The sequence below is a fragment of the Pleurodeles waltl genome, chromosome 1_1, assembly GCF_031143425.1.
Source record: "Pleurodeles waltl isolate 20211129_DDA chromosome 1_1, aPleWal1.hap1.20221129, whole genome shotgun sequence".
Taxonomy (NCBI): Eukaryota; Metazoa; Chordata; class Amphibia; order Caudata; family Salamandridae; genus Pleurodeles; species Pleurodeles waltl.
The window spans coordinates 251,691,765-251,763,853 of NC_090436.1; positions in this window are offsets into that span (position 1 = coordinate 251,691,765).

Sequence of the window (72,089 nt, forward strand, 5' to 3'; positions counted from 1 at the left end):
ATCACAGGTGCAGCACACCTCCATTGCAAGGAAGATGGAGCTATGGCGAAGAATCGTGGACAGGGTCAACGCAGTGGGACAGCACCCAAGAAATCAGGATGACATCAGGAAGAGGTGGAACGACCTACGGAGGAAGGTGCGTTCCGTGGTCTCAAGACACCACCTTGTGGTTCAGAGGACTGGCGGTGGACCCCCACCTCCTCCCCCACAACTAAGAACACAGGAGGAGCAGGTCTTGGCGATTCTGCATCCTGAGGGCCTCACAGGACTAGATGGAGGAATGGACTCTGGTAAGGCAAATCTTAACTATTACATCCCCCACCCTACCTGCATGTCAATACATACCCACACCCTCACCCTCACCCCTATCACTCCTACTCCTCACAAATGTTCCACTATCACAAGCCGCACATCCCAACACCAAACCCTGCATGCAACAACAAAGCATGGACACCTATCACTAAAGCACGACCACTGCACATACACATACACCCCCCCTAAACCATCATCACACAAGGTCCCACACAGGAATGCAAGCACTGGGGTACACGGTCACCCACCCATTGCACAGCATGGCACACACAGATGTTATAAACATCCTTTTATACCCCTGCAGGACCCCTACCCAACGTCACCGGAGAGGAGGGTTCACACATGTCCACACCACCAACAGAAGAGGCCCACAGTGATGACAGCACCTCTGTCCAACTGGATCTAGATGACCAGCCCGGCCCATCGGGGACCTCGGGACAGTCGGTTTCCATCACACAGTCACAGGCCACTACAGAGCTTCTCCCCTCTGGAAACACCAGCACAGCACCCACCCAGCGGGCCCATGCCTCCGTCCCCACGACACTTCAATCAGCAGTGTGTCCACAACTACAGGGAACCCAGGCTAACCCACCACCCCAAAACAACAGGGACCTGGGGGCAGTGACATTGGGCACACGGTCCAGGGGACGGAGGACCAGGAACAAAGGGGAACTGGGAGGGCTGCTGTGCGACAGGGGGAGGCCAGGCCAAGGGAACCCACTCTCCACGAGGCCCTCTCCAACATCATGGGAGCCTACCACCACTCCCAGGAGACGATGGCAATGGTACTGGCCAAGTTTCAGGAGACCCAGCGCCTGCAGGAGCAACAGTATTTGGGCTTCAGGGAGGAACTCAGAGCCATCAATTCCACCCTGGGCACCATCGTAGGGGTGCTGAAGGAAGTACTCAACACCAGAAAGGACACTGTGGCACAACAAGGGGCCCCTGACACTAGCCTGGACGATGAACTGCCCACCACCTCTGCCGGTGCTAGTGGACAGGAGGCACCACCACAGGGCCACCGCCACAGGACCACCACACCCCCTGCAGAGGGAGAACCACCCTGCAAAGGGTCCCTGAGATCCAGGACAAAGACAGAGAACGATGCCAAGACCCTCGCCAAGAAATGAGACCACCCTGAATGTCATCCTTCTGTCCCACTTTGTCACCCTGTCCATCCTTAAACTGCCCCAGCTCCACTTCCTATGCCCATTTGGGCAATGCAACTGTGAGACTAATAGACTGGACTCTGCCAAGGACATTCCTCCACCATCACCCCTCACCATTTTGCTACCCCTCCCATATTTTGCACTTAAATAAACACCCTTGAAGCACAAAACAATCTGGAGTCTGTCTGTGATTTCGGAATAGTGTATTTGCAATTACAGTGTCAAAAAGCTCTTTCATTTGTAATGTCAACCTACCTATGTCACACAACTCTAGTCCATGAGGAATCAAAGCAGATGTCACACTGTGGGACCCACATCTGTGAAATCGTAAGGGAAAGTGACAACTCAGTGACCATACACTGGGTGAAAACGACAGACAGTAGAGAGGTAGTAGTGTTACAGTACATGTAGTAGGCAGGTTTGTATTCTTACCTGTGTCTCACTGGAAATATTGCTGGATCACTGAGTCCCTGTTGTCCTTGTCTTCTGCTTCCTCGTCTTCACTGTCCACAGGCGCCACAGCTGCAACAACACCGCCATCTGGACCATCCTCCTGCAGAAAAGGCACCTGTTGTCGCAAAGCTAAGTTGTGAAGCATACAGCAGGCCACGGTGCTCTGGCACACCTTATTTGGTGAGTAGAATAGGGAACCACCTCCCATATGGAGGCACCTGAACCTGGCCTTCAGGAGGCCGAAGGTCCGCTCGATTATCCGCTGTGTCCGCCCATGGGCCTCATTGTAGCGTTCCTCTGCCCTTGTCCTGGGATTCCTCACTGGGATCAGTAGCCATGACAGGTTGGGGCAACCAGAGTCACCTGCAAATGGCGAGGGACAACTGTTAGACACACACTAACCTGTAGGGATAACCCCAGACCCAGACAACCATTCCCACTGTCTTGCTTCCAGATGCTCACCTAATAGCCACACACAGTGCCTCTGGAGTTGACCCATCACATAAGGGATGCTGCTATTCCGCAGGATGTAGGCGTCATGCACAGAGCCAGGGAACTTGGCATTAACATGGGAGATGTACTGGTCGGCCAAACATACCATCTGTACATTCATCGAATGATAACTCTTCTGGTTTCTGTATACCTGTTCACTCCTGTGGGGGGGACCAAAGCCACATAGGTCCCATCAATGGCCTGATGCTATGGCCACTGTTGTTTGAAATGACCCACTTGCAAGGAAATGGAGCACTGACAGCACCTGCACTTGAGGGGGGATTCCTGTGGGATGGCGGATAGCTGACATCAGTTCCGGCTCCAGCTGGGTACACAGTTCCTGGATTGTGGCACCGTCAAGCCTGTATGTGATGATCACGTCTTTCCTCCATTGTCGACAGGTCTACCAGCGGTCGGTACACCGGAGGATGCCGCCATCTCCTCACATGTCCCAGCGGACGGTGCCTATGAAGGACAACAGTGAGCACAGAGTCAACCAACTCAGAGTACGTACCCACAGCTTACAAAGAACACAAATCATAATCCAAAAAGTGGCCTGTATGTGTGTTGGGTCTAGGCCTAAGTATGTGTGACGCAGTTCAAAATGAAGCCACGTGGGCCCCTGAAATAACGTCTGCCTGACCTCTAAAGTGAGACAATGGGATGTGAGGTAACTGCGCTGGCGTTGTACACCGTCGCTGTAGGCGCTCGAAGACCACGGCGCAATGCTGCATTGGTTAACATTGGACCCAATGGGTCCCATGAGCCAATGACGATGTACGCCGGCAGTGACAGTACGCACAGCCACGGACGTGACAGCCATTTTCTATCTGTTCAGTCACTCGATACCTGATCTTCGATAGGAGAGGACCTACACTGCAAGTGCTGCTGTGACCTCGGTCTGGAAGAGACAATGGCTCGAGTGTCTGGGAAAGGGCCTCTGCCTTCACATCAGAGAAGTTGGAGAAACTCGTGGACGGGGTCCTCCCCCAGTACACGCTATTCTACGGTCCTCCAGACAAACAGGTAAGTACACTGGGAGCATGCTGTATGGGCTATGCCTGTGTGGAGTGGGGTGGATGTAAGAAGGGGGGGGTGGGATATTGCGGCGTGCATGAAACGATGGTGAGTGCATGTGCCACATGGCAAGGGTAGGGATGGGGGCCAATGACTGTGACGGTGCAGTTGGTAATACGTTTCTCTTCCCCCTGTACAATTCATGTAGGTCAGCGCCCACCAGAAAAAATATATTTGGCGTGCCATCGCCAAGAATGTCTGGACCCTGGGGGTCTACCACAGACGGAGCACCCACTGCCGGAAAAGATGGGAGGACATTCGCCACTGGAGCAAGAAGATGGCGGAGGCTCAGCTGGGGATGGCCTCCCAACATGGGAGAGGTGCCCGTCGCACCATGACCCCCCTGATGTTCAGGATCCTGGCGGTGGCGTACCCGGAGTTGGATGGGCGCTTGAGGGCATCACAGCAGCCACAACGGGGTGAGAACACTCTCATCCTGCTGATTTAGCGCGCAGTGGAGGGGTCTGGGTGGGGGAGGTGGGCTTTGGGTTTCCCTAGGCCAGGGCGAGTTTAGTAGGCAAGGTCCCTCCATAAGGCAGGCCATGTGGCACCCCACTCCACCTCTGTAGAGTGCCAAGTACACCTAGTCATGCCCCTGTGTCATCCATGTGTGCAGATGTCGTCCATAGCCTAGTAGGCCATTTCCCAGGGATTGAACAGTGGAGCCCAAGAGCGCAGCGTAGTGCAGGGGGCATTCTGTGTCTGTCGTGTCCGCCAACGGTAGCGGTAATGCATGCACTCAACATGTCTTTCTTCTGTCGTCCCCCCGCTTTTTGTGGTCTCCCTGTTCTTGTGTGCATTAGCATCATCAGGCGGAGGAGCAGTGGCACCGAAGCACCAGGGGGCTGCATCCCACATGGCCATGGAGGGCCACACTACGGAATCGGACTTCACCAGTGGGACGGAGGGCGAGGGGAGCTCCACGGCGGGGACAGGAGCTGAGACCAGTGACACGGACCCGTCCTCTGATGGGAGCTCTCTTGTGGTGGCGGCAACATCTGTGCCCCCCCATCTACAGGTACAGCTGCCACCCCCCCTTCCAGCACCGCCCTCCCAGCAGCCCCTCAGCCTTTGCCCTGTGCCCGCTCACCCAGGAGGGTGGGCATCACCTTCGCCTCAGGCACCTCAGGCCCTGCCCCAGTCACCCCTGCTGCCCTCAGTGAGGAGGCCATTGACCTCCTCAGGTCCCTCACTGTTGGGCAGTCTACCATTTTGAATGCCATCCAGGGTGTAGAAAGGCAGTTGCAACAACAAATGCATTCCTGGAGGGCATTCATTCTGGTCATACTTCAGCAAGCTTTTCAGACTCTGGCCTCAGCACTGATGGCAGCCATTGTCCCTGTCTCTAGCCTCCCCCCTCCAACTTCCTCCAACCAGATCCAATCCCCTGGACCCCAGTCTATCACAAGCACACCTACAGACCAGCATGCACACACGTCAACACACAAGGGAAGCTCTGGCAAACATAAGCACCACGCATCCCACAGACACTCACACAAGCATCACACACATGCAGACACACCAACATCCACTGCCTCCACTGTGTCCCCCTCGTCTCCCTCCTCCCTCCCAGTCTCATCTACACTCACACCTGCATGCACTACATCTACAGCCACTACTGCCATCACCAGCACACCCACCACCACACCCCGCTCACGTGCAGTCAGCACCCCCACTACCATTCACACGCCCCCTGTGTCCCCTCCCAGTGTGTCTGTGACACCACCTTCCAAGATACACAAACGCAGGCACACACCCACCCACAGCCATCCACCTCACGACAGCCTCCAGCCCATGCACCTTCACCCAAAGTCAGCAAACGAACACCTCCTACAACCACAGCCTCTTCCTTCACTCCCTAACCCCATCCAGCTACCTGTCCCAGTGTCTCCCAAAAACTTTTCCTGTCCAACCTTGACCTCTTTCCCACACCTCCCCCACCCCGTCCATCTACTAGGTCCCGAACTAGCAACTCAGCCACAACATCTCCAAGACCAGTGGTGCCTGTAGTCACCGGAATCTGGAGTGCACCGGCCACCAGGGCAGCCAGTGTGGCACGGACAGTCCCCCACCTGTGAAGCATCAAAAGTTGGCCAGTGCCCGGCGGGAGAGGGGGAAAGACTCCAGCCACCAAAGCCACTCCCAGGGGTCCCGGTGGGAGTGTGGAGTCAGCTGCGACACCTTCCAAGGTGGGGAAGGGCCACAAGAAACCAGGAAAGTCTGGGAAGAGCAGCACGGCGGAGGAGACTGTCCTCATCCCCGCTGCCCAGGAGCCCACCGTCCTCATCCCCGCTGCCCAGGAGGCCACCACCATCATCACTGCTGCCCAGGAGGCCACCGCCATCATCCCCGCTGCCCAGGAGGCCACAGCCAGCACAAGCCCCGCTGGGCTAGAGAGGACCGCCAGCACAAGCCCCGCTGCGCTAGAGAGGCCCGTCAGCATAAGCCCCACTGGGCTAGAGAGGACCGCCAGCACAAGCCCCGCTGGGACAGAGAGGACCGCCAGCACAAGCCCCGCTGGGCTAGAGAGGACCGCCAGCACAAGCCCCGCTAGGCTAGAGAGGACCGCCAGCACAAGCCCCGCTGGGCTAGAGAGGACCGCCAGCACAAGCCCCGCTGGGACAGAGAGGACCGCCAGCACAAGCCCCGCTGGGCTAGAGAGGACCGCCAGCACAAGCCCCACTGGGACAGAGAGGACCGCCAACACAAGCCCAGCTGGGACAGAGAGGACCACCAGCACAAGCCCCGCTGGCACAGAGAGCACCGCCAGCACAAGCCCCGCTGGGCCATGGAGGACTGCCAGCACAAGCCCCGCTGGGACAGAGAGCAGCTGAGTCACTGCAAAGGAGCCCGCCACCTCAAGCACCGCTGAACAGGGCACCGCCGCCTCAAGCACCGCTGAACAGGGCACCGCCGCTCCAAGCACCACTGAACAGGGCACCGCCGCTCCAAGCACCGCTGAACAGGGCACCGCAGCTCCAACACTGCTGAACAGGGCACCGCCGCTCCATGCACCACTGAACAGGGAACCGCCGCTCCATGCACCGCTGAACAGGGCACCGCCGCCTCAAGTACCGCTGGCCCATGAGCGCCAAGGGCACTGACGCTACTGAGTCCGTCACAAGCAGGATGAAGCACTCTGGGCACCATGTCCCCTCCAGAACCATTGGAGAGATACATCCACTACCTCTGTCCTTAGCAGGATGAAGCACTCTGGGCACCATGTCCCCTCCAGAACCAGTGGAGAGATACATCCACTACCTCTGTCCTTAGCAAGATGAGGCACTCTGGGCACCACGCCCCCTCCAGAACCAGTGGAGAGATACATCCACTACCTCTGTCCTTAGCAGGATGAAGCACTCTGGGCACCATGCCCCCTCCAGAACCAGTGGAGAGATACATCCACTACCTCTGTCCCTAGCAGGATGAAGCACTCTGGGCACCATGCCCCCTCCAGAACCAGTGGAGACTGTCATCCACTTAAGAGACTGTGGCTTTGCACTCCCCAGGATTGAACAGTGGGCAACCCACCTACTGTAGAGACTTGAACCCCCAAGGTAGCCCACCGTTGGGGGTTCAAGGCAACCCCAAGGTTACCACACCAGCAGCTCAGGGCCGGTCAGGTGCAGAGGTCAAAGTGGTGCCCAAAACACATAGGCTTCAATGGAAATAGGGGTGCCCCGGTTCCAGTCTGCCAGCAGGTAAGTACCCGTGACTTCGGAGGGCAGACCAGGGGGGTTTTGTAGGGCACCGGGTGGGACACAAGCAGGCACAGAAAGTACACCCTCAGCAGCACAGGGGCGGCCGGGTGCAGAGTGCAAACAGGTGTCGGGTTTTTAATAGGAATCATTGGGAAGACCTGGGGGTCTCTTCAACAATGCAGGCAGGCACAGGGGGGTGTCCTTGGGGTAACCACCACCTGGGCTAGGTAGAGGGTCGCCTGGGGGTTGCTCCTGCACTGGAGTTCGGTTCCTTCAGGTCCTGGGGGCTGCTGGTGCAGTGTGTTTTCCAGGCGTCAGGTTCCTTGAAGCAGGCAGTCGCGGTCAGGGGGAGCCTCTGGATTTCCTCTGCAGGCGTCGCTGTGGGGGCTCAGGGGGGTCAACTCTGGCTACTCACGGGCTCGCAGTTGCCGGGAGTCCTCCCTGTAGTGTTAGTTTTCCGCAGGTCGAGCCGGGGGCGTCGAGTGCAGAGTGGAAAGTCTCACGCTTCTGGCGGGAAACGTGTGGTCTTTAAAAGTTGCTTCTTTGTTGCAAAGTTGTAGTTTTGTTGAACAGGGCCGCTGTTCTCAGGAGCTTCTTGGTCCTTTTAGATGCAGGGCGTCCTCTGAGGCTTCAGAGGTCGCAGGTCCCTGTTGGATGCGTCGCTGTTGCAGTTTTTCTTGAAGTGGGGAGACAGGCCGGTAGGACTGGGGCCAAAGCAGTTGTCATCTCCGTCTTCTCTGCAGGGCTTCAGGTCAGCAGTCCTTCTTCGTCTTCAGGTTGCAGGAATCTATTTTCCTCGGTGCTGGGAGCCCCTAAGTCAAATCAAATCAAATCAAATCATTAACATTTATAAAGCGCGCTACTCACCCGTGCGGGTCTCAAGGCGCTAGGGGGGAAAGGGGGGGTTATCGCTGCTCGAACAGCCAAGTCTTTAGGAGTCTCCGGAAAGCGGAGTGGTCCTGGGTGGTCCTGAGGCTGGTGGGGAGGGAGTTCCAGGTCTTGGCCGCCAGGAAGGAGAAAGATCTCCCACCCGCCGTGGAGCGGCGGGTGCGAGGGACGGCAGCAAGTGCGAGGCCAGCGGAGCGGAGGGGGCGGGTGGGGACGTAGAAGCTGAGGCGTCTGTTGAGGTATTCCGGTCCCTTGTTGTGGAGGGCTTTGTGTGCGTGGGTGAGAAGACGGAAGGTGATCCTTTTGCTGACTGGGAGCCAATGCAGGTGTCTCAGGTGTGCGGAGATGTGGCTGTTGCGGGGTACGTCGAGGATGAGGCGGGCCGAGGCGTTTTGGATGCGTTGCAGGCGGTTTTGGAGTTTGGCGGTGGTCCCGGCGTAGAGGGTGTTGCCGTAGTCCAGGCGACTCGTGACAAGGGCGTGGGTCACGGTTTTTCTGGTGTCGGCGGGGATCCAGCGGAAGATCTTGCGGAGCATGCGGAGAGTGAGGAAGCAGGCGGAGGACACGGCGTTGACTTGCTTGGTCATGGTGAGAAGAGGGTCCAAGATGAAGCCGAGGTTGCGGGCGTGGTCTGCGGGGGTCGGTGCGGTGCCGAGGGCCGTGGGCCACCAGGAGTCGTCCCAGGCGGACGGGGTGTTGCCGAGGATGAGGACTTCCGTTTTTTCAGAGTTCAGCTTTAGGCGGCTGAGCCTCATCCAATCTGCGACGTCCTTCATACCCTCTTGTAGGTTGGTCTTGGCGCTGGCGGGGTCCTTGGTGAGGGAGAGTACAAGTTGGGTGTCGTCGGCGTAGGAGGTGATGATGATGTCGTGCTTGCGTACGATGTCGGCGAGGGGGCTCATGTAGACATTGAAGAGTGTCGGGCTGAGCGATGAGCCTTGAGGTACGCCGCAGATGATCTTGGTGGGTTCTGAGCGAAACGGAGGGAGGTAAACTCTTTGGGAGCGGTTAGCGAGGAAGGAGGCGATCCAGTCCAGGGCCTGGCCTTGGATCCCGGTGGAGCGTAGGCGGGTGATTAGGGTGCGGTGACAGACGGTGTCAAAGGCAGCCGAGAGGTCGAGGAGAATGAGGGCGACTGTTTCACCGTTGTCCATCAGGGTTCTGATGTCGTCTGTGACTGAGATGAGGGCGGTTTCCGTGCTGTGGTTGGTTCGGAATCCGGTTTGTGAAGGGTCGAGCAGGTTGTTGTCTTCCAGGAAGGTGGTCAGCTGTTTGTTGACGGTCTTTTCTATTACCTTGGCTGGGAAAGGTAGAAGAGAGATGGGCGTAAGTTTTTCAGGTCGCTTGGGTCAGCCGTAGGTTTCTTTAGTAGGGCGTTGACTTCAGCGTGCTTCCAGCATTCGGGGAAGGTAGCAGAAGAAAAAGAAGAGTTGATGACGGTCTGGAGGTGCGGGGCGATGATGTCGTCGGCTTTGTTAAAGATGAAGTGCGGGCAGGGGTCCGAAGGGGCGCCGGAGTGGATAGAGTTCATGATGGATTTGGTTTCTTCCGTGTTGATGTGGGTCCAGTTGTTGAGGGTGATGTCCGGGGAAGCGGGTTCAGTGGTGTATGGTTGGGTCTGGTGTCCGAAGCTGTCGTGGAGGTCGCTGATCTTGCGATGGAAGAAAGTGGCGAGGGATTCGCACAAATCCTGTGAGGGCGTGACGGCGTTGGCGCTGGCGCTGGGGTTGGAGAACTCTTTGACGATGCTGAAGAGTTCTCTGCTGTTGTGGCTGTTTTTGTCTAGTCTGTCGGTGAAAAAGTTCCTTTTGGCAGTGCGGATCAGGTGGTGGTGTTCGCGTGTAGCGTTCTTGAGGGCGGTCATGTTGTCCGCGGTGTGGTCCTTGCGCCAGGCCTTCTCAAGGGCACGACAAGTTTTCTTTGATTCTTTGAGGGTGTCAGAGAACCAGAGAGGTTTTTTGGTGTTGGTCTGTCGATGCGTGCGTTTGAGGGGAGCAAGGTTGTCAGCGCAGTTGGAGATCCAGTTTGTGAGGTAGAGAGCTGCGTCGTTGGGGTCGGTGGTGAGGGTGGGTTGGTTGGCGGCGAGAGCGGAGAAGAGTTGCTCTTCAGGGATCTTGTTCCACTGTCGACGAGGGGTGGGTTGAGTGCGGAGGTGGGAGGTCTCGCGTCGGAATGTGAAGTGGACGCAGCTGTGGTCGGTCCAGTGTAGGGCAGAGGTGTGGCTGAAGAAGATGTGTTTGCTGGCGGAGAAGATAGGGTCGAGCGTGTGTCCGGCGATGTGGGTGGCGGTGTTCACCAGTTGTTTGAGGCCGAGGTTGGCGAGGTTGTCGAGCAGGGTGGTGGTGTTGGGGTCGTTGTTTTGTTCCAGATGGAAGTTGAGGTCGCCTAGGAGGATGTAGTCCGGTGAGGCGAGGGCGTGCGGGGAGATGAAGTCGGCGATGGCGTCGTTGAAAGAGGCGCGAGGTCCGGGAGGACGGTAGACGAGGGATCCTCTGAGGGTGGTCCTTGGGTCGGTGCGAATCTGAAAATGCAGGTGTTCAGCGGCGAGAGGGGAGTCTTCAGTGGAGGTGGTGACGCTGATGGAGTCTTTGAAGACGATGGCGACACCTCCTCCTACTTGGTTGGTGCGGTCTTTTCTGGAGATCTTGTAGCCTTCGGGGATGGCGGTAGCGATGTCTGGAGCAGAGGAGGCGTTCATCCATGTCTCCGTGATGAAGGCGACGTCCGGGGCTGTGGAGTCCAGGAGGTCCCAAAGTTCAACGGCGTGCTTGTGGACGGAACGAGCGTTGATCAGGATGCACTTGAGGTGGTTGATGGCGCGTGGGCTTGTGGTCGTGGTAGTTGCGTGGTGGAAGATGCGTTTGCAGGAGTTGCAGGCGAAGGGTCCATGGGTGCGTTTGGGGTGAGCTAGGAAGCAGGTTTTGGAGCACCCTGGGTTGAGGGCGTGGAGGGTGGTGGGGTCGTAGCGGATCAGCGGGGCTTGGGGGAGCTGGGGACCAGGGGTCGTGGCGCTGGGCGCGGGCCAGGCGCGGACGGGCGCAGACGGGCTTGTCTCTGGCGCGCCTCTGGCGCGCCCGCTGCGCAGTCGCGCAGCGGCCGCCATAAGAGGTAGGAGGGGGGGGAGGGGTCAGCTGGGGGCGAATGGGAGCTGGGGGGCGGGGGCGTGCAGGAGGTCGCGGCGGGAAAGCGCGAGGGGGGGGGGCAGGTAGAGTGAGAGGAGCTGGGGGAGGGGGTTTAGGGTGGAGGAGGGTGAGTGTTAGGAGGTTTGGAGATTAGGGAGAGAGATAGGAGTAGGGTTGTGAAGATAGGGGAGGGGGGGTTGTAGAGGTGGGTGAGGGAGAGAGGTAGAGTGAGAGGATAGGGAGATAGGTAGTAGAGGGGGTGGCGGGAGGGGGGAGAGATAGAGAAATAGATAGAGAAAATAGATAGAGAAGTCGATAGATAGGGAAATAGATAGATAGACAGATAGGTAGGTAGGAGGAGGTGGAGAGTGGGGGAGTTAGATAGTGAGATAGGGAGCTAGAGAGATAGGAAGATAGTAGGAGTGAGGGAGGTAGATAGCGAACGGGTTAGCTAGGGGTGAGAGAGGGGGAGGCGAGTGAGGGAGGGGGATGAGGAAGGAGCAGGAGGGCAGGCTCGGGGGAAGAAGACGGAGGAGGTAGAAGAGCCGAAGACAGGAGAACAGAAGACAGAAGAACAGAAGACAGAAGAACAGAAGACAGAAGAACAGAAGAACAGAAGACAGAAGAACAGAAGACCAGAAGACAGAGGCACAGAAGATCGGAAGAGCAGAAGAACAGAGAAGAACAGAGAAGAACAGAGAAGAACACAGAAGAACACAGAAGAACCGAGAAGAAGAACACAGAAGCACCGAGAAGAACAGAGAAGAAGAACACAGAAGACCGGAAGAACACAGAAGAACAGAAGGGAAGAACAGAAGAGAAGAACAGAAGAACACAGAAGAAGATTGCAGAGGGGGAGCGAGGAGGAAGAGACAGAGAGGAGGAAAAGAAGCAGGAGCAGGAGAGAAGGTGAGTGGCGCGGGGCAGGGCGAGGGGCTGGGAGGAGGGGGGTACTTACAGTTAGGTGGGTCTCAGGAACACAGGAACTCGGGAACTTGGAGGAGCTGCAGCGGCAGGGGGAGCGACCTACCCTTGGGTCAAGGGTCGCTACCACTGTCGCGCAGCGGCCGCCATAAGAGGTAGGAGGGGGGGGGAGGGGTCAGCTGGGGGCGAATGGGAGCTGGGGGGCGGGGGCGTGCAGGAGGTCGCGGCGGGAAAGCGCGAGGGAGGGGGGGGGACAGGTAGAGTGAGAGGAGCTGGGGGAGGGGGTTTAGGGTGGAGGAGGGTGAGTGTTAGGAGGTTTGGAGATTAGGGAGAGAGATAGGAGTAGGGTTGTGAAGATAGGGGAGGGGGGGTTGTAGAGGTGGGTGAGGGAGAGAGGTAGAGTGAGAGGATAGGGAGATAGGTAGTAGAGGGGGTGGCGGGAGGGGGGGAGAGATAGAGAAATAGATAGAGAAAATAGATAGAGAAGTCGATAGATAGGGAAATAGATAGATAGACAGATAGGTAGGTAGGAGGAGGTGGAGAGTGGGGGAGTTAGATAGTGAGATAGGGAGCTAGAGAGATAGGAAGATAGTAGGAGTGAGGGAGGTAGATAGCGAACGGGTTAGCTAGGGGTGAGAGAGGGGGAGGCGAGTGAGGGAGGGGGATGAGGAAGGAGCAGGAGGGCAGGCTCGGGGGAAGAAGACGGAGGAGGTAGAAGAGCCGAAGACAGGAGAACAGAAGACAGAAGAACAGAAGACAGAAGAACAGAAGACAGAAGAACAGAAGAACAGAAGACAGAAGAACAGAAGACCAGAAGACAGAGGCACAGAAGATCGGAAGAGCAGAAGAACAGAGAAGAACAGAGAAGAACACAGAAGAACACAGAAGAACACAGAAGAACCGAGAAGAAGAACACAGAAGCACCGAGAAGAACAGAGAAGAAGAACACAGAAGACCGGAAGAACACAGAAGAACAGAAGGGAAGAACAGAAGAACAGAAGAGAAGAACAGAAGAACACAGAAGAAGATTGCAGAGGGGGAGCGAGGAGGAAGAGACAGAGAGGAGGAAAAGAAGCAGGAGCAGGAGAGAAGGTGAGTGGCGCGGGGCAGGGCGAGGGGCTGGGAGGAGGGGGGTACTTACAGTTAGGTGGGTCTCAGGAACACAGGAACTCGGGAACTTGGAGGAGCTGCAGCGGCAGGGGGAGCGACCTACCCTTGGGTCAAGGGTCGCTACCACTGTCGCGCAGCGGCCGCCATAAGAGGTAGGAGGGGGGGGAGGGGTCAGCTGGGGGCGAATGGGAGCTGGGGGGCGCGGGCGTGCAGGAGGTCGCGGCGGGAAAGCGCGAGGGAGGGGGGGGGGACAGGTAGAGTGAGAGGAGCTGGGGGAGGGGGTTTAGGGTGGAGGAGGGTGAGTGTTAGGAGGTTTGGAGATTAGGGAGAGAGATAGGAGTAGGGTTGTGAAGATAGGGGAGGGGGGGTTGTAGAGGTGGGTGAGGGAGAGAGGTAGAGTGAGAGGATAGGGAGATAGGTAGTAGAGGGGGTGGCGGGAGGGGGGGAGAGATAGAGAAATAGATAGAGAAAATAGATAGAGAAGTCGATAGATAGGGAAATAGATAGATAGACAGATAGGTAGGTAGGAGGAGGTGGAGAGTGGGGGAGTTAGATAGTGAGATAGGGAGCTAGAGAGATAGGAAGATAGTAGGAGTGAGGGAGGTAGATAGCGAACGGGTTAGCTAGGGGTGAGAGAGGGGGAGGCGAGTGAGGGAGGGGGATGAGGAAGGAGCAGGAGGGCAGGCTCGGGGGAAGAAGACGGAGGAGGTAGAAGAGCCGAAGACAGGAGAACAGAAGACAGAAGAACAGAAGACAGAAGAACAGAAGAACAGAAGACAGAAGAACAGAAGACCAGAAGACAGAGGCACAGAAGATCGGAAGAGCAGAAGAACAGAGAAGAACAGAGAAGAACAGAGAAGAACACAGAAGAACCGAGAAGAAGAACACAGAAGCACCGAGAAGAACAGAGAAGAAGAACACAGAAGACCGGAAGAACACAGAAGAACAGAAGGGAAGAACAGAAGAACAGAAGAGAAGAACAGAAGAACACAGAAGAAGATTGCAGAGGGGGAGCGAGGAGGAAGAGACAGAGAGGAGGAAAAGAAGCAGGAGCAGGAGAGAAGGTGAGTGGCGCGGGGCAGGGCGAGGGGCTGGGAGGAGGGGGGTACTTACAGTTAGGTGGGTCTCAGGAACACAGGAACTCGGGAACTTGGAGGAGCTGCAGCGGCAGGGGGAGCGACCTACCCTTGGGTCAAGGGTCGCTACCACTGTCGCGCAGCGGCCGCCATAAGAGGTAGGAGGGGGGGGGAGGGGTCAGCTGGGGGCGAATGGGAGCTGGGTGGCGGGGGCGTGCAGGAGGTCGCGGCGGCAAAGCGTGAGGGAGGGGGGGGACAGGTAGAGTGAGAGGAGCTGGGGGAGGGGGTTTAGGGTGGAGGAGGGTGAGTGTTAGGAGGTTTGGAGATTAGGGAGAGAGATAGGAGTAGGGTTGTGAAGATAGGGGAGGGGGGGTTGTAGAGGTGGGTGAGGGAGAGAGGTAGAGTGAGAGGATAGGGAGATAGGTAGTAGAGGGGGTGGCGGGAGGGGGGGAGAGATAGAGAAATAGATAGAGAAAATAGATAGAGAAGTCGATAGATAGGGAAATAGATAGATAGACAGATAGGTAGGTAGGAGGAGGTGGAGAGTGGGGGAGTTAGATAGTGAGATAGGGAGCTAGAGAGATAGGAAGATAGTAGGAGTGAGGGAGGTAGATAGCGAACGGGTTAGCTAGGGGTGAGAGAGGGGGAGGCGAGTGAGGGAGGGGGATGAGGAAGGAGCAGGAGGGCAGGCTCGGGGGAAGAAGACGGAGGAGGTAGAAGAGCCGAAGACAGGAGAACAGAAGACAGAAGAACAGAAGACAGAAGAACAGAAAACAGAAGAACAGAAGACAGAAGAACAGAAGACCAGAAGACAGAGGCACAGAAGATCGGAAGAGCAGAAGAACAGAGAAGAACAGAGAAGAACACAGAAGAACACAGAAGAACACAGAAGAACCGAGAAGAAGAACACAGAAGCACCGAGGAGAACAGAGAAGAAGAACACAGAAGACCGGAAGAACACAGAAGAACAGAAGGGAAGAACAGAAGAACAGAAGAGAAGAACAGAAGAACACAGAAGAAGATTGCAGAGGGGGAGCGAGGAGGAAGAGACAGAGAGGAGGAAAAGAAGCAGGAGCAGGAGAGAAGGTGAGTGGCGCGGGGCAGGGCGAGGGGCTGGGAGGAGGGGGGTACTTACAGTTAGGTGGGTCTCAGGAACACAGGAACTCGGGAACTTGGAGGAGCTGCAGTGGCAGGGGGAGCGACCTACCCTTGGTTTAGGTCAATTTAGGGGTGTGTTTAGGTCTATCACTTTTCACTGTAGGCAAATCCTCCACCTGAGGGAAAACGATGTAGCTCTGCATGTGTTTCAGCAGGGCAGACAACACTCTGGACAACATGTTGGAAAATATAGGCTGGGACATCCCTGATGCTATGGCAACTTTTGTTTGAAAAGACCCACTTGCTAGGAAATGGAGTACTGACAGCACCTGCACTTGAGTGGGGATTCCTGTGGGATGGCGGATAGCTGACATCTGTTCTGGCTACAGCAGGGCACACAGTTCCTGGACTGTGGCACGATCAAGCATGTAGGTGATGATCACTTGTCGCTCCTCCATTGTCGACAGGTCCACCAGCGGTCTGTACACCGGAGGATACCGCCATCTCCTCACATGCCCCAGCGGACTGTGCCTATGTAGGAGAACAGCGAGCAGAGAGTCAACCAACTCTGAGGTACGTAAACACAGCTTACTCTGAAAATATTAGCAAATCGAAATTCGCCTGTATGAGTGTTTAGGCAAGGCCTAGATATGTGTGACGCATTCCAAAATAATGCCATGTGGGCCCCTGAAATCGCGACTGCCTGACCTGTAAAGTGGGACAGGGGGATGTGAGGTAACTGCGCTGGCGTTGTACACCGTCATGGTAGGCGGTCGAAGACCACGGCGCAAACCTGCATTGGTTAACATTGGACCCTATGGGTCCCAGGAGCCAATGACGATGTACGCCAGCGGTGACGGTACGCACCGCAGCGGACGTGACTGCCATTTTCTATCTGTTCAATCACTTCATACCTGATCTTCGACAGGAGAGGACCTACTCAAGTGCTGCTGTGACCTCAGTCTGGAAGAGACAATGGCTCGTGTGTCTGGGGAAAGGGCCCCTGCCTTCAGCACGGAGGAGTTGGAGAAACTTGTGCATGGGGTCCTCCCCCAGTACACGCTACTCTACGGTCCTCCAGACAAACAGGTAAGTACACTGTGAGCATGTTATATGGGCAATGCCTGTGTGGAGTGGTGTGGATGAAAGATGGGGGGGTGAGAATGAGGCGTGCATGAAACGACGGTGAGTGCATGTGCGTCATGGCAAGGGTAAGGATGCGGGCCAATGACTGTGATGGTGCAGATGGTAATTACTGCTCTTTTTCCCCTGTACAATTCCTGTAGGTCAGCGCCCACCAGAAGAAGGACATTTGGCGTGCCATCGCCGAGGAAGTCCAGACCCTGGGGGTCTACCACAGACGGAGCACCCACTGCCGTAAAAGATGGGAGCACATTCTCCGCTGGAGCAAGAAGACAGCGGAGGCCCAGCTGGGGATGGCCTCCCAACTTGGGAGGGGTGCCCGTCGCACCATGACCCCCCTGATGTTCAGGATCCTGGCGGTGGCGTACCCGGAGTTGGATGGGCTATTGAGGGCATCGCAGCAGACACAAGGGGGTGAGTACACTCTCATTCTGCTGATTCAGCACGTATTGTAGGTGTCTGGGTGGGGGAGGTGGGCTGTGGATTCCCCTAGGCCAGGGCGAGTTTAGTAGGCAAGGACCCTTCTTGAGGCAGGCCCTGTGGCACCCCACCCCACCTGTGTACAGTACCAACTACACCTAGTCAGGCTCCTGTGACATCCATGTGTGCAGAAATCGGGCATAGCCTTGTAACCCATGTCCCTGGGATTGAATAGTTGACTCCAAGTGTGCGGCGTAGTGCATGGGGCTTCTGTGTCTGTCGTGTCCGCCAAAGGTAGCGGTATTGCAAGCACTCAAGATGTCTTTCTTCTGTCTCCTCCCCCCCCTTTTTGTGGTCTCCCTGTTCTTGTGTGAACTAGCATCATCAGGCGGAGGAGCAGTGGCACCAGAGCAGGAGGAAGCTGCATCCCACATGACCCTGGAGGGCGACACCACGGAGTCTGAATTCACCAGTGGGACGGAGGGTGAGGGGAGCTCCACGGCAGGGACAGGAGCTGACACCAGCGATATGGACTCCTCCTCTGATGGGAGCTCCCTTGCGGTGGCGGGCCCATCTGTGCCCCCCGCATCTACAGGTACAGCCGCCACCCCCTACCAGGACCGCCCTCCCAGCAGCCCCTCAGCGTTTGCCCTGTGCCCGCTCACCCAGGAGGGTGGGCATCACCTTTGCCCCAGGCACCTCAGCCCCTGCCCCAGTCACCCCTGCTGCCCTCAGTGAGGAGGCCATTGACCTCCTCAGGTCCCTCACTGTTGGGCAGTCTACCATTTTGAATGCCATCCAGGGTGTAGAGAGGCAGTTGCAACAAACCAATGCATACCTGGAGGGCATTCACTCTGGTCAGGCAGCCCTTCAGCAAGCTTTTCAGACTCTGGCCTCAGCACTGATGGCAGCCATTGTCCCTGTCTCTAACTTCCCCCCTCCAACTTCCTCCACCCAGACCCACACCCCTGTACCTCAGCGTACCCCAAGCACACCATCAGACCAGCATGCACACACCTTAACACACAAGGGAACCTCTGGCAAACATAAGCACCACACATCCCACAGGCACTCACGCAAGCATCACACACATGCAGACACACCAACACCCACCTCCTCCACTGTGTCCCCTCCTCCCTCCCTGTCTCGTCTCCACTCACACCTGCATGCACTTCATCCTCAGCCACTACGTCCATCACAAGCACACCCACCACCACACCCCGCTCACGTGCAGTCACCACCACCACTACCATTCACACGTCCCCTGTGTCCTCTCCCAGTATGTCTGTGAGGCCACCTCCCAAGGTACACAAACGCAGCCACACACCCACCCAACAGCCATCCACCTCATGACAGCCTCCAGCCCATGCACCTTCACCCAGAAAACGTACACCTCCTACAACCACTACCTCTTCCTCCACTCCCAAGCCCCCTCCATCTACCCGTCCCAGTGTTCCCAAGAAACTTTTCCTGGCCAACCTTGACCTCTTTCCCTCACTTCCCCCACCCCTTCAGTCTCCTAGGGCCTGACTCTCCAGGTCCCAACCTAGCACCTCAGCCACAACATCAGCGGGACCAGTGGTGCCAGTTGTCACCGGCTTCTGGAGTGCACCAGGCAGCAGGGCAGCCAGTGTGGCAATGAGCCAGAGCACGGACAGTCCCCCACCTGTCAAGCATAAAAAGTTGGCCAGTGCCCAGCGGGAGAGGGGAAAGAAATCAGCCACCAAAGCGGCTCCCAGGGGTACAGTTGGGAGTGTGGAGACAGCTGTGACACCATCCAAGGTGGGGTAGGGGCACAGTAAAACCGGCAAGTCTGGGAAGATCAGCTTGGCGGACAAGACCGCCACCAGCCCCGCTGCCCAGGACAAGACCGCCACCAGCAGCCCCGCTGCGCAGGACAAGACTGCCACCAGCAGCCCCGCTGCCCAGGACAAGACGCCAGCAGCCCCGCTGCCCAGGACAAGACCGCCACCAGCAGCCCCGCTGCCCAGGACAAGACCGCCACCAGCCCCGCTGCCCAGGACAAGACCGCCAGCAGCAGCCCCGCTGCCCAGGACAAGATCGCCATCACCACCGCAGGACAGTGAGCGCCAATGATTACAACGCTACTGAGGCTGCCACTCTGGGCACCCAGCCCCCTCCAGAACCAGTGGAGAGTTACACCCCCTACCTCTGTCCTTGGTAGGATTAGGCACTCTGGGCACCAAACCCCCTCCAGAACCAGTGGAGACTGTTATCTACTTGAGAGACTGTGGCTTTGCACTCCCCTGGATGCAGCAATGGGCAACCCACCCACTGTAGAGACTTGAGAGACTGTGGCTTTGCACTCCCCAGGATTGAACAGTGGGCAACCCACCCACTGTAGAGACTTGCAAGACTCTGGCTTTGCACTCCCCAAGATTGAACAGTGGGCATGGAACCCCCTCGTGGATCTGGCGTTGTGCACTCATCCGGCTGAGGTGCCCCCCCCCCTTCCCTTCCCCCTGAGGTGCCTGTTTTATTTCTATCTGATGCCCCAGCAGTGTTCTCTCTGTCTTATTCGGGTATTGAGTGTGGGCCTCGCCCATGCCTTTTGGGCCCAGTGGTCCACGGACTATGATGGTGGAATCCCTTGGACTTGTGTTCTTGGTGTATATAATTGTTTATACTGTAAATGTATATATATGTAAATATTTTTGATTTATGTACTTGTATATATAACAATAATTCGACTCATTTCCTTTTGGCCTTGTATTCTTCCCTCCCCCCTCCCCTGTGTCGTAGGTGCAGTACTCACCGTGGTCTTCTCGCCGGCGTTCGTGCTCCTAGTCGAGGAGCAGGAAGATAAAGGCTGGGAGTATCTGAAGTTCCAGTTCCATGGCGTCCTGGTTCCTCGTGTGGTGTGTAGAGGTGAGCGTTTTCCCTTCCAAGTCCTGTTTCTGACGTGTTTTTGTTCGTGGGGAATCCGCCCCGGAAAAGGTGGTGGATTGGACTGTTGTAATTCTGTGGGCGGTACATTGTCCACTGCCTGTGTGTTGGCGGTTACCGCCTCAGTGTTTGTTTGTACCGCCGTGGCGGTCGGAGTGTTAAAGTGGCTGTCTATGTTGGCAGTTTCCGCCACGGTCCTAATTCCATTTTTTTTTTTACCGCCGGCCTGTTGGTGGTTTTACTGCCGCTTTAACACCAACCGCCAGGGTTGTAATGACCACCTTAATCTTCCTGTGCCTACAAACAAACAAAAACAAACATTGGTAAATGCATTAGGTTTCACATATGGGAATAATTATAAGTTAAGAGGTGCAGGAGCTGGTTATGAGTGCAGGAACAATTGTGTGAGTGCTCTCTGTGCGGGGTGAGTGGTGCATGAATGAAGGTTCATAAGTGTCTCAGTGCATGGTGAAAGTGCCTCAATGCATGATGATTGATGTGTGTTCAGTACAGAATGAAAAGTGTGTGAGTATACAGGGTGAGAGATTCTATCCTGTACAAGTTGCCGTCATGAGCAAAATAGCTGTGAGTGTTTGCATATGGATGTGTTTTGTAAATAACAACCAAAGCGTAAGCGCTGAATAAAACAGACAGACTGTATAAAATTTGTCTTCTCTGTCTTTAATTGAAGCAGGACTTTCCTTCACTAATGACTAAGAGAATCTGCAGTTCGGCAGGTGTTGAAATTTGAATGCGGATGACACTGGAAAACTGCTGGTAACTTGACATGGCCGACATTAGAATTCACTGTACTAAACATGGTGCGCTAATTTAATGGTAGGAAGTAATCTATGAGAAGAGTAAAACACACAACACTCTCACATCCAAATCTCACATATGAATTAATCCAATGTCAATACATATTCTAAACAGAAAAATAATTTTATTAATATACACTAAGAAATCTTAAAAAATAACATCTACACATATGTAAAGAAACAATTCCCCCACATACCAAAACCTGAAACTCAATCATCTGAATTACAATAGAGAACAAGAACAAATTCAACTGCAACACAGAGAGACAGACATATAAGACAGAGACAAAAAAGGAAATAAAAATTAGAAACACCGGATAAACAAATTAATGATAGCAATATAAGCAAACAACTACAGACAATAATCTTTATATGCCATGCTCATAATAATAGATGTATTATGGCACCGAATCTGAATACAATCCAATTTAAATAAACAACAGTTTTTCATATAATGACTTTTCAATACATAGAAAAGCTAATGGTCACAAAATATATTTACACAGAATAAAGAGTAAGCAGAAAGATTATACAAAAATAACGAAAAATAAATATTTTGTCCAGTTTCAACTTTGTATATTTGTCATAATCTCAAAATTCACGAACATAATCCTCAATTTTCATCCGAGCCACACGTTCAAAATTCATCAAGATTATCCTTAATATCAAGGCCTAGAGCTCATTACAGCCAGAATCTTGGAATTCATCAAGGTCATCCTTTATTATCCTCAAAGCCGACGCGCGTTTCGGTGGACAAACAAAATCTGAAGTTTGGAAATACAAGCGCCACCTTCATCAGGGCATAGTGGAAGGATGATGTAAACTGATACACCGTGTCGCAGTAATATATCTCACAATGCCAACCACTGGCAACAAACTCCAAAAATCAATTACAGGGGTAGGAGGAACTAGTTGACTCTTCAGAAGTAATCACTGCATAGATTGCCAGCTCGTCTGGACACCGCTTTTATAATCTAAACTGGATGTCTCACTTTAGGAAGTAATCTATGCACAAAGCATTGATTCTCAGTGTAAAATTAGATAGTTGCTAAACTGCAGACGGCGTAATTAGGGAAGCTGTACTACAGTGTGTTAGCTTTCACTTCCAGACACTCACCCATAATGCATGGTGTGCAGCTTGCGGTCTCGCAGCTGGGCAGCCCCAGCCCATGAATAGCAACACCTTCGCCTGACTCGAGTGAAATACTTGCTCATCCTAAACTTTGCAGCGGGTGCTTGTGGGCGAGTTTGTTGCCCAAGTTCATAGTGTCCTTTCTGCAATGCTAGCTACTGAGAGGTGTAAACAAATCAAGTCTCCAATCTAACAACAGCTGTACTCCAGGAGCTGGGACGTACTTTCCTACCCACACACTTGCAAGTTTAGGTACAAATCAACCGACAGCAGGCTGGAATTTCGCGCCAAACACCATAAACATAGAGGGCAGACCATCATGTCAAACGTAAAAAGCCTGGTAATCTAATAAACTGCAGAACTACGACCATCTTGGAATGGTGCCACTTCTTGTAAGCTCAAATCGTTATAAATTGAAAAAGGCACGGGTGTTTGGAAAGTACTCATAATGGGTCTGTCTTGCTAATAAATATCATTGATAGTAACCAAAATATAATATAAATTAAACTAAGTGGAAAATGTTTGGGGTTGTGTGAATGGCAAAACATGCATTCTATATGTATACTACATGTGCAGCCTCCCAAAAACATTGGGGCTATATAAGCATTTTCAAAACCCACTTAACCTAAACGTTTCTAGATCGGTGATGTGGTCTTGCATAGAGGGCGAGTTGAAAGTCAGCTAGTTGAGTATTATGGTGACAGTCCGTTTTACATCAGAGTCATCAGTATTTGCCTGGACCTGGCATGGCAGCAGCACAAAATTCTTAGTCTATTTTGGTGTTATTTATCTTTTAATAGGAAGTGTCATCATGCCGTAGAGCCGGTGGTGGTGGTGATTGTTGTGCTGCTGCTGCATTGCCTCAGTGGAGGACTGACACACTTGCTCATAACAAATAAGTCCAACCCCAAAGCGGATGAACACCATACTTGTGTGATGGGCCACTGATAAGAGAAACACACAGAGGAACAACAGCAAATAATATTCTACAGCCAATAGAAACAGGAAAGAAAGTGGCAAGCACACAAACCAATAAAAAGCTTGGGTAGGATGAAAGCCCCTTTTAAGCTTTATATTAAATACTATAGATTTCACAAGCACAGCGCCAGCACTGTGCAGGCGAAACCTAACAAGCACACCACCAGCGCTGTGCAGGCAAAACTTAAAAATTAATCTGTCTTTCAGTAATGTAACTGGTGCTCTTGTTACTGCTCCAGTTGAGTTTGCGCTAGATAAAATTGAAAAAAGGGTTATAGTGCATTCCATTATTTAAATCAATGTCCAGACTTAGGCCTTCATTACAACCCTGGCGGTAGCTGATAAAGTGGCAGTAATACCGCCAACAGGCTGGGGGTAACAACCGCCAAATTATGACCATGGCAGAAAGATCTCAGATAGACATCCACTTTACCACACCGACCGCCAGGGCGGAAACAACATCCACTACGGCGGTAGCTGGCTACAGCCAGGCGGAAGTCAATGTTCCACCCATTATATTATGATCCCTGAAACCACCACCTTTTCCGGGGCGGTACCAATGACATCAAAAGCCTGGCAGAAAGAGAGCTCAGAAGGGAAAGGACTCACCATTGGAGACACAGGGAAGAACCACAACGCCATGGAGCCCAAGCTGCAAATATTTCCCATGATATTTTACGTTCTACTCCACCAGGAACACCAACGACTGCGAAGACGACCACAGTGAGTATAGCCGCCTAGCACACAAGGGAGGGGGAGAGGGAAAAGACAGTGACACACACACACAACACTCCCCCACCCACCCTCAGCACCGTACACACAGTCAGATGCAGTAAGACAACATATTTACCCCGTACCGCCAGGAATAATGCAAGGACAACATGAATAGATGAAAGTGTAATAATATAATTACAGTGAAAAGACGAACATTAAATCCAAAAGTATATACATATGTACAGTTCAAGGGGCACTGTCCAGTCTTCAATGTGCATGGGCCACAGGGCCACATGACAAAGTCCAAGGCCTCACCTGCCTCCTGCACCAACACGGAGAGAACACTGCAGGGGTATCATTTGGAAAATAGACAAGCACCTCAGGGGGACGGGGAACGGGAGGCGCCCCAACCATCAGATGGAAAAAATCCACTGATACTGGAGGGGTAATATTCCCTGTGCTTGGTCCTGGGGAGTGCAAGGCCACAGTCTCTCAAGTGGGTGACTTGCCCAAATGCTCCAGAGGAGGCAACATGTCCTGTGCTTGGTCCTGGGGAGTGGAAGGCCACAGTCTCAAGTGAGTGACTTGCCCACATGCTCTGGAGGGGGCCACATGCCCTGTGCTTGGTCCTGGGGAGTGCAAGGCCACAGTCTCTCAAGTGGGTGACTTGCCCACATGCTCTATAGGGGGCAACATGCCCTGTGCCTGGTCATGGGGCATGCAAGACCACAGTCTCTCAAGTGGGTGATTGGCCCACTGGTTCTGGAGGGGGCATCGTGCCCTGTGCTTGGTCATGGGGCGTGCAAGGCCACAGTCTCTCAAGTGGGTGACTTGCCCACTGGTTCTGGAGGGGGCATCGTGCCCTGTGCTTCTGATCCTGGGGAGGCTGGGGTGAGTGGGCGACTTGCCCACTGGTTCTGGAGGGTGCATCGTTCCCTGTGCTTCCTGATGCTGGGGAGGATGGGGTGAGTGGGTGGCATACCCACTGGTTCTGGAGGGGGTATCGTGCCCTGTGCTTCAGATCCTGGGGAGGCTGGAGTGAGTGGGTGACTTGCCCATTGGTTCTGGAGGAGGCATTGTGCCCTGTGCCACTGATCCTGGGGAGTGCAAGGTCACAGTCTCTCAGGTGAGTATCATACCCACAGGATTTGCCGGGGGCAAGCCGCACAACAGCCCATGGAGGCAGGACTACAGACCGTCCGCCGGCGGTGATGGCTGCTCAGTGGTGGTAGTGGTGTTGCTGCAGCCGCTGGTGGAGCGAGGCTCCAGCCCATCCCCTGTAGTCTCGGACGGCTGCCCACTGCTGGTGGCGGTGGTGCTGCTGCTGCGGCTGGTGTTGGATGTGGGGGGAAGCTCCTGCCCATCCCCTGCAGCCTCGGACGGCTGCCCACTGCTGGTGTCGGTGGTGCTGCGGCTGGTGGGGGTTGTGGGGGGAAGCTCATGCCCATCTCCTGCAGCCTCGGATGGCTGCCAACTGCTGCTGGTGGGGCTGCTGCTGGTGGCAGTTGTTGGGGGAAGCTCCTGCCCATCCCCTGCAGCCTTGGACGGCTGCCCACTGCTGGTGGTGGTGGTGCTGCTGCTGGTGGCGGTTGTGGGTGGGGGAAGCTCCTGCCCATCCTCTGCAGCCTCGGATGGCTGCACAATCATGGTTGGTGGTGGGGGCTCCAACTGAGTCCCAGCGCCAGGCCCATTGTCCTTCCTGCCTGCTGGTGCAGGCCCCTTGCCCTTCCTGGCAGCAGCTGAGGATTGCTCCTTGCTCTTCTTTGCAGCACTTAGGGCAGGCTCCTTGCCCTTCCTGGCAGCAGCTGGGGATGGCACCTTGCTCTTCCTGGCAGCAGCTGTGGCAGGCTCCTTGCCCTTCCTGTCAGCAGCTGGGAATGGCACCTTGCCCTTCTTTGCAGCACTTGGGGCAGGCTCATTGCCCTGCTGGGCAGCACTTGGGGGTGGCACCCCTTCCTTGAGGCTGCCTGGTGCCCTGGATCCTTTACCACTATGGGTGGGTGTGGACACTGCTGTGCCCGTGGCCTGTGTGACTGAGGTGCTTGCCTGGGTTTTTGCCACCCTGGCCAGACGTGAAGGACTGGGGGGAGGGGGAGGGAAGAGGTCAATGGTGAAGAGAAAAAGCTTCTTAGGGACACTAGGGCGGGAAGAGGAAGAAGGTTTGGGAGTGGAGGAAGAGGGAGTGGTTGTAGGAAGTGTTTGTCTGCTGTGTTTGGGTGCAGGTGCATGGGCTGGATGCTGTTGTGAGGTGGATGGCTGTTGGGTGTCTGAGTACTTGCGTTTGGGAGGAGGAGGGGCAGACACAGTGGGAGAGGACACAGGGGACGTTTGCATGGCTGTTGTGGAGGTGTCTGCCAGTGAGGTATGTGATCTGCTAGGTGTGGCGGTGATGCTGGTAGTGGATGATGGTGTAGTGCATGCAGGTGTGAGTGTAGACCGAACTGGGAGGAAGGTGCAGGAGGAGGAGAGGGACACAGTGGAGGCAGTGGATGTTGGTATATCTGCATCTGGATGGTGTTTGTGTGAGTGCCTGTGGGATGATGTGTGGTATTTTTGTTTGCCATGTCCACTCTTGTGTGTTGTCCTGTGTGCATGCTCGTCTGCCTGTGTGCTTGGGATAGGTTGGGGTTGAGGGGAATAGGATTGGGAAGAAGAAGTTGGAGGGGGTAGGGGGGAAACAGAGAGGAGGCCAGAGCCTGGATTGATCTTTGATTGGCTGCCAAGCCAGTGTGAATGCCCTCCAGGAATGCATTTGTTTGTTGCATTTGGGCTGCCAGCCTCTGGATGGTATTCACAATGGTTGACTGCCCTACAGAGTTGGATCTCAGGAGGTCAATAGCCTCCTCACTCAGGGCATCAGGGCTAACTGGGGCAGGGCCTGAGGTGCATGGGTTGAAGGAGATGCCCACCCTCCTGGGTGAGCGGGCACGGGCAACTTGATGAGGGGCTGCTGGGAGGGTGGTGCTGGTATGAGGAGTGGCGGAAGTATCTGTTGCTGGGGTGGTCACAGAAGTGTCCACCACCACCAGGGAGCTTCCATTGGAGGAGGTATCTGTGTCCGAACTGTCCCCTCCTGTCTCTGCTGTTGTGTTCCCCTCGCCCTCCATCCCGTTGGTGCCCTCAGCGTCAGTGGACTCTGACTCCTGTGTCCTGTGGGATGCAGCACCCTCTGTCGCCGGTGCATCTGCTTCTCCGCCGATAATGCTAATGCACATAAGGACAGGATGACAAAACAAAAAGGGGGGTGGAAGAGACAAAGGATACACATGGTCAATGGCTGCACCAACACCACAGTTGGCGTACATACCACACTCACACTCAGGGAACAGGCCTACGTACTATGCAATTCACTACCAGTACCTATGATAGCCACCAGGGCATGGGGAGGGACACATTCCGCCAATTGGAACATACCTGGGACCCACACAGCCCTGCCCAGTAGAGGATGCCTAAAAACTGGGTAGGAGAAATATCATTTCAGAACTCTGCCCAACATGGGACCTACTCTGTAATGTCAGGCCTGGCGTAGGGGCACCCACTGACACGCAACCCCCACCGGGATACCACCCTTCAAGGTGTAAGTTGTAATGACGGGCACTGTACTCACCCCCTTGTGGCTGCTGTGATGCCCTCAAGCACCCATCCAGCTCAGGATAGACCACCGCCAGTATGCGGGCCATCAGGGGGATCAGGATCGACGGGCACCCCTTCCTCGTTGGGTGGCCATCCCCAGCTGGGCCTCCATAGTCTTCCATGCCCAGCGACTCAGGTTCTCCCACTGTTTCCGACAATGGGTGCTCTGCCTGCCGTAGATCCCCAGGGCCCGCTCGCCCTTGGCGTTGGCACAACTTATACCCTTCTTTTGATGTGCTCTGACCTGCAAAGAAATACACACAGGGAACGTTTTAGTCACACCGTCGTGCCTGTTACACTTATGGCCCACCATACCCGTTCACATCGCCATTTGCACACAAAGGACCCAGCCCACAAGCTGTACGCCGCCCAGGGGACATCCACCAACCCCCCCCTACACGAGCCCTTCACACACTCCAGTCCAGTGCATTCATGCCCCATGCATTGTGCTCACAGTGTACTCATCTGTTGGTCTGGAGGCCCATACAGCAGTCCGTACTGGGGTAGGAGACCCCATCCACCAGTCTCTCCAACTCCTCCAAGGTGAAGGCAGGGGCCCTTTCCCCAGTCACACGCGCCATGGTAGGTCCCAGACACAGGTCACAGCAGCACATGCAGTGTAGGTCCTCTCCTGTTGAAAGTCAGGTAGCAAGTGAGAGAACAGATAGAAAATGGCGGTGATGTCTGCGGCGGTGCGTACCGTCACCGCCGGCGTACATAGCCATTGGCCACTGTACCCCATAGGGCCCAATTTTATCCAAAGAGGAGTTGCACAGCAGATCCTGACCACCTCCCACAACGGCGCACAATGTCAGCAGAATTACCTCACTTCCACCTGTCCCTCCACACAGGACAGGCGGATGCCATTTCGAGTGGGGAGGGGCAGGCCCTGGATTATAACTGCCTCAGACTTCACAATTGGACATACAGGACAAATGCCACTTATACATTTAAAATTGATCATCATGCATTGTACTGTTGTGGCTCGAATGTTCAGTTTGTGACCGGCTCCTCACTCCTTTGTCCCTTAGACTGCAACCGCTGCTGATGAATAGGAGATGGAGACATACCCCTGTGTACAGACCCCTGGTGGGCTTGGCAACAATGGAGGACAGGCACATTATCCTCACCTACAGACTTGACATGGCCACAATAACGGATCTGTGTGCCCAACTGGAGCCTGACCTGATATCTGCTATCCGTCACCCCACTGAGATTCCCCCTCTTGAGCAAGTTCTATCAGTGCTCCATTTCTTGGCAACTGGTTCTTTCCAAGTGACAGTGGGCTTGGCAGCAGGAATGTCACAGCCAGTTTTCTCAATAGTGCTAACCAGAGTGTTGTCTGCCGTGATTAAACACATGTGCTGCTACATTGTTTTCCCCCAAGTGGATGATTTGGCCACAGTGAAGGCTGACTTCTATGCAATGGGACATATCCACAACTTAATTGGGGCAATTGATGAAACACATAATGCATTTGTCCCCCACCGGCAAAATGAACAGGTGTTCCGAAATCGAAAAAGTTATAATTCCATGAATGTCCAGATGGTGTGCCTGGTGGACCTGTACATCTCCCATGTCAACGCTAAGTATCCTGGGTCTGTGCATGATGCCTTTATCCTGAGGAATAGCAGCATCCCTAATGAGATGGCCCAACTACAGGGGCACAGGGTGTGGCTAATAGATGAGCCCTGGTTCCAACCGAGTAGATGTTGGTGCATGGGTACGGTGTAGGCCATATTGGATACTGTGTGGCTAAATGTTGTCCCTCCATATTTGCAGGTGACTCTGGTTACCCCAACCTATCATGGCTACTGACCCCTGTGAGGAATCCCAGGACAAGGGCAGAAGAGCGTTATAATGAGGCACATGAGCATACAAGAAGGACTATAGAACGTACCTTTGGCCTCCTGATGGCCAGGTTTCGGTGCCTCCATCTACTACCCAAGGAAGTCTACCAGATCATCGTGGCATGCTGTTTGTTGCGCAACCTTGCCTTGAGATGCCATGTGCCTTTTCTGCAGGAGGCGGAGGCTGGAGGTGGCCTTGTGGCAGCACTGGACCTTGTGGGCAGTGAGGATGAGGAGGCAGAGGCTGAAGATGAGGACAACAGAACTGTAATGATCAGACAATACTTCCAATGACAAACAGGTAGGACAGTGTTACTTCACATTTCATTGTCATTATTTAGATTATCTTTGTCACTGGCATGCTGTTATTTCCTACTTCTATGCCCACTCACTGTACCCTTTGGTAACTCATTTTGCAGATGTTGGTGCCCCACTATCGCTCCTGGTGTGATCACTGCAGCCAACTACAGGTCTTTCCAATGTGAACATTATTGTACATTTGAAATGCAATGTTTGAATCTGGCTAAACAAATACATACGTAAATCATTTGACATACTCCATACTTGTATTTTTTCAAAGGGTGTTTATTTAAGTGCTACGGAGTAGGGGAGCAAGTGCATTGGACTGGGGTGATGATGGAGGAAAGTCCAGGGTATTGTTCCAGTCTATTTGTAGCACAGATGTATAGTCCAAGGGAACAAAGGAAGGGGAGCAATGGCAGTTCAAGATGGACAGTGTGACAGAGTGGGACACAATGGTGACAATCAGGAGAGTCTCATTTCCTGGCAGGGGTCTTGGCAATAGTGTTTGGCTTCTGCCTGGATCGCAGGGAACGTTTGTGGAGTGGTTCTCCTTCTGTGGGGGAGGGGTGCTGGTGGACTGTTGGGCCTGTGGAGGGGCCTCCTGTCCACTAGCAGCAGCGGAGGTGGAAATCAGTTCAGATGTCTGACTAGTGGCAGGGGCCAGCTATTGTGAGACTGCCTCCCTCATAATGTTGGCCATGTCTGCCAGCATCCCTGCAATGGAGACCAGGTGGTGTTAATGGCCTGCAAGTCCTCCTTGATCCCCTGGTACTGTCCCTCCTGCAGCCGCCTGTTCTCCTGCACGTTGGCCAGGATCGGGCCCAGTGTATCCTGGGAATGTTGGTATGCTCCCAGGATCTCGGTGAGTGTCTCCTGGAGAGTTGGTTCCCTGGGCCCGTCCTCCACCTGGCAAACAGGGTAAATGTACACTGACCCCAGGAGTGTGAAATAGGTGTGTTTTAGGTGCAAATTATGGGTTTGAAATAAATCTGCTTCACCATACGCAATATCTGTGAAAATTCACGAGTATTCACAAATTTTCGCACATTATTCACAAAATATTTGCGAATATGAAAAAATTGGAGAGAGAACCCACAGATTGATTTATACACTAATTCAGTTGTTTCCAACCTTTTGACTCTGAGGACCCCCACTGAATCAATACTGTAAGCCGGGACCCTCACCAAGCAATTTCTTACTATTTAAATTTTAAACATTAAAACAGTAATTCACAAAAAATACACAAACAAGTTCAAACCAAACAAATACTCAAATTACTCAAAGTATTTTATATTGAGAGTATATGCTAAAATTGAAAAACTTTAACTGGAAGGTTGGTGCTGCATCTCAGCAACTAACTTTTCAGTGTTTGGGTTTATTTAGGAAAACTGAATCCTCGGGTCAGAGTCTAAATTTCCAGAGTGATTTTTGTTTTTATTTTTTAATTACATAAGATCTGAGAAAACTTTTTTATAATATGTGTTAGGGAAAGGAAGTAAAATCATAAGGGCCTCTTATCTCTCCATAGCCTCTCTGTCACATGTATTTAATGTGTTTTGTAATACCAGTGTAGCTTGTCCCCTTGCAGGAGACTACAAGGTGTAGAATTCACATGCCATTCGTACTGGTAGGCATTTTTTAAGAGTGCTTGGTCTGGAGAAGCACAAACCCAGGATTCAGAACATAACACAGTGGCTAGCGTTGACTTTAAAAATAATCCTATGTAAGCAAACCTTTTTTTGCAGCATAAGGATACTGAAAGACTGGGGAAAACATAACTTTCTAATTTGTTCCTTGCAGATCTTTGTTGGCAGTTCATAGCTCAGTGTGCTAAATTACGATTGTAACTTATGAATTGCACAGTACCAAAAGAATCTGCATGACAAAAGCAGTAACCCACTGTGCTATGCAGATAAAATACTTTTCTTTGCATGACACACGTTCTTTGCAGCGGGCATATTAACCATGTACGCTACCTTAGATGAGTCAAAACTGTCACTAGAAAAAACTCCCATCTCTCTCCAGCAGGTACATTAATCACTAGAATTATCTTTATGCTTTTATTTTTGTCGGAAAGCCTACAAGATACTTTGCAGTGCTTTTATAGATGCTGCACAAATAAATTAACAAAGATAAAAACACATGTGTTCCTGTAGAGGCCCCAGCTGGAGAAGTGCCTTCCTGCTGACCCAGTCCTGCGGACCCCCTGGGAATGTGTCACGGACCCTGGGGGTCCGTGGACCACAGGTTGGGAACTGATGTACTAATTAATTCACTTATAAATGCACTCAGAGACTCATGCACCCACTCACAGACCCACTCAGTCACTATTGCACCCACTCACAGAGCCAGTGAGACACTAATGCACCCACACACCCCCACTGAGACACTCATACATCCACTCTCAGACCCTCATGCACCCACTCACGAATCCACTCAGACCATCATGCACCCACTCACAGGCCCACTCAGACACTGTCGCACCCACTCAGACCCTCACACACCCATTCACAGACCCACACAGACAGTGAAACATCCACTCACAGACCCATTCGGACAGTGATGCGCCCACTCACAGACCCAATCAGACCCTCAAGCACTCACTCACAAATACACTCAGACCCTCATCCACCCACTCACAGACCCATCCAGACCCTCATGCACCCACTCAGACAATGATGTACCCACTTGCAGACCCAGTGAGACACTGATGCACTCACACACAGATCCACTGAGACATTTATGCACCCACTCACAGACCACCCAGAGCCTCATGCACCCACTCACAGACCCACTCAGACACTGACACACCCACTAAGACCCTGATGCACGCACTCACACACCCGGACAGAGACTCTCACAGCCACTCCCACCCCAGATACTCCGTCTTACACCTATTCTCACAACCAGAGAGACACGCTGCGGCCAACTCCCTTCGGCCATGTGCGGCGGTGGTTGGATTAACGAGTAGTAGTGAAAATTACTATACGTTAAAAAAAACATAGAAATTCACTGAAAAAAACTAAGGTTACAGGGCTGTTATAGTTAGGAATAGAATTTTAAAAAACATAGAAATTCACAAAAAAAAAAAAACAAAGGTTACAGTTAGGTCCTGAACTTACTTCCACAAAACCTGAGAAATTCAGCAGTTATAGTTACCTTAGCTAACTATAACTTGTGCCCCTTTAATGCACTGCTTATGACATCACATATTACATCACTCATGATATAGTCAATGACATCATTCATGACATCACAGGAGACATCTCAAATTACATTACTGATGGCGTCATCTGCAGAACCACTCACACACCCAATCATACTCTTACACAAACTCACATAGATCAGCACACATACAAATAATAAAAAACTCATTGACAGAGCAATACAACTACTGACTTACACAACACTAAGAAACCCACTCACTCATACATACATAACTATGCTATTTCCATCTCATACAACCATTCAAACACCCACTCACAGCCCTATACACTACTGATACACCCACTCACTCATCCATACATAAATACACAAATCTACTATAAAATACAGATAACCACAAATACATCCACTCACTCACACATACAACAGAAACATTGTAGTCACCCATGCAGAGAGTTACACAACCACTTACCCACCAATACAAAGACTTACACACCCAATCAATTACCCGTACAACAACTCCTACTCCCAGTCACCAATACATACAGGCACTCACTCCCCTGCATACTCACTCATACAGCCACTCCCACTTTTTACGAATAAATTTACTCACACATCCACTCACTCTTACAATGATTCACTGATACAGCTCTCACGTATGGGAACAGCAACTCAAAGATAAAATCAGTCATTGATACACTCTCTAAATCACCCACTAACTAACAAATAAAGATGCTATTATGGCTACTCAGTCCCCAATTAAACCTTTCACACACATACATAAATACCAATACAGCGACTAACAGATTCTCTGTCTTACATGTTCACCTTCTCACACATATAGGTACTGTTCCACACAAGAAGTAACAGAACCACATACCTGAGGATACAGCCATTCTCATCCATGTTCTTAATAACAGAGAGACTTACACGTTATCACAATTGCTGAAACATACAGGCAGTACTCTATACAAACGCTCACACACCCATTCTCTCACCTATACAGCTACTCAGACACCCTCTGACTGTACCAATACAGACTATCACACAACCACTTCCTTGTATATACACCTAGTAACACATCCACGTATGGTTTCATACATAAACTAACTCAACCACTAACTCACCAGTACTAGTACTCACACCTTCAGTCATGCAGTCATATAATCACTGGATGACATCATCAGTGAAGTCTTCAGTGATGTCTCTGCAACGCATTCTTTTACCACGCAAGTCATTGCAACGACTTGCCTTGGGGAAAGCGCTGGACTTTGGAATAGTATAGTTTGCTACTCCAACTCCAGTCAGTGCCACAGTAGTGAAAGTACATCAGTCCAACAACACTTTCCCTAAGGCAAGTTGTTGTAATGAATTAAGTGGTAAAGGAATGCGTTGTAAAGACGCATTTGTGGTTCAAGCCGTGTTGTAAAGGCACAACGTTACTCGAGACGCATTGTTAAGGCTGTTTCACCGTCAGCATGCATCTTACCCTTTCTTCACAAGTTACACAACAACCAGCCATCCTTACGAAATGCACACAGTGGTTTTTACTTGTCAACTCAGACCTATAGTCATATTATTATTTTCTGATACTGCTGCCTGTTATACCCTTTGTGCAGTGGTCCAGTTGGGCGGGATCGGAGGGGCAGGACGTGCCCATGCCTTTTTAATTTATGAAAAAAAGTTCCTATACTTTTTATGAAAAGTTTAACATCCCAGGACAGTAAATTCCGAGGGAAGAGCAGGCAGTTTAACAATGAACAGGCCTTCTTGCCAGGGTGCCTGCTTGCCTGAAAGAAATGCAAATGTTCACAACTGGTTAATCTGCAAATGTAAAGGGGGCTTGGGAGCTGGTACTGGTTTCGTTGTTCGAAGGAGTCACATGAAGCTTTGTGATGACAGGTTTATTCTTATTGAATGGAAGTGCAATTGGTCACTAGCTGAGCCTCTACCCGCTACCTTAACCTGCCCCGACACCGTTTTCTGTTATTCTTCTGATTATCCTAAATGCCATACCTATTACAAAAATAATCTTGTACAAATGACATTTCTCCACTCTGGCTACACTGAAAGTCTCTCAGAATGAATCAGCTCACTTTAAGACTGAAAACTGTAGAGTTGCATTGGAAGTTAAAACAAAATGTTACCAGGATCATGTCGGGAGCAGCGGATGGGCACTAATTAAGTTGAAATCAACTCGTGCTTGATCCTTGCTCTACACAGAGGAACGGAAATGATGCCAGGACTGCCCTGACGAATTACGAGGCTGTAAAGAAGAGTGCCACGCAAACCAACAAATGGTGAACAGCAGGCATGCTCCAAGCTCTTTACTGAAAACAGCAGCGTCTCGCAAGCGCATGCTCTCCACATCAAAAGATGATGTGGTTTGACCCACTGCCCCATGCTGTTTACTGCAGTGGGTGGAAATAAAATTGGAACAATGTCTGAACAGACCAATGGATGACAGGGCTGACTAAAAGTCCTTTTGTCAATGTTATGTATAGATTTATTTTTCATTACAATTTTCATTTTGAAAAACAAAAGGTCTTGCTGGGCGACAGACCTAAAATTTCAGGAAGCTGTGTAAAATAGCTATTCTCTAGCGATATAAACTTGTTCCGTTCTCTTATATTTCAGAGGACAGGGAAATGCACAAAGCGACCATTTACAACCATTAAACAATTCTACATCCAGCAGTGCAGCCAACCAATTAGAATGCTACAGAAAAGTGTTGAAGGTGAGGAAAGCAACTTTTCAGTTTTGTCTGGCAGCAATTCATTACCTCATGCGTTTGAACAAACGTAATATCTTTGGCAATGAAATAGAATGGGGTTACCTTATGTTGAATTTTAACATCAGTCTGACAAACTCTCGTCCCCAGTTATAAGGCGTCTTCCCGACAACACCTGTATTTTCTGATACAGTCCTAATCGTAATTTGAAGATCTAGGCATTTTAAGGAAACATCATGCTCCTTTTTTCATTCTGTCACAAATACACTGTAACCACTCCTTTCATGTGAGCCTGTTTGGGGTACTCCAGTGCGAGTTATCTGAGTGTTTCATCAAGAAACTATTGTTGATTCAAAACTCTAGTATACAAATTTTAAGTCGAACAGAGAGACTTGGTGACTGACGTATCAGCTAGCGAAGCCTGAAAGGTGGGAAAGAGTACAAGGGCCGAATCAGTTCACCCTGACCCCCTTCCCCATCCATTTTTGGTGAAAAAGATAATAGCGAAATTGAAAACATGATTAGTCGGGCCAGGGCGACACAAGATAAAGGTGAAGATTAGACAGTAATCCAAAGCAAGCAACACACGCTTCCTGCCTATGATGTTGCTTTACAAGTGTTCGCCCCAGGCTTGGGGTTGTAATCATTCAAAGTGATGTTGGCATCAACCTCCTTTTACCTGCATTGACTAATATGGATAATGCGGGTAAAAAAACGACCTCCCTGCTATCTGGCAAACCATGAGGATCAGCAAGTTGTCTTTACTGGTTCACCTTCCCAGCGAGCTATCACATTGTTTTGCCTGATCATCCTTGAAGCAAGGTGGCAGTATTTTGCAGTATGACTGAGGAGTCTTACCATGTAATACTAGCACGTTACCAAGTAGTGGACCTTGAATTCACACTAGTAAACCTTAGCTCAGTCCTGGTAGTGTGGCAAAGAGCAGTCAGGCTACTTAGAGGAACACGTGTAAAGCATTTCACAATACCAACATAGAGGATAAGTAATTGACATGACTTGAAAGAAATCCAACACCAATTTTGAAAAATAGAACGGATTTGTATCTAAATTTAGACACCAAAACAAGCTTTTTAAGTTACTCACAACTGGAATTATGTATTTTAGAAGCTTTGAAAAATAGGGTATTTTCACTGTTTAAATGGTTCCCTTTGGCTGTCTTTGGTGCTGGCGGATCCAGGGTTGCTGGTGCGTTTGCACCACTTGGCAAACAGGTACTTTGGGGTGGACACATGCTCTATCCTTTGGTTGTTGAGGTCTTTGGGGGGCCGGGACCAGCATTTAGGAAACAGTTGGAACTTCACCACCACGTCCGGAGGCTCCAGGTGCAGAGGTGGCTTCTAGTTGTCCATCACAGGAGCTGGTTCTGCCAAAGATGCTTTGCTGCTCCTTTTGAGGTCACTGTCTTCAGGATGCAGAACCATAGGCGAGGGGTTGTTGCAGACTTCCATCTCTATGATGGGGGTCTCCTCTGAAGTTGGTGATGTCTGAGTGGCCTTCGTTTTCCGGATTGGTGACAAACAAGCCTTGACAGCTGCAAAGATGGTCCGCTGATACTTTGTCAGCTGGAAGTCATCCGCCAGGGAGTAGAAGCTTGTAACTTGGCAGAGACCTCTCTCCCACCCATTGGATGCTGGACACTGAGTTTCTTTAGGCTCACGAACACTGAGCCTGTCGGGCCGCAGTTCTTTGACTTCAGCACACCGTTTACTCCTGCAGTTTGCAGGGGACTGGTACCACCAATCAGTTGAGTCTTTTTTTGCTTCTCAGTGTCCATTGGGGTCTCTTTTGCTTGGACCAATGAGCTTTCATCTCAGGCACATGTCGGTCACTCAGTTCCAGTGGTGGGCTCCGTAGGTCACTTCTGTGTCCTTTCTTCGCGCTGCGGCTGGAGTCCAGGTCCTGTTGTCGGTGACGTCTTCTTGCTGCATGTTCTTCTTTGCAAGTAAGATTTGAGGTTCTGGTGCCAGGGGAGTCCCTTAAATCCTGGTTTAGGGGGTGTTAACGGTGTGAGGGACAGTGGCCAATGGGCTACTAGTTCCTGCGGCTAGTCTTCACCTGAAATGATGACTTTCTGGGAAGTACATTACTTTTCTACCCAGAACCCACTTTTCCTAAGGTTTGCCAAGATGGCAGACCCTTCCCTCTGTTGTACAGACCTTGTAGCCCACCCTAAAGGTGTGGCTAGCGTTTTGGAGGTGTATGCCTTCTGCATAGCTAATTTCCCATCATTCGGGCTGGACAGGGCGGGAAGGGCTTTTTCCTCGAGTTGGGAACAACTAATTACACTTCAAGGGCAGGTGAAGCCTTTGAGGCTCACCGCCTTTATTACCTTTCTCACTAGCCAGCCTGGGAGGTAAAAGGTTTGACCTCCTGCCTGCCCAGGCCCTTTGTCTTAATCATGTGGAAGTGCCAGCACAACCAGCAGGAGGGCAGACTCTTGTCTGTGATGGGAGAGGCTCAAGAGACCGCGAAAACAGCAGAGAGCCGGGTAACTTGGTGGGCACTCTCTAAGGGTGCCACCAGGGAACATGGTAGTTAATCCTGACCATGGGCATCATGCTCAGGGTTAAAAAACAAGATGTTTGATACCAAACACAGGGGTAATCTACGGGCCATCGTTAAGTTGGGCATCTGGGAACTGCCCAGATGTCAGTCCATGTTGTCCTACGGCCCGTCGATTGCTCGTGGTAGTATTATATTTCAAATGTTATCACGGGGCCATATCTCCTCATATATATATGTCCTCACTCATAGTCCAGTGCACCCTGCCTCCTGGGCTATAGGAGGCCTGCCTTAGAGGTGATTGACTTGTCTATGGGCAGTAAAGGGACTCTGCCTGGACTTGGTGTGGGCAGAGTCGCACTTGAGCAGCAGGCTGCTTGTGCAGGCTGACATAACAGCTCTGCAGACTCACTTTTACTTGGGTCACCCAGGGTGATACAATCAGTGCTGCAGCCCTGGTTACCCCTTTTACCACCCTTTGAGTTGGGTACCACTGGTACCATTTACTAGAGACTTACAGGGGTGGGAAAGTCCTTGCCAATTGGCCTATGCAATTCGAAGTGCAGTTTAGGGGAGAGGGCAATGATGCTGAGGTCTAGCTAGCAAAAGCATCAGCAAAAGCAACAGCATCCGCAGTCTAAGTGGGGCAAAAAAGTAAAGGGGCATCTTCAAAGAGCCCAATTTCTTAAACAGCACCCCCTTCCCCCAGCCACCATGCCCAGGAGACTCAACCCACCTCTGGAAGAGTGTTTCTGTCTTGTCAGGCGAGGAAGGATGTAAAGAAATTGGCTATAGTATTGCAGGGCCTACTTTCCTTACATCCCTCTTTGCAGGCCACTCCCTCTAGGCAGCTGACCTAACTCAACAGTGACAGGACCCACCTTAAACTGAAACTTCCCTGCAGCTGTGTCTTTTTCTCCCTTTCCTCCTAGCTTGGATAGGGAGGTATCCCACCTCTCCTACCCTTATCCTTGCTAGGACAACATCTAACTAACCCACAGAGGTCACCCAACACTTGACCATGCCTCCCATGCCAAGGTTAGTACTGCCATAAAGGCTAGCACCCAGCAGAGGAAACTGACAGGTTGCAGTACCCAGACCCACACCTTTCACTCTCCACTGAAAGGTGGATATGCTGACCTACAGGCTTCTATTGGATAAGGCTTGCCTTCTGCTTTTTCTGAGTGGGGTTGAACTACAATTTGTAGTGGGCACCCTCCTTCCGTTCGTCCTTCTGTCAGCTGAGATGTCACCCCCTCCTGCTTGACAGCTGCCTGGGTAAGCAGGACTTCTTTGGGGACAAGTGAGGACTCACCAGTTCCAACTTTGGAGTCTGTCCTTACTGGAGCAGAATCTCCTTGGCCTTCTGCAACTTTGCATACACGTGTCACACTTGCCTTCTTTTTCTTCTTCTTGCCTAAATCTTTGAGCCTACTGCTACTCTCTGCAGGTTCAGCACCACTAGCCACTTGGGATGAAGTATTGCACTGTGCCATCACTTCATTTGGTCTCAGACCAACCTCAGGGAGATCATTGCAATCAGGCTGTCAAGGTGAAGGTCAGGACTGACAATAACCATGTACCATCTAAGAGAACCCTCTATCAGGCACACTCTAGAGCTGTGGGTCTAATAGTCACCTCTCCTTGGACAACCTTACTTTCTTTGTTCCCCCTGGTATGTACTGGTATTGGGACAACAGCTTGTCATGCACCATGGTGTGACTGGCACAAGTGTCTCTTAGGGCAGTGACTGGGATTCCATTCAGCTCTATGTGATGGAAGTGTTTGGTTCCCTCTGGAATCACCAACTCACAGTTGGGCCCTAACTCCCAGTGCTACCAGACTATCCACATCTGAGGAGTCACCCTATGGGCAATCGCACCTGTGCATCCCCACGCTAACTATCCCTTTACTGCTGGAAGGTTTCTTTGTGCATATCTCATCACCTCTTTTATGCCCTGGCTGCTGGCAGTCAAAGAATGTCCTCACCCTTTTGGGATCCCAGTGTTTCCACTGATGCCCCTTTCCTTTGGACTGGGAATAGTCTCTAGGCCGACCCTCCTGAGAAGTCTTTTGAGGGCCTGAGGACTCTAACTTTCTACTTTGGTGGGTGCTGCCATCCTTCTCCTTGTGAGACGTTTGGGCACCCTTCTTGGAGTCACTTCCACCTTGGGACTTAGCCTGGGTTACCCTGGACCTTACCCACTTGCCAGCTATCTTTCTCAGCTCTCTGAGAGAAGACAAGTCTGAATCCACCAGATGCTGTCAAAATTTGTCTGTGTAACAATTAGTCAGGATATGCTCTTTCGTTGAAAGATTACTTAGCCCTTCTTAAGTATCAACCTTATTACCCTTTATCCAGCCCTCCAGTGCTTTGACTGAGAAGTCAACAGAATCTACCCATGTTTGATCTTGACCATTTTGGGTGTCCCTAAATTTGACTCTGTACTCCTCTGTGGTGAGTCCAAACCATTCAATGAGGGTCGCTTTCATATGCTGATAGGACTCATCCTCTTCCTCAGGAAGGGTCAGAAGTCTCTCTCTGCTCTTAGCTGGGAATAATTCCCTGGGTAGAGAGCCCCAGAGCTGTGAATGGACCGTCCTCATTCTGCAACATCTCTCAAATGCTGCAAACCACTTGTCTGTGTCATCACTTTCACTTTATGCTGGGACAGTCCCTTTGGGGACCTTAGGTTCAAATGAACCCTCACTTTCCTTTTTTATACTACTGCCAACATCTTTGAGAACCAATCCAAATCTAACACTTCTCACTTCTAGGGCTAGTCTCCTTTCTTCAAGCTTCCTCTCCTCCAGGGAGAGTTGGTGAAGCTTGCCATCAAGAGTCCAACCCCTCCTTCCAGTGGGGTGGAGAAGGGCTACTAGAGTTTGGACACTTCATACTGGTGAAGGAGGTGTGGGGGAGGGTTGAGACTCAGGGTCTTCATCACCTTCCCCTTCACTTACTGGGGCCTGGGCATCCTCTTCTGCTCCTAGGAGTTCTCCTTCAGAGGAGAAAGACTCTTCCCTAGGTTTCTCTTCCTCAAATGAGGTGAGGGTCTTTAGAAGGCCCTCTCTTTCGGCAGCAGCCCTGAAGCTAATGGACCTAGCTTTGCACATAGCCCTCAGATCATTTATCTTGAGGCTGGTCAGAATACAGAATAGTCTGATCAAAGGTTGGGATATTCTCCAATGTGCCCTTGTTTATCTAAGGAGTTGGGTACTCTTTAAAAACTTTTAAAAACTGTTTTACCTGACTACCTTACCTGGAAAATTACTTTTGAAAACTTTTGTTCCCTGTGAATGCGGAGGTAAATGCAGTTGCTAATCTCCAGATGAGATCAGAGTTGTGGCCTGACCATGTCAGTGATCCCACACAGACAGCATTAGTCACTGAGGGAGGAGTAGAATTATCCTGTCTGTGTGGCTTAGTAACATGCAAAAATACAGGCAGCACCTTTTGATTAATGGGGAGAAAGTGGAAGCACTGAGGGACACAGGAGGTAGTGTTACCATCGTAACCCAGCACTTGGTCCACTCAAATCAGTACCTGGTAGGGAAGTCTTATCCTGTCACCAATGCTGACAATGAGACAGAGTTCCACCTCATGGCTATGGTAACCTTTGATTGGGGGGTGGCAGTAGGACAAAAATAAGTTGTTGTGTCCTCATCCATCCCAGTAGATTGCCTGCTTGGAAATGACCTAGAGCATTCTCCCTCTGCAAGTGAAGACCCATGCAGGCATGCATGGGATTCCAGAATGGGCCTGTGTAAAACTAGGGCACACAGTAAACTTCGGAAAGATAAAGGAGAACTGGATCCTGAAATAGTGGACCGGCCTTCCAAGAGAAAGAGCAGAAAGACTGTGGAACCAGCTTCCCAACAGATCCCATGTCAGAAAAGAAGATGACTTGCCATTCCCAAAAGAAACTGAGCCTGCAGAGCTTGGGCCTTACCACCCAGAGCTCTTGAGTGCAGGGGTGACCCTCTAGGGAGGATCTGTGCCAGGGGCAGATAACCTATCCAACTCTTGAAGGCCTGAGGCAGCAAGCTACACAGGAAGAACAGGGTAGTGTCAGTGGTACCTACAGGGTTTATTGGGAGGGTGGGCTCCTGTACACTGATTCCAGAGACCTCAAGCCTGGTGCAACCAGGAGGGTGATAGTATCTCAACAGTTCAGAGAGTTTCTCCTCACTCTAGCCCATGACATTCTCCTAGCTGGGTATTTGGACCAAAACAAAACTTGGAGTAGGTTTGTAGGAAAGTAGCCTCTTTCTAGCATGGTCACTCCCACTTTTGGCCTGTTTGTGTGTGTGTGTCAGTGTGTTTTTACTGTCTCACTGGGATCCTGCTAGCCAGGACCCCAGTGCTCATAGATAAAAACCTATATGTCGGTGTGTTTTGCCTGTCTCACTGGGATCCTGCTAGCCAGGACCCCAGTGCTCATAGTTTGTGGCCTAATGTGTATGCCTGTGTAGTGCCTAACTGAGTCACTGAGGCTCTGCTAATCAGAACCTCAGTGCTTATGCTCTCTCTGCTTTTACATTTCTCAATGTAGGCCAGTGACTACATTTATTAATTTCAATTGGCATACTGGACCTCTATAAGTCCCTAGTATATGGTACCTAGGTACCCAGGGCATTGGGGTCCAGGAGATCCAAACGGGCTGCAGCATTTCTTTTGCCACCCATAGGGAGCTCAGACAAACCCTTACTCACAGGACTACCACTGCAGCCTGCTTGAAATAGTGCACACATTATTTCACAGCCATTTTCACTGCACTTAAGTAACTTATAAGTCACCTATATGTCTACCCTTCACTTGCTGAAGGTTGGGTGCAAAGTTACTAAGTGTGAGGGCACCCATGCACTAGCAAAGGTGCCCCCACATGGTTCAGGGCCATTTCCCCGGACTTTGTGAGTGCGGGGAAGCCATTATACGCATGCACTACATATAGGTCAATACCTATATGTAGCTTCACAATGGTAACTCCGAATATGGCCATGTAACATGTTTACGATCATGGAATTGTCCTCCCATTCCAAATCTGGTATTGGGGAGCCAATTCTGTGCATCCTTGGGGCTCCACCATGGACCCCCAGTACTGCCAAACCAGCTCTCTGAGGCTTGCACTGCAGCTGCTGCCACCTCACAGACAGGGTTCTACCCTCCTGGGGTCTGGGCAGCCCAGTCCCAGGAAGGCAGAACAAAGCATTTCCTCTGAGAGCAGGGTGCTACACCCTCTCGCTTTGGAAATAGGTGTTACAGGCTGGGGAAGCATGCTTTGGGGACTCCCTGTCTTCATCCTGCACCAGAAGGACCGAAGAAATCTCCAGTGGAGTGACGGAGTCACTCCCCTGCTCCAATCAGGCACCTTCCAAGGCGACGGCCGGTACCCTGGGACTCCTCTCACGTCGACGAGCGTGCTCCTAAGGACACAGAGGGTGGACATCATCGACATAGACTGTCCTGAGGTCCTGCTGATGCAATTTGGAGGAGGTAAGACCATGCCTTCCCCGAGAACGACGGTACCCCTGTGAATTGTGTCTTCTTCGCCTCCTGGAGCCTCTGTGCACTCTTTGCAAAATTCATACGTACACAGCCTGACCCACGTCCCAAGCACTCCACCCTGCGACGCTCAAGTCGCTGAGTTGTTCTCCGGTGGCGTGGGAACTTCTTTTGTTGTGCTGCATCAACCGTGTTTTGCACCTCCTTTGAACCCGGATCTTGCTGCTTCTGGGGGCTCTGGCTGGCATCCTGAGGGCTCTCTAAAGTGCTGAGAGCCCCCTCTTCGTCCTCACACAGAGTTGAGACCCCCAGGTCCCTCCTGGGACCATACAGCGCCATTTTGATGAAAAACGCACTTTTGTCATAGCCAAGGCTTGTTGGCGCCTTCCAACACGAAATTTCATCTGCAAGGATCTTCACGCCGTGGGACATATTTTGCATCACGCAGGAACCCGCTGGCATCTTCCTAGGGTGCATTTCTGAAGTCTTCTACTAACCGGGGACTCTTCTTTTGCACCCTCTACTGGGTTGGCCGGGGCTCCTGTCCTTCCTGGAACTTCTTTCGACTTCTGGACTTAGTCCCTTTCCTTTGCATATCTTCAGGTCCAATAATCCAGCAGTTGTTCTTTGCTGACTTGGTTAGCTGCTGCAGAATCCCAAAAATGAGGTGTAGTGTGTCCTAAGGAAACTTGCTGTAATGCCGCGCTCTGACGCGGCGTCTCTTTCTGTCCTCGTGGGTAGAACGCGCTACCGATATTCGGAGCGCCGTTCCCCGCGTTTTTTGACTGTGCTTTCTGGGAAGCATATATTTCGCTCCTGGTCGCACTACACTTACTTGTAGTCTTTTTTCTTCTTTTGTTGTTGGAGGTGGGTTTTTTGTTGGTCTTTTTGCCTGTCTCTATCCATGTTGTGTCCAACTTGTCTTCTTTGTGTTTTTGTCCCAGCATGCTCTGTTTTTCTTTTATACTACTTCCTTTTTCCTATACTGGTCTATGGGCTTTTCCCAATCCAAGATGGTGTTACTTCCCTTTCCTGTGATGTCATTTCCCTTTTCTCAGTATATAAGTCAGTCAGTCTTGTTCCTCCTTGCGTTGCAAACACTTCCTTCTGGTTGTGCTGTTCGCTCCTGTTCTTTGTTCCTGCTTTTTGCCTTGGGAGATTTTTGCCTGTTCTTTGTTCCTGCTTTTGTCTTGGGAGATTTTTGCCTGTTCTTTGTTCCTGCTTTTGCCTTGGGATATTTTTGCCTGTTCCCTTTTTCCTGCCTTTTTACCCTGGATATTGCCTATTTTTGTTTCCTGTTGTCAAGTCCTGTTTTTTCTTGTTTTCCTTCAGGAGTTCCTGTTAGAGGTTTTTTCCCCAGTGTTGGGGTTTTTTCCCTCTGGGACTCCTTCTGGGGGGTACGGTCTGCTTTGGCGTAGCCTGTCAAGCGGCACCGTGGCTGCTAGAACGTGTCACCCTTATCTGGGAGTATCCAGGACCTGTAGAAGACTTGGTGTATTCGCCAATCCGAGATCCAGAGGTGAGAAGTCCAGCGCAGTACGTGACATTTGCAGTACTTTACTCCCACTTTTCTGGGCTCTGGGGTGGGGTAATTTACTTGCCTTTATGGTATTCTTACTCTCCCGGCAATTCTGCACACACTACACTTGTCTTGGGGGGAATTTGTGATTCACATTCCACTTTTTTAGTATATGGTTGGTTTTGCCCATAGACCTATTTTATCCCATTGCATTCTATAGGATTTCCTACTGTTTTGTTCTAGGACTATTTACTTGTCTAATTGTGGTGTCTAGTGTATATATTGTGTATAATACTTACCTCCAGAAAGAGTATTGTCTCTTAAGATATTTTTGGTTACTGTGTCACCCAAGTAATTACCTTTATTTTTGGTAACACTGAGTATTGTCTTTACTAGTGCATAAGTACTGTGTGACTATAAGTGGTATTGCATGAGCTTTGCATGTCTCCTAGTTCAGCCTAAGCTGCTAGAACATTACTACATTCACTAACAAGGGATAACTGGACCTGGTGTAGGGTGTAAGTACCCAAGGTACACACTACAAACCAGGCCAGCCTCCTACAAGGTTGGTTAACCACTTCTACTGGTCAGGGATTTCACAGACAGTAAAGGACTTTTGCCGGTCCTGCACTACCTGTCAAGCCAGTGGCAAGGCAGGATGACACTTAAAGACCCCTTAATGCTACTACCTATGGTTGGGGTTCCCTTTGAGAGGGTAGGGGTGGATATTGGTGGCTCCCTTAACCCCAAACAGCATCAGGGCATAGATACACTTTGGTGGTAGTGGATCATGCCACTAGATATTCTGAGGCTATACCCCTTAGGACAATTACTGCTCTTGCAGTTGCAAACGCCCTCCTGGGTATTTTGAGGAGGTAGTATCAGATAGAGGTTCTAACTTTATGTCTGCATACTTAAAACATATGTGTAAGGAATGTAGTGTGACTTATACATTCACTACCACATACGGTCCTCAAACAAATAGGTTGTTTGAAATATTTAACCAGACCCTAAAATGCATGCTTGGAGGACTGCCTGAAAAAAGTCAGAATGAGATGGGATGTTTTGTGTGGGCATCCTGTTAGGGGACCACTAAGTCTTGTGAGGGAAGGCTGGGAGAGACCTGTCAAAGACCCCAAGCAAGAAATTGTGGACTATGTACTTGTCCTATGTTCAAGGATGGCTGAGTACATGGAGAAAGCAAGCGCAACTCTTCAGGCCAGCCAGGAGTTGCAAAAGCTCCAGTGTGACCAAAAAGCAGCTATGGTTGCGTTCAAACCAGGGCAGAAAGTTTGGGTGTAGGAGCCTTTTGTTTCAAGAGCCCTTCAGGACAAATGCTCTGGGTCCTATCCATTCTTGAAAAGAAAGGGGAAGTCACCTACTTGGTAGACTTAGGCAGTTGCAAAAACCCCAAAAGAGTCAAACATGTTAACCCCTTAAAACCATATTATGATACTGCTGATGTGGCCATGCTCATGGTCACAATGAGGGACAGGAAGAAGAGTGAACCTCTCCCTGATCTCTTTTCCAGCAACCCAGAAGATGGTTCTGTGGATGGAGTGGTCTTATCAGACACCCACACAGAACAACAGAAGGCTGATTGCAGGCAAGTCCTCAGCCAGTATGCTGAGTTATTCTCCTTGACCCCTGGGAAGGCTAATTGGTGTACCCATGATGTGGACACTGGTAACAGCTTGCCTTTTAAAAACTAAATTTACAGACAGTCAAACCATGTCAGTTAGAGCATACAAGCTAAAGTCAAAAAGATATTGGATTTGGGTCTCATTGAACCCTCAGAGAGTCCCTGGGCTAGTCCAGTAGTTTTAACCTTGCACAAAAGGTGAGAAAAAGGAGATAAGGTTTTGTGTGGATTACAGGGGCCTCAATTCTGTAACAAAAACTGTTGCACGCCCAATTCCAAGAGCTGATGAGCTCACTGACAGATGTTTTGCTTTTCACTTATGACCGAGCTGAAACACTCATGCACTGACAAAAATCTCTGGAATGCGCTTCTTAGTCCAAAGGAGACATTTATTATTTCACTACGCAAGGTTCCTAAAAGGAGATTAGCATATTTAAAGCACTTGTTCCTAAATGGTCACAGCAATTAAATGAAAACATACACAAATGTTTCTCCACTGCAAGATACACAGCAAATATGCGTATCTATATTATAATGCAAAGCAAATAATGAATTAAAAATGCATCACCGTAGGGCCTGTCTGGTGCTTCATCTTTCTCCTGCCAGGAAGCCGATGACCCCGTTCGACTGAGAGAAAAAGAGAACTCTATCCTCACGGGAAATATATATATATATATATGTATATATATATATATATATATATATATATATATATATATATATATATCAGGCATTCAACATCTAAAATCCTAATTGAGGAATCTGAATCTCCCACTGTCGATCTGGGTCTCTTATATATTTTAAACAAATGAGGAAGGAGCTTTCTGGAAAAACCCTCCTGCTGTGCAAGAAGTATTAAAACATGCTGGCTAGTTTAGGTAAGCTTTGAAAATAACACGTTGGGATTTGGCCACAATCCCAAGGTGCCAAGCCAAAACAAGCCGTTCCCTGCCGTCTGAGTACATTCTTACTAGCCAAAACCCTTGGTGGGAAAAAGTACGAAAACAAAACAGAATGTACATTGTACAACGTGGAAAATCACTTCCAGCCTTTAACATGGCAGTGTCTAACGCTAAGATAAAGTCAATAGGCAGAATAAAGCTAAGGCTAAGCTGAATATAAAAAGGAGTCTGTAACTGGTGACCACTGGACAGCTAAGCCAGGTGCAAAGTGGTGCAACACGAAGTCAGTGGTTAAAACACACATTTCACTACAACAGATTAGAGGCAGTCACATATCTGAGTATCTTTGATTTAACATCAGAGTACTAACAGTTTGGCCTGACCCCAGGGGCAAAAAATGAGGTCAGCACTCTCCACTCTTAGTGGACATTATCAGTTCACTGTTATGCCATTTGGACTAAAGAATGCATCAGCCACTTTCCAGAGGTTGGTAAACCAAGTCCTTGCTGGGCTGCAGTTCTTTAGTGCAGCTTACGTAGATGACATAGCTGTCTTTAGCTCCACCTGGCAGGGTCACCTGATCCACCTAGGAAAGGTCTTTGAGGCTCTGTAGAAAGCAGGCCTCACTATCAAAGCAAGCAAATGCCAGATAGGGCAGTGTAAAGTTCAACCCCTCCAGCCCACAATTCAGACCATTCTGTCTTGGGGAGCTCCCACAACCCACACACAGGTCAGGGCATTCTTTGTCTTGACTGGGTATTTTGTGAATTTTTTAAAGGATTATGGGACATATTTGCCCCCTTTACAGAATTAGCCTTCAAGAAAATTCCCAAAAAAAGTTAACTGGACAGTGAGTTGTCAAAAGGCCTTTGACTCTCAGAAGAATGCTTTATGCTATGGTCCAGTCCTACAAGCTCCAGATTACTCCAGACAGTTTATTGTCCAAACAGATGCCTCAGACATGGTGGTAGGAGGAGTCCTAGCCCAGAAAAATGATGGACATCACTAGCCTGTTGCTTTTATAAGCAGAAAACTACTCCCTACTACTTCCAAAAATGGAATGCAATAGCGAGAGAAGCCTTTGTTGTGGTTTGGAAGCTGGGGCCATACTTGTTTGGCTCTCACTTCATAGTTCAGAACAACCACAGGCCTCTCAGATGGCTATGAAAGATGAAAACCCCAAACTGCTTAGGTGGCCCATCTCCGTACAGGGAATGGACTTTCAAGTGGAACACAGACCTAAGACTGCCCATGCCAATGCAGATGGCCTATCCAAGTTCTTCAACTTAGATGATGAAGACTCACTAGAGAAAGAGTAGTCTCATCCTCTTTCGTTTGTGTGTGTGTGTGGGGGGGGGGTTCGGGGGGCATTGTGAGATAAATCCTCTTTTGTCATGGTTCGACCCCCACTTTTTGGCTGGTATTTGATGTAGCTGTAAAGTTGTTAGTGTCCAGGACCCCTGCTACCCATCTTCCCTGGGCCAGATCTCTTTACCTAAAACTGTTGTGATGTATTGGCAACACCTTTAGCTGCCACTATAAGTCTCTAGTAAATGGTTCTTAGGTACCTAGGGCATGGGGTTCTAAGGGTTTTCTCCTGAGGGCAGCAGGATAGATTGTGCCACTCTCTATGGCCATGCACCCTGATGCACCCAGCACTGCCATTGCAGGCTGAGTGTTTTGATGCAATTCTATAAGAAAACCTCAACATGGCACACAGCCTGTGTGTCCTGTCCACTACACTCTGCATGCACTGTAGGTAAGTCATCCCTCTGTCAGGCCTTCCAGCCTTAAGGCAGAGTGCACTATATTGCATGTGTGGGCATAGGTACATGAGCAATTTCCCCCTACTGAGTCCTTGCCAAACCTGGGACATAGTAAGTGAACAGGGCAGCCATTTTTTTACATGTGCTGGACACTGGGCAGTACGAGTTTCACAGCTACATGATGGCTACTCTGAACCATGGATTGTTTGGTATCAAATAACTCAGAATGAACTGGTACCAGTATTGGATTTATTACAAATTGTACCCAGGGGTCACCCTAGAGGTGCTCCATTCAAAAACTAACTACCCTGGCACGGTTGCTGGCCAGTCACAACCAACCTGCCACCACTAGACAAGATTCTGAAACCCTGGGTTGAGAGATCCTGCTCTCTGGGTCCCAGAACAAAGCTCTTCCTGGATTGAGTGCTAACAGCCCCTCCCTCAGGAACGTGTACTGTCCTGCTAGCAAGCTTCAAAGGGCTTACCGCCCTTGAACATCAACCCCCCCGAGCCTGCTGCTAGCAGCAGATGGCCACCCCCGTTGCAAACCCCCACTTTTGGCGGGAGCAGCTGCGGGAAACCACACAAAGGACAGGAGGAGTGGTCACATCCAGCTTGCACCACTCCTACAGTGTTGCATTCGAGGTGACCCCTTCATTTCATTTTCCTCCACCTTGCTTAGAAGGAAATTAGCTAATCAGATGTAGAGAAGTGACTTCTGCCCACAGGAAGTGGTCACTTAGTCGGTGTAGCCACCCTATGGTAGATGACCTATTGGTCACTGCCAGGTACTCCCCTAAAGGCCCACTATATGCAGTATTTAGTGGGCTTCCATCAGTGGCGGCCCGTCCTTTAGGGCGGAGGGGCCACGCCCCCACACCCCATGAAGAGTGTCTGTCAGGCTGAACAGAGGTCAGACACTCTTCATGCTCAGGTCAGGCAGCCAGGAGCAGACATGCGTGATTTGCGCAGACTCCTGGCTGCCTGAGCTGAACTTTGCTGGGCTGAGGAGATCACAGCTCCTATGGGGGCGTGACCTCCTCGGCCACATATGTGCAACCTCGGTGACACACATCTTTACTATGAGCAGCATAAATGTTTCAGAACTGTATAGGAGAGCCCTGATAAGAACTGACTGGTAAACATTAGCAACAATATCACAGTCAGCAGAGCTACAGTATTACCACCTGTGTGATGCCCTAAGTCCTATCAGAGTACAGCATCTTGAGCCACAGACATAAGTCTGAAATGTTGCATGGTGTACATCCTTTTAATAGTTTTTACAGGAATTAGTGTTTTAATGAGGGACTTGGGTTGGACATGAAGGGGATAAACTCAAAAAATATTCAAGGTATCTAGCTCAGCAGATTCTCCGAAAAAAATCAGATCGTCAGCAACACAGCTGAAGGGAAATGGTGTGGCAACCATTATAAGACAGACTCAGGAAGTCCTGAAAAGAAATGTAAAAGCGAACTTAGGGGCCATAGTGAGCCAACGATTACCCCAGGCCCATATGAGGGATGTCCCAAAGGGAACCCTCTCTTGTGTATAAAATAATAAAATAGATTTTCTCATGGAATCCGCAGATCATCAAATGCCTCCCCCCCCCCCCCGCCCACCCCCCGGAAGAATTTGAGGATCGTTCACATATTCAAGAATCAAGTCTGGCACTGCCTAGAGAATCTTGCCCAGCTCAGTGAAAAAGGCCCTGCAGTTTCTCAGATGGATTATCAACCAGAAGAGGGTTGGGCTCAGGGCCTGACAGGAGACCAGGCCCTCCCTGCAGGTTACTCTTTTAATGTGGAATACATAAAAAAAAAAAATCCCAGAAATTCACTGAAAAAAAGTAAGGTGAAAGTGAAATTGATGTTGTCTTTGTCATAAGACCTTAACGTGTGTTAAAAAAAATCCTCAGACATTCTCCTAATTAATTAGGTGGATAAACTTTGTATCTTCTAGCCCCCCAAACCGGTTGCTCTCCCCTACCAGGTTATTTATAACCTGCTTATTTTGCAAAGACCTAGTCGCATTTGGAAGCTGCATAATCACAAGCTCAGCAGCATTATGGCGGCGACACGCCTTGCACACGGCCCTTGAGCAGCAAGTTCAGTCTGCATGGTGGCTGTCAGAAGATCAGTGTTCGCTTATTGGGCTCCTGGAGCTCTGCGCGAAATTCAGTCAAAGATTCTGCCACATAGGCAGAGCAGATGCGGAGGCGTGGCAAGCAGTGAGATGTCTTCTGAGCCGCGCGGGAGAAGACAGGGCTGATGACGCAGATCTTGCTGTGCGTATGGCTGACCCGGGTACATCATCGTTGGCGGGACTCCCGCCCAGGATAAGGGCTTCTAAACCCGTGGAAGGGGCCCCACGTCTGGACCTTGGAGCCAGGTCCATTTTTGTTCACTGGTTAGCCTGTGCGGGTTTACAATTATCACTCTTACATAGTTAAAGCGGTTGAACCCATCCCAGCAAACAGACAAACATCAACAAAGTACATATTTTAACTGTAGTAGAATACAAATGTCACAATCTTTGCAAACACACACACAAGTTGGTACCATATGGCCGCTAGTAGTGCAAAGAAGAATAAACAATAACATATGTATTCTATTTCATTGTCCTTTGTGTACATTCAGATACAGCTATGGTAACACGTGTACACTCCAGTTACACACAGATAACATGTAGCATGACTGGCATGTCCTGATTAAAAAAAAAACAGAAACCGAGACATGACACAAACATCAAAGTATGTCTAAAAAATTCACTGGCCTTAAGCCGCGAAATGACTCACTTCACCACTTAGCTGCTAAGAATAACTCAGAGGCCAGGGAAAGGGCCCTGTACCTTGGGCCTCTCAGCAAAGGATAATGGCCTCAAGGCCGAGGGATGGGGGCCCCATAGCCAGACCTTGCGGTCTGATCCAGTGCTTAAAGGCCATGGGGAGTGCGCTGATGATCCCCATGCTCTTTTTATTTTTTCAAAAAAACTTTATTTTTTTAGGTTTTTCCAAATAACCAACAACACCAGCAGAGCAAAATTAAAAAGCTCGAATTACAGTCATGTAGAGCAAGGTTACATTATTTACTCCAGTATTGGAACTTGCATAGATTCACATGCTTGAATCTTTCCCCGTCGTCGAGATGGGAGCCCCGTTATAATTTACACAAGCAATGTTAATATATATTAACAAAGAAAGGCCCTAGGCCACTTCAGTTTAACAGTCTATCAGAGTCATTTTGTGAAAAGGACCAAACTTGAGTATCCACCAATAAGGCGACAGCACCCTCTAGAATCCTCCTGAGAGAGCTCCAGCACCTCAGATTTTCTACCGCACGTCGTGCTAAGGAGTCTCCTGAGAGCTCTGCTCTTTCTTCACACCTTTTCAACAACATTTTCTCTCAGAGAAACTTATCTAACTTGTGGAAAAAAAGGCTTCATTCTGAAGACCCTCACCAGGATTGTATTTACTGCCTCTACCCAGACCATTCAGCCAAAGACTGTAAGGTTTGTCGTACCTTTTCCTCTAAGACTCTAAAGGATAGGGAAGGCAGATTACTGATATGGCTGCAGAAACTAAAACACAGAGAAAATCCAGTTTCTGACTCTGAGAGTGATAACTCTTCAACATCTAAAAGATCATCAAAGAGGGCGAGATCAGACACAAGATCTTCCTCCCAACTCTCAAGGAAAGCCCGTAAAAAGACTGCTTCAGGGTCTTATAAGGGCCGCAGCCCATCTTCCTCTCCTCAGAAATCTTCCAGGAAAGAGGAGAGAGGTAATTCTAGCAGTTCAGAGAGGCACAAAAAATCTTCCTCTGTACCACCATTTGTGCCTTTTAAGAAGCCATCCTCTGTTACTGCGAAAAAAGCACTGTCGCCGACGGATTCATCGTCGACGTTACCGTAGGTGAGTGCTTTTCCGACACCGTCATCCAGTTCTGCACTTCCACCGTCGACGGCTCCGCCGACGACAACATCGACGAGGACAGGTACCCCACCGTCGACGAGAACTGCATCTACGACATCAGCGTCGACGACCGTCTACACATCGTCGACGGCGCTGATGTCAGTGTCAGCCCTACCATCGTCGACGGTAGACTCGTCGGCGAGACTTTCTTCCATTAAAATCTCCGTGCGCTCAGCGTCTACGACACCGCCCATGACAAAGTCTAAATATGCATCGTTGACGACATCGTCGACGACACCGTCGACGAGGGAAAAACATAAAAAAATTGTGGAAAAACTGACGCCAACACATACATCACCTAGTCAGGTGTCATCCCTAGTTCCAGTGCATCTTTTAGAGGGAGATGAAGACTCAGATGACAAGGGACCATTCGGAGCAGCCCATAGTCCATCCCAATTAAACGTGAAGTATCAGGAAGAGGAGGAGTTTGATGAATCCTATGAACCTCAATTTTATGCAGAACAACAGCAGTACCAACAGGGAGCATATATTCCATCCTCCTTATTGACCAACCACAGAGCAATGTTGGCTGACTACAGCAGGCGCTTTCCCCCTCAAGGGGAACAACCTCCTCCATCGCCCGTCTCTGGGGTTACCACTCCACATCAGAGACCTACTTCTTTACCTCTCATGAATGTGGCTACTCCAGATATGACACTTCCTCAGGATACGGACATCTCAGAGGGAGATCAGGAAGAAGGGGAGCTCCTGGACACTCATTCCGAGTGAAATGAATACATCATCCCTGCTCCTCTTTCTCCTTCTCAGTCTAAGGTGGAATCCCCACCAGGAGACATAGGAGGGTTTCACAATCTCCTAGAAAGAGCTGCCAAACGTTTTGCTTTGCCAGTGCCATCCAAGCAAACAGACTGTTTCCTTTATGACTTTAAGGAGCCTTTCCAGAAATCTGTGCGCTCTATCCCGATGGTTAACTAGCTGTGGGAAGAGGGTCTGAAAGTCATGCATAATCCGGCTACAGTTACAGCAGTACTGCCTCGTTTAGATAAGAAGTACAAAGCACCAGACGATGCACCAGCATGTCTAACTGGACACCCTCCTCCAGATTCGGTGGTAGCTCAAGCAGCACAAAGAAGATCTAAGAATCCTTCTACCCCGATTTCCGCACCCCCAGACAAAGAGGGTAGACGGTTAGATAATATTGGTAAAAGATTTTCCTCTATGGCTAGCCTAGTCTTTAGAGCTGCCAACTCATTGGCTATATTGGCTAGGTTTGATGGACAGCTATGGGTGGACATTGCACCTTATATTAGCCAGTTGCCAGAAGAGACAAGATCAGAGGCAAACAAGACTGTGCAGTAGGGTCAACGCACGTCTGCAGAACTAATTGACTGTGCAGTGGACGCAGCAACCACTGCTTTTCGTCAGCTCGCTGGTGCAGCTGTTCTTAGAAGGCAAGGTTGGCTTAAGGCTACCTCTTTCCATCCAGAGGTGCAGAATAAGATCTTGGACTTACCTTTTGATGGCCAGGCATTATTTGGGAAACACATTGATGACGCCTTACAATCTATTAAGTCGGACACAGACACAGCAAGGTCACTAGGGACCCTGCAATATCGAAAGCCTTCCTTTCGACCTAGAGGGCGTGGCCAACCTTCATACAGAGGAGGATATCAACAGAACAGATATTCCACCTATCCTTCCTCTTCCCAACAATACCGTCAGTACTACCCATATAGGCAGCCGCCGCAACCGGCCTATGGTAGACCTGGAGGTCGAGGACACTCAACCTGCCCGGCCAAAGATTCGGCTCAGAGAGCCTGATGCATCTGAGGCTCCGGCTACATCCAATTCCCCTCCTTTCAGTCTGGGTGGGAGGATATCCCTATTCCTCAAACAATGGCAAGCCATCACATCAGACAAGTGGGTCCTCTAATTAGTGAAACGGGCCATACTTTAGAATTAACCCAACTACCTCCCTCCAATCCCCCCGCAGGACTCCATCAAGATACCCTCAACAACTCAAAAAGGAGAACGGCAAAATGCTTCTCGAAGGAGCTATAGAGAAGGTGCCTCGAGCTCAGCGGGAACAGGATTTTATTCCAGGTTCTTCCTCATTCGAAAAAAGTGGAAGGATTGGAGGCCGATACTCGATTTACGGGAGCTAAATACCTACTTAAAAAAGCAATCATTCCGTATGATCAGCCTACAAGACGTCCTCCTGCGCCTCAACCTGGGAGATTTCATGTCTACACTAGACCTGAAAGACGCATAATTCCACATTCCCCTCCACCCTGCCCACAGAAAATACCTGAGATTCACAGTAGCCGGCAGCCATTTTTAATTTCGTGTCCTTCCTTTCAGCCTGAAATCAGCTCCCAGAATATTTACCAAATGTCTAGCACCAATCGCAGCCTTTCTCAGAAGAAGAAAACACCAAATTTTTCCATACTTAGACGATTGGCTGATAAAGGCAAAGACCTACGCAGGAGCGCGCAGATCAACAAAAAAGTTCGTTTCCTTACTAACCAACCTCGGGCTTACCATCAACTGGGAGAAATCCAAACCTCTACCAGCACGCAGTATTACATTTCTAGGGGCAAAACTGGACACGCAATCCACCATGGCATTTCCCACATTAGGGAGGCAACAAAGGTTACTGACACTACCAATTTCTATAAAGAGAAGAAGCAAGGTCACTGTCCGTCTGTTCAAGTCTCTTTTGGGCATGATGTCTTCATGCATACCTCTAGTTCCTCTATGCCGTCTAAAGATGCGCCCCTTACAGGAGCAACTGAATCGTCAATGGCTCCAGTTGTCAGGCAGTTTCGAGGATCAGATACACATAACCCCAACAATACTCAGGGCTCTGAGATGGTGGTCTCTAAGGCATCATCTATCAATTGGCCTTTCGTTCCTACAGCAGCCGGCTCTGTGGACCATCACTACGGATGCATCCCTGGAAGGCTGGGGAGCTGTGCTACAGGATCTTCAAGTAAGTGGCAAATGGCCACTCATCTGGCATCAATGCATATCAATTGGCTGGAGCTCAGAGCTGTGTACCTTGCCCGACAGGCTTTTCTTCCCAAGATCTCAGTTTTGCAAGTGGTAATAAGGACAGACAACACCACACCGATGCATTACCGCAACAAACAAGGAGGGACAAGATCTCTCACTCTCTCCAGAGAAGCCCAAACAATTTGGAATTGGGCCTCGCAGAAAGGCATCACACTCTCAGCTGTACACTTGCCGGGAATAAACAACAAGACAGCAGATGCACTCAGCAGGCAGAAGTCAAGCTGCCACGAGTGGGAGCTAGACCAGTCAATAGTGGACCACATCTTTTCTCAGTGGGGAACACCAACAGTAGACCTGTTTGCAAACAAGCACAATGCCAAATGCCAGTTCTTCACAAGTTGGCATCACCAAAAGGGATCTTGGGGGAATGCGTTTTCGATAGTCTGGTCAGACATCTTTGCTTACGCCTTTCCTCCAATTCCGTTGATCCCACGAGTCCTCACGAAGATGAAAGCGCAGCCGTGCACTCTGATATTAATAGCTCCATACTGGCCGCGTCAACACTGGTTTGCAGAACTTCTTCTGTCAATCAAGCCTCACATTTCGCTGAAGCCGTTACCCCAATTGTTAACAATGAACAAAGGGCAGGTATGGCACCCGGATCCGAAGTCGATGCGTTTGTCAGCATGGCTCCTGAGCACAGAGAGTTTGCACATTTGAATATTCCACAGGAGTGTAGGGATATCTTGTCAAAAGCCAGAGCAGATAGCACCAATAAGGCTTATTCTTGTAAATGGAAACAATTCTGTGTCTGGTGTCATCAGCGGCAGATTGACCCATTAGTTTCACCACCAGAGGAAATATTACCATACTTATTGCAGCTAGCTCAAGCTGGCCTGGCACATTCTTCCATTAAAGTTCACCTAGCAGCAATAGCAGCATACAGACGTTCAGATGCTTCACCCTCACTCTACTCCTCTCGTCTGATCAAGAGGTTCTTGAAAGGGCTTTTCAGAGTTTTCCCTCCTTTCAGACCACCACCTCCTTCGTGGAACCTAAATATCGTCTTAGCACAACTGATGAAACATCCGTTTGACTGATCCATCGTGCTTCTCTCAAGTTCCTTTCATGGAAGGTTGCTTTATTGGTGGCTCTCACATCAGCTAGACGAGTCAGCGAGGTGCAAGCTCTCTCCAATCAAAATCCATTGCTTCAGCTTAAACACGACAGACTGCTAATACGGACTAATCCGCATTTTATTCCAAAGGTTCCTTCAGACTTTCACATCAATGAACCTTTTAGTCTTCAAATCCTTTTTTCCTCATCCATCTACTCCGGCAGAGAGGGCATGACACTCCTTAGACGTTAAAAGATGTGTTCAATTCTATTTGGACAGAACTAAGGGCCTGATTACAACTTTGGAGGAGGTGTTAATCCGTCCCAAAAGTGACGGTAAAGTGACGGATTTACCACCAGCCGTATTACGAGTCCATTATATCCTATGGAACTCGTAATACGGCTGGTGGTATATCCGTCACATTTGGGACGGATTAACACCTCCTCCAAAGTTGTAATCAGGCCCCAAATCTTTTTGACGCGCTAATCAGCTATTCATAGCATACAGTGCTCCTAGAAAAGGCCATCCACTCTCCAAGCAGAGTATTTCCAGATGGATCGCCTCAGCCATTCGTTTTTGCCATCAAGCAGCGGGTAAACCTCTGCACTCACATGTACTTGCTCACTCCACGAGGACAGTCTCTTCGTCAGTGGCGCTGTTCGCCGGAGTTTCCCTACAAGACATTTGTAGGGCAGCAACATGGAGGAGCTGTCATACATTCACAAAACACTACTGCTTGGAATCTCTATCTCAGGGAGAGGTAGCAGTGGGTCAAGCGGTTCTCAGGAATCTCTTCAGGTGAAGGTGGTCCATCTCTTCTCCATCCCTCCATCCTAGAACAGGTATGCACATTGTTTATATCCCTTATAGTCGCTTACACCGTTTAAAAAAAGAAAGAAAGAAAGAAAGATACGAAAGTAAACAAGAGCAAAGAGAACAATGTGACAGACAGATAAGTGGACATTTTTAATGATAGTATTCATGTTACATACGTGTTTCGGGATTTTTTTTGCGTATGTTGATCTGGATTTATATATAGATATATATATATATATATATACATATATATATAGATAGATAGATAGGTGTAAGCCTTTATAGTTACATAGATTTATATACAGGAATATACTGATGTTTTATTTATGACCGTGTTTTCTATCAGATATGGTTATTATAGTACATCGTGAATAACTACTGCTCTCTACTCTGATTCAAGCATGTGAATCTATGAAAGTTCCAATACTGGAGTAAGAAAATACGTTACTTACCTGTAACTGTAGTTCTCCAGGATTGGAATCTTTCATAGATTCACATGCGACCCACCCACCTCTCCGGAAAAGCTCACTTCACCTTTCTCTCTCTTTTTTCCTATCTTGAACGCACTTGTGCTTGGAAAATCTGAGGTGCTGGAGCTTCCCTCAGGAGGATTCTAGAGGGTACTGTCGTCTGATTGGTGGATACTCAAGTTTGGTCCTTTTCACAAAATGACTCTGATAGACTGTTAAACTGAAGAGGCCTAGGGACTTTCTTTGTTAATATATCTTAACACTGCTTGTGTAAATTATACCGGGGGCCCCCATCTCGACGACGGGGAAATATTCAAGCATGTGAATCTATGAAAGATTCCAATACTGGAGAACTACAGTTACAGGTAAGTAACGTATTTTCATCTGTCTCTGAGGAGATTCAACCCAAGTTATTTCAGCATAAACAGTCATATGCATGGAAGAAGCAGATATTAAGCATATACCAAGCCACACAGGGTAAGGAAATGGCTCCCTGTTGCAGTTACCCCCCCACTTTTTGCCTGATACTGATGCTGACTTGATTGAGAAGTGTGCTGGGACCCCGCTAACCAGGCCCCAGCACCAGTGTTCTTTCACCTAAAATGTACCATTGGTTCCACAATTGGCACACCCTTGGCACACAGATAAGTCCCTTGTAAAAGGTACCAGTGGTACCAGGGGCCCTGTGTCCAGGAAAGGTCCCTAAGGGCTGCAGCATATGTTGTGCCACCCTAAGGGACCCCCCACCTAACACATGAACACTGCCATTGCAGATTGTGTGTGTTGGTGGGGAGAATAAGGCAAAGTCGACATGGCATCCCCCTCAGGATGCCATGCACACAAAATACTGCCTGTGGCATAGGAAAGTCACCCCTCCAGCAGGCCTCACAGCCCTAAGGCAGGGTGCACTATACCACAGGTACAGTGTCTAAGTCTATTCTTAGACATTGTAAGTACAGTGTGGCCATATTAAGTATATGGCCTGGGAGTTTGTCAAAAACGAACTCCACAGCTCCATAATGGCTACACTGAATACTGTGAAGTTTGGTATCAAACTTCTCAGAATAATAAACCCACACTGATGCCAGTGTTGGATTTATTAAAAAATGCACACAGAGGGCATCTGAGAGATGCCCCCTGTATTTTACCCAATTGTTCAGTGCAGGACTGACTGGTCTGTACCACCCTGCAGCTGAGATACGAGTTTCTGACCCCATGTGGTGAGGGCCTTTGTGCTCTCTGAGGACAGAAACAAAAGCCTGCTCTAGGTGGAGGTGCTTCACACCTCCCCCCTGCAGGAACTGTAACACCTAGCAGTGAGCCTCAAAGGCTCAGGCTTCGTGTTACAATGCCCCAGGGCACTCCAGCTAGTGGAGATGCCCGCCCCCAGGATACAGCCACCACTTTTGGCGGCAAGTCCAGGGTAGATAATGAGAAAAACAAAGAGGAGTCACTGGCCAGTCAGGACAACCCCTAAGGTGTCCTGAGCTGAGGTGACTTGATGGAGGATTCCCCCAATAGGATTAGGGATGTGCCCCCCTCCCCTCAGGGAGGAGGCACAAAGAGGGTGTAGCCACCCTCAGGGCTAGTAGCCATTGGCTACTGCCCTCCCAGACCTAAACACACCCCTAAATTGAGTATTTAGGGACCCCCAGAACCAAGCAATAGAGAATCCTGCAACCTGAAGACGAAGAAGGACTGCTGACCTGAAGCCCTGCAGAGAAGACGGAGACACCAACTGCTTTGGCCCCAGCCCCACTGGCCTGTCTCCCCACTTCAAGAAAAACTGCAACAGCGACGCGTCCCCCAGGGTCCAGCGACCTCTGAAGCCTCAGAGGACTACCCTGCATCTAAAAGGACCAAGAACTCCAGAGGACAGCAGCCCTGTTCCACAAAGACTGCAACTTTGCAACAAAGAAGCAACTTTTAAAGACCACACGTTTCCCGCCGGAAGCGTGAGACTTTCCACTCTGCACCCGACACCCCCGGCTCGACCTGCGGAGAACGAACACTACAGGGAGGACTCCCCAGTGACTGCGAGCCTCTGAGCAGCCAGACTTGACCCTCCTGAGCCCCCCCAGCGACTGCCTGCTTCTAAGAATCCAACGCCTGGTAAAGACACTGCACCCGCAGCCCCCAGGACCTGAAGGATCCGACCTGCAGTGCAGAAGCGACCCCCAGGTGGCCCTCTCCCTTGCCTGCCTGCTTTGCTGAAGAGACCCCCGGGTCTCCTATTGAAACCAATTGCAAACCCGACACCTGTTTGCACTCTGCACCCGGCAGCCCCCGTGCCGATGAGGGTGTACTTTTTGTGCTGACTTGTGTCCCCCCAGGTGCCCTACAAAACCCCCCTGGTCTGCCCTCCGAAGTCGCGGGTACTTACCTGCTGGCAGACTGGAACCGGGGCACCCCCTTCTCCATTGAAGCCTATGCGTTTTGGGCACCACTTTGACCTCTGAACCTGACCGGCCCTGAGCTGCTGGTGTGGTAACTTTGGGGTTGCCCTGAACCCCCAACGGTGGGCTACTTTGGACCCAACTTTGAACCCTGTAGGTGGTTTACTTACCTGCAAAACTAATCAATACTTACCTCACCCAGGAGCTGTTGAAATTTGCGCTGTCTAGTTTTAAAATAGCTTATTGCCATTTTTGCCAAAACTGTACATGCTATTTTGCTGATTCAAAGTTCCTATGATGTTCGAGTGAAGTACCTTTCATTTACAGTATTGATTGTAAATCTTGAACCTGTGGATCTTAAATTAAAATAAACTAAGAAAAGTAATTTTTCCATATAAAAACCTATTGGCCTGGAATTGTCTTTGAGTGTGTGTTCCTCAATTATTGCCTGTGTGTGTACAACAAATGCTTAACACTACCCTCTGATAAGCCTACTGCTCAACCACACTACCACAAAATAGAGCATTAGAATTATCTCTTTTTTCCACTATCTTCCCTCTAAGGGGAACCCTTGGACTCTGTACATGCTATTTCTTACTTTGAAATAGTACATACAGAGCCAACTTCCTACACACAGCCAAATATATTAGTAGCAGTAAAGACACCCACAACTGGTAGCCACGTCTCCCAGATGGAATCCACGTCTATACCCTCCAGCCCCCTATCTAGCAGGAAAATCCGGGTCCTCATCCCCAATGAAACTGTCCAACCGTATCCCCTTAAGTCATAATGTCTTCGGGAGCCCTGTCATCTGTGCGGATAAACACATATGCTGCTCCTCTGCCACGCTCCACTCAAGGACATCCCTAAACCAGGCAATCAAATGGGGATCTCTAGGTCCCAACTATCCCACTGCAACCCGCCGCTTAGCCTGCAGTATGATCTTCCCCCCTCTGGGCTACGCCATCATACCCAACAGACGGACCTCAGGCGTAAGGGGATAGTGAGGCTAGACACTGCCTCAATCCTAGGAACCACCACTCCCCAGAACCCCTGCACAGCTGTACATATCCAATTTGCAGGCACACGCCCAGTCCGCATCCATGAAGTGTTGTCCCAAGTCTGTCTCCCAAGCTCGCCTGGCCTTGTAGGAGGCTGCACCGTATCCCCTCAGAGAGCCTTATAAAACAGTGTGATTGGATGCCTGCCCTCACCCCTCCTTATCAGGATTGGCCCTACTTTATTGCACTGTGTGAAGCTGCTATACACCACTCCACAAGCGAGAGTTCGCACCGGCACCCAGGACTCTCGCTCATTTCCTATACATAAGGGGACGCACCAGGGCTGTTCACTTTCTCTGATCTTCGCACTGGCTATGGAACCCGTGGCTGTGGGGCAGGGGACCCGACTGGGGAGTCCAAGTGGGAGGGCACTGGCGCATAATATCATTATATGCGGATGATCTCCTAGTTTACATGTGGGATGTAGCGGGCACTCTCCCAGCCCTCTTTGACCTGTTGGACCAGTTCGGCAAGGCAACTGGCCTCAAGGTAAATTGGGGAAAGTCTTGTATCTTCCCATTGCGGAAAATGAGCAATCCGTATCAGCTAAACACCGGTGGGGGGCGCCTCCCGTTGGCCCTTGGGACCTTACGCAACCCGGGGGTCAATATTTAACACACAGAGGCTGACATAAGAGAGGATAATCATGGTAAGGTCTCAGTTCTATTCCTCAATCCCTTCCCTTTTGGACACGCCTGCCCCTTTCTCCTATCGGTAGGACGTCCATAACCAAAATGCTGGTTCTTCCTAGGCTCCTGTATTTCTTTGTGGCATTGCCTGTGTCTCCCGAGAAAACCTTCTTTCGTACTTTACATGGCCTGCTAACTGCACTCATATGGGGAACTGGGTGCAAGAGAGTGTCTCTAGCCATGCTTTAACACCCCCTCATGGAAGGCAGCATGGCGGGTGCCCAAAATGAAACGCTACTTTGCAGAGGCCCAGCTGCAGTGGCCGATGCGCTTAATAGTTGGGGATCACACAACTGAAGATGATATGGTATGATCTGCAGTGGGGGAGGATGGGATGCTGGAGCGGACCGCAAAGCGGGTTTGGCATAGCTATATACAACCTATGCTTTTAGAAATGGGGTTGTTGGTTGGCAGTCATGTTACCCCCGTCCAAGCAAGGACTCTCACTCTAGTCAGGGTAAGTTACACATAATCCAAATGATCCTGTGCCCACCTCGTGGTAGCTTGGCACTGAGAAGTCAGGCTTAGCTTAAAAGGCAATGTGTAAAATATTTGTGAAATAAATCCTTCAATAACACAGTGCAAACAGCACAAACATAAACCACACACGTTTATTAAAATATAGAATATTTATCTGAGTAGATTAAGGTCAAACGATCAAGATTTGATAAGTACAAGTTGAAATATCACTTTCATAATGATGAGATGAGGTTTAACTTCTTAAATGCAACACGTGTCTTTTGCAAGCACAAAATACCTGGTTTGCGTCTAAATTATCCGCACAGGACTGCAGAGGAGGAGATGCATGTAAAATGGGGAGGTGTGAATCGGTTTCTACAGGCGCACACAGACATCAATGCTTTTCCATGCAACAAGGGCTCTGCGTTGATTTCCGGTGCAAAGGCTTGGATCTTCTTTGGGTTACTGGGCATTTGGACGCACCAGGGATGATGCAGAGAAATCCTGATTGTGCAGGACGAAGTCACAGCAGCTGGGTCGATCCAGTGGGCGATGCGGGGAAATTTCTGTTGCACAGCAGGCGCTGCGCCAATTACTCTTGCAGAAAGTCAGGCTGTGTCATTCCGGCTCGGCTATGCGTCGAGCTAGTGGGCCGTGCGTTGAAGTTCCGGTCACAATGCTGGCGCTGTGTCGATCTCCACTTGGGGAGCTGGGCTGCGTTATTCTGGTTCAGCGTGCGATGATTTTCTCACTGCGATGAAGACTGTGCGCTGATTCCGGCAGGGTGTGCGTCGATTTTTCACAACACAAGGAGTTCTTTGCAGACATGAAGTCTTTTTGGTCTTGAGACTTCAGAAAAACAGGAGACAAGTTCAATCCAAGCCCTTGGCGAGCACTTCTCAGCAGAGCCAGAGGGCAGCAAGGCAGCAGTCCTTTACAGCAAAGCAGTCAGGTGAGTCCGTTGGGCAGCCAGGCAGCTTCTCTTGGCAAGTTGCAGGTTCTGGTTCCGAGTTTCTTCCCCAGTAGGTATCTTGTCCTGAAGTGTCTGAGTTGGTAGGGTCAGGGACCCAGTTTTTATACCCAAATGTGCCTTTGAAGTGGGGGAGTCTTCAAAGAGTGGCTTAGAAGTGCACTAGGTCCCCTTTCAGTACTATCCTGTCTGCCAGGGTTCCATTAGGGGGTTTGACAATCCATTGTGTGAGGGCATGCCACTGTCCTTTGAAATGTAAGTGTCAGGCCCTCCACCCTCCCAGTTTAGGAAGACCCATTCAGTATGCAGATGTGTGCAGGTGTGACCGAGCATCCTGTGCTTGTGGTTGTCTGGGTGAAATGCACAAGGGAGCTGTCAACCAGCCCAGCCCAGATGTGGATTGTAAGGCACAGAAGGACTTAAGTGCAGAGGAATGCTCACTTTCTAAAAGTGGCATTTCTCAAATAGTAATATAAAATCCAATTTCACCAGTAATCGGGATTTTGTATTACCATTCTAGCCATACTAAATATGACTTGTCTCCCCTTTCTGATCAGAATCTACCACTCAAACAGTATATGAGGGTAGCCCTAATGTTAGCCTATGAAAGGAGCAGAGCTCACAGCATTGGAAAACGAATTTAGGAGTTTTCCACTGCCAGGACATATAAAACACCCAGGTATATGTCCTGCCTTTTACCTACATAGCACCCTGCCCTATGGGTTACCTACGGCCTACCTTAGGGGTTGCCTATATGTAGAAAAAGGGAAGTTTAAGGCTTGGCAAGTACTTTTAAATGCCAAGTCGAAGTGAGAGTGAAACTGCAGACACAGGCCTTTCAATGGATTGCCTGACCCATGGTTAAGGAGCTATTTGTGTGAGTGGCACAATCAGTGCTGCAGGCCCACTAGTAGTATTTAATTTATAGGCCCTGGGCACTTGCAGTGCACTTGTCTAGGTACTTACAAGTAAATTAAATATGCCTATTTGGTATGAGCCAATGTTACCATGTTGTAAGGGAGAGAGCATATGCACTTTAGCACTGGTTAGCAGTGGTAAAGTGTGCAGAGTCCTAAAACCAGCAAAAACAGTGTCAAAAAGTAGAGGGAGGCAGGCAAGAAGTTGGGGGGGGGGCACCCTAAGGCTGTCAGGTCTAACATAGGCGGACTCTGATGCCGCACTCCCCACAGCTGTCTGTGTGGAGTGTACCCCAGCTGGAATGCCTCAGTCGGATTCACAATTTTACCTCATGGAGGGAGAAGGGGCTCACTCGCCTAGGTGACCTCTATGGAGACGGCTTGTTGCACACTTTTCCAGACCTTGTGGAAGCACATGGTCTGGGCCTGGGATAGTTTCTCTCTCACACTGCCATGAGAACAGTGATCGGGGAGATTTGGCAGTCGGGCCCAGCGAAACCCTTACTCCATCGGGGGCTACACTGCATATTGACTCACGACCTTGGTGGGAAAGCGGTCTCAACCCTGTATATGGCATTGCGAGAGGTACATAGTGCCCTGCATCCGCGTAGCAAAGCGAGATGGGATGACTGCCTGGGTATTATCTTAACAGACAAGCAGTGGTTGATGGCGCTGGAACGGGTGAAGTGTGTCTCACTCACCAAACATACCTAACGACCCATCGCCTCCACATATTATTCCCGGTTGCTTCAACCCTTTGCCCGATATGTGGTCACAATTATGCTACTTTTCTATATATGACATGACGTGGGATTGTCCGTTGCTAAGCACCGTTTGGTACTAGGTATTACAGCATGTTTCAGAGATCATAGATATGCAGCCCGCCCAAGACCCACTCTTTTGCCTTCTAGGGGTTACGAAGAGATTCAAGCAGACCAAAAACTACTTACAATTTGTGGACCATGCGTTAATATTGTTCATACTACTTATTGCCATGTCCTGGAAGGTGGCCCAGCCCCCCACGATAGATAGATGTCTACAAGTAACCACATGCTGGGCCACAGTGGAGGCTAGTGGATTGGCACATGACCGCAGACCATGGGGTGAAAGCGGGGTGGCCATGCTTTGGGACACCTATTTGCTGAAGTTATCTGATAAACTGACTTCCTGCGCTGCCGGTTATGCAGGGGCCAATAACCCATCCCTGGCGGCAGAGGAGCTGCCTCCACTCTGAATACCACTTTTACTCCACTGAGGGCTTCACAACATTTGCTTGTTACACGCCTGAAACTGTGAGGTAGCGATCGACAGGCCCCTGTATCCCTGGCCGCGTGATAGAACGCTCCCGATACCCACCACTGTTTTCCCCGTCTCAAGATCGATGCCCCTTAGGCACGAGCTAATTCAGATGACACATTGATGAATTACCTCTCTCACTTTACGACAACCTAGACACATTTATATGTTAATTACCCCTTAGTTTTTCTTCCCTCTCCTCCTGCATGTTTGACAGGGTTGTTCCGGCAAGGTATGTGATAAGATGACAATATGATTGTACATTTAGCAAGAAGAAGGGAACGTGGTCAGCTGTTGTCCCCACTGATGTAGTCCCCACTTATTGGCGTTGATTGAGCTGTCATATGTACTTATTTGTGTCAAATATTTTTCCTTTGACTGACATACTTTTGCATATGTATGCCTTGTGGTTGATAATTTATGTACACTAGCATGCTGAAACTTGCTTATTTACTCTTTGACAAAACCAATAAAATAAATGTAAATTTTTAAAAAAAGTGGCTCCCACTCAGTAGCCCGAGAGTCTGTAGTTCCCCAATTCAGAGTTACGTATTCTGAAAGCTTAATTGCCAACGAGCTCCTACAGTTTGTATCTGTGAGGAGCTCAGAGGGCATACGCCAAGTCCAAACCAGGTGAGGACCATCACCCCACTGCAAGCACAGCAATACTGGTGCATGATCCAAGAGATATCTCCCCAAGTGCATCACTGCCCGCAGCTGCATTGAAACCATCCCAGCCACCAAAGAACGATCCAACCTACTATAGGTACCATGAATCAAGGAGTGGAAAATATACTTAAGACCCTCCTGATGCAAACCCTGCCAGCCATCCAGGAAACCCAGATTCTGCAAAACCGTGGCAAGGGGGCGGGTCATCAGCAGTTTTGTACCCATTCAGGGTGGATGGGGATCTCTTTCCCCATCCAAAACACAATAAAAATCTCCCATCCAAGTCACTGTGGGCCCTAGGCTACCCTCAGCAAGTCCTGAATACCCTCATAGAAACTCCTATCATCCACATTTGAGGCATATGCATTTATAATAGTAACATCCTTTCCATCCAGTGTACCCTGAAATGTCACCCTTCCACCTCCGCCTCACTGTGTACATGGTGAAAGGAAACCTCCAGCGCAATCCAAATAGCCACCCCCTAGCATAGGATCAGTATGTGGCCAAAAATAATTGACCCCTCCATCCCTTCCCCATGTTCAGGGATTCATTAGCCTTGAGATGGGTCTCCTGCAGACAGGCAATCTGCACCTTGTTATATCTGAGGTACAAGTGCACCATGTACATCTTGGCATAGCCCTTTAATCCCCTGACATTTCAGGTTAGTATATTCATGCAATCAGCATTACCTCTAGATGTACCTCCCGCCATGCCAGAGATGTCCTGCCCAGGGGCCATGGCCTATTCAGAGAGCCCTCCAACGGAGACTGAATAAGTAGCACCTCAGTTGCACTGCATGTGTAACTAGCCCCCCAGGTAACATAGAGGGTAAACAAATCACCCCTAACCCTTCTCACCCGAACAAACAGCATAACAACAAAAAGACACACTGATCATCCATTAATATCACTGCTGCCAGAACCCAGAGCCTACCCCCCACCCACAACTCTGTCCTACCACAAAACATGTGGAGCACCTCCACACCACCCCACCCAGTTTACAAATAAAAACCCAACAGCACCCTCACAAGTACTCCCCTGTAAACATCATGTGAGCTAGGCTCCATCCGCCTCTCTGTAGGGATCCGTCACTCCACCCCAGCAGGATAAGACAAAGGATAAAAGAAGGGGAGGAAGGGGAATTAAAGAAGGGGAGCAAGAAAATGTGTCAAATCAGTAAACTTTATGAATCGCCTCATCAGACAATAGGATCTGCCGGCATTGTGTCCACCTCCGAGTCCCTCAAGACCTCCTCCTGTTCCATTGATACCCCGAGGGGGCCAATGCCATGGTGCCGTCTACCTGCACACCAATTTGTGCGAGACCATGGCCCACCGAACTGTGGGACCCACCAGCCACGGGCCCCTCCTGCGAGCTCTAAGTCAGGCCGCCTGTTGCCCTGTGCGCACAGTCCCCAGACCTCCATAAGTCCCTTTTGTACCTGGGGACCTTTTTCACATCTCAAGCCACCTCCACACATTCTACGGTGAATCAGAGAATTGCGACCTGCCCCAGGAGATTACACGCAGCCTAGCAAAGTAAAGCAGCATGTAGCAAGGCCCATGGATCTCAGCTTGCCCTTAACCTCCAGAAAGCTTTTATGGTTTCCCTGTACCTGCTGAATGTAGTCTGGATAAACCAAAACGGGCTGTGTCTGTCTCCCGGGCTACACATAGGATGTAGTCTCTGTTTTTATAGTTAAGGACACATGTGGATATAGCCCCCGGCGGAGGGGGAGCACCAGCGCCAGATGTGTCCTTTCAGTCACAAAGAAGGAGGCCAGTCCAGTGGGCTACAGCATGTCCTGGATCCAATGCTCCACAAAACTCTCTGTCGCTCCTCCCTCAGTCTACTTAGGAAACCCCAGAAGGTGAACATTATTACGGCAGGACCTCCCCTCCACGTCTTCGGCCCGTGCCTCCAAAGTCGCTGCTTTAGAGGTGACTGCAGCAGCTTGCTTCCTGAGGGTGGCCACCTCTGTCTGGAGCTCCGCAATGGGTCCCTCTGCAACCTTGACCTTGTCAGACACCTTACTTAAGTCCACAGAAAGGAGAGGTCCACAGTCTCGATCTTGCCCCAAAGTGCCACTTAAGAGCCCTGAATAGCCACCAGAAGCTCTGCACATCAAGGCTCCTCGTCAGAGATCCAGGGTCCGGGTCACACTGTCCACCGCCCTGCTGTGTCAGCTGCTGTGTGGGGGGCACCAGCATAGTTTTGTGCTCATTTGTGTTTCCCTACGAGGGCCCAAATTATTTATTCCTCCCCATATGATTGCCAAGTAGGCTGTCAGGCTATAGGCCACTAGACCACTTTGTTGTGCACAGGAGCATACGCAGACCCTATTGCTGGCAAAACACCATGACGTCCCTGTCTCCCATGGCCCTCTACAGGAAACAGTCACAAGGGTCCCCCAGCAGGGGAGGTGCCACAGTGCAGAGGCAGCAAATGTAGATCAAGCAGGGGCGGCAGCAGGAACCCCCACAATATCCATTCCTTGCAATCACCAGATTTGTACAGCCCATGTGCAAGGTGCCAGCGAGGTCCACCAGAAAGAAGATCGGGGTCCCCAAAATCCAGCAGCGTTTCCTAAAGTCATCCACCTGAACTCCTGCACAATACACCACATAGGTGTGGCACACCCACTCCAGGGATGCCGCCTTGCCATCACCACGCGGTCTGCTGCAGGCCCGGTCCAGGTTCAACAGGTCTCCACAGGAACAGCCCATATGCCCCCAGAATATTTATGGCCAGCAGAAGAGCAAAATGTTATGGCATTACCAGAGCTTTGTCTGGCCCCAACAACACTGTCCCTAGGGGCCAAGTCACGCCGTGAAGACGTCACTTCACCACTTGCCAATCATCCAAGGTAGTGCGGTTAACCGACATGCAGTGGCCAGAGGGGGAGAAAAATGTGCTCTTGCTTGACGCTCCGACTGCCTACCCACCACACTGTCTCCGGGGGCCGAGCCAGACTGTGAAGATACCGCAGCACCACACACCAGTTATTCAAGGTGGCTAAGCCCTTGAATGTCACTATCCAGGGTTGGGTGAATCCACTGCTGCCGTACAAACAGTCCGCCACTCCCAACAACACTGTCCCTGATGCCGGGTTGACTGTAAAGAAGTTGCCCCCAACCCACCAGTCATCTTAAGGCAGCTCTGCCTGCAATGTTCAGTGCCCGGTGGAGAGGGAAGTGGAAGCCCCAGAATCTGACCTCGGGCACTTTCTGCCACCCTGTCCCCAACAGCCAAAGAAAGGCCTCCCACGGTCACTGTTGGCAGCCTGGCGCGGGATAGATAAGTCTGCACCCAGTATCAACAGCGCCAGTCAGGTCTGCATCCCAGCAATGCAGCGAGGCACCCAGAAGATTCTCTGCCACTCCTGAGTCTCCGACTGGGTAGTGTTGGCAGGATAACTGCAGGATCCTGTAGGTCCAGTGCGTAGTCGCTCAGGAAAATGTCCTGTTGGCCAACTTCCATAGCCACGCCCCGGTCCCTTGCCCTTTAAAACAGGTATGGTGGAGCTCTCATCCTCCACAGGGTCGTTGTTAGTAGTTGGCGACTTTAACTGCATTTTCTACTATAAAATTGATACGACTAATACTGGAGCGATCCACCTGGATGAATAAAATGCAGCAAGCAATCTGCATGCTTATGAGGGTGCAGGTGTTGGTAGACATCTGAAGGACACTCAAACCTGGGAGTTCTGGCTTTATTTATTACTCTGTAGTCCATAATCATTATTTGTGCTTTGATTATTTTTTGCTCTGCTTTGTCTTATTCATAATCTTAAGATACAAGTAGGCCCTAGATTCATATCTGATCATAATCCTATTATTTTTTCTTTCAAAATTTGTCAGGCACAGACAAGGCAGACTCTTACGTCTTTTGATTTTCGGCTTCTACTGGACCCTGAGTATACTGGGATGATGCACACAAATTCAGCTGAATATATTGGGCATATTTTGGGTTCTGCCTCTATCTCAGTGGTATGAGAAGCCTTAACAGCATACATCAGGGAAATTATGATAAAGTATGTGGCCTATTGTAATCGATGGCTGCAGTTTAGAGAGGAACAGGAAATAATCGAACTGGCATGTTAGAAAGAGTGCATTCCACCACAATTCTCTACAAAGATCCATATGAATGGGAATGTTTTTTGCAGATGGTTGAGTGCCGAAGCAAGATTAGTCGTGCACTGCAAGAAAAATGCCGTGGCCTCTTTTATGAGGAAGAAGCAGGAGTATGGGGAATCGATCAGTAAGATCTTAGCCTTCAGAATCAAGAAGAAGGAAAATCAGAACCGCATTGACTATTAAAGGTGATTTAGAAAAGGAGACTCCTCGTTCACTTGTCATTCTTGAACAATTTTATTTATGGAATTTTGTGCAGAAAAACTGGATTATCATTATCATAGCGAGCTAAATTTGAAGTATCTATCGCTCACTAAAATACCCTGTCTTGACCGCTCACAATCTGAAGTACTTGAAGGTGGAATTACACCCAAGTAATTTAAAGAAGTGACTCTCACTTCCTCTGGGTAAAGCGGCAGGCCACAATGGGATCCCTTATGAGTGTTATACATGTTTTCAGAAGTCCTGGTTCCTATTCTTGCTTTAATTTTTCAGTGTCGATCTAGGGCATGTAATCCCAGAATCATGAAAGTCCACCATTATAGCTGTTTTCCTTCAAAAAGGGAAGCCAAGCCTCCTCTGAGAAAAGACACATAGCGGCCAATCTTATTGATTAATGTTGATGCAAAAATCTAGTCCAAGTTTCTGGCTCTTAGATTGGGAGGGGTGTAAAATCTGTTGTGAATATGCAGCAGCATGGTTTCGACTCAGTCATCAATACTACAATTCCTACTAATATGACGTTTGCCGCCTTTGATTCTTCAAATAATCTGCGCAGATCAACCGGTATGTTCCTCCTCGTTGCTGAGAAGGAGTTTGATAGGGTTTCCTGATCTTATCTTTGGGCAGTAATGATGAAAATGGGGTTTGGTGTAAAATTATTGCACTGCATCTGCAGTTTGTATCAGAAACCATAAGCAAGAGTAGCTATTAACAGATCAATATTCGAGGCACTCCAGGTTCAACGAGGCTCCGGCAGGGTTGCCCTCTCTCTCACTGTTACTTTTTTAATCTATTTGGAGCTGTTATTATCCTATATTCGCACCCATGAGTCACTGTCACCCTTTGTGGTTAGTGG